Genomic DNA, 72,089 nt, shown 5'->3' on the forward strand with positions numbered 1-72,089 from the left:
AGCACTCTAGTAGTGTCTCTATTTGGCAATATAATAGAGTATTTACAACCCCAATACAACACCTCAGTTGAATGTGTTTAGAGCACACTAGTCGCGTCTCTACATGGCAAGATAATAGGGCATTTACAACCCCAATACAACACTGCAATTGAAGGCGTTTGGATAACTCAAGTAGTGTCTCTATATGGCAAAACAATAGGGCATTTACATCTCGAATACAACACTCCAATTGAAGCTGTTCGGAGCACTCGAGTAGTGTCTCCGGATGGCAAGATAATGGGGCAATTACAACCCAAATACAACACTCCAATTGAAGGTGTTTCGAGCACTCGATTAGTATCTCCAGATGGCATGGTAATAGGGTGTTTATAACCCTTTTACAACACTCCAATTAAATATGTTTGGAGCACAGTACTAGTGTCTCTATATTGCAAGATAATAGATCATTTACAACCCTAATACAACACTCCAATTGAAGGCATTTGGAGCACACTTATAATATCTCTATATGGCAAGATAATGGGGCATTTACAACCCTAATACAACACTGCAAATGATGGTGTTTAGAGCACTCTAGTAGTGTCTCTATATGGTAAGATAATAGGACATTTACAACCCAAATACAACACTCCAATTGAATTTGTTTGGAGTAATCTATTAATATCTCCGGATAGCAAGATAATAGGTCGTTTTCAACCCTAACAGAACACTCCAATTGAATGTGTTTGGAGCACACTAGCAGTGTCTCTATATAGCAAGATGTTAGGGCATATACAACCCTAATACAACACTCCAATTGTAGGTGTTTGGAGCACTCTAGTAGTGGCCCTATTTGGCAATATAATAGAGCATTTACAACCCCAATACATCATTCCAGTTGAACGTGTTTAGAGCACACTAGTAGCGTCTCTATAAGGCAAGATAATAGGGCATTTACAGCCATAATACAACACTGCAATTGATGGTGTTTAGAGCACTCTAGTAGTGTCTCTATATGGCAAGATAATGGGGCATTTACATCCCAAATACAACACTCCAATTGAAGGTGTTTGGAGCACTTGATTAGTATCACCAGATGGCAAGATAACAGGGCATTTACAACTCTAATACAACACTCCAATTGAAGGTGTTTGCACTACTCTAGTTGTGTCTGTATATAGCAAGATTATAGGGCATTTACAACCCAAATATAACACTGGAAATGAAGGTGTTTGGAGCACTCTTGTAGTGTCTCTGTATGGCAAGAGAATAAAGCATTTACAACCCCAATACAACACTACAATTCAAGGTGTTTGGAGCACTCTATTAGTGTCTCTATATGGTAAGATAATAGGGCTTTTACAACCCGAATACAATACTCCAATTGAAGGAGTTTGGAGCACTCTATTAATATCTCCATATGGTAAGATAATAGGTCGTTTACAACCCTAACACAATACTCCAATTGAATTTGTATGGAGCACACTAGCAGTGTCTCTTTATGGCAAGATAATAGGGCATTTACAACCCTAATACAACACTCCAATTGAAGGTGTTTGGAGCACTCTAGTAGTGTCTCTATTTGGCAATATAATAGAGCATTTACAACCCCAATACAACACCCCAGTTGAATGTGTTTAGAGCACACTAGTCGCGTCTCTACATGGCAAGATAATAGGGCATTTACAACCCCAATACAACACTGCAATTGAAGGCGTTTGGAGAACTCAAGTAGTGTCTCTATATGGCAAAACAATAGGGCATTTACATCTCGAATACAACACTCCAATTGAAGCTGTTCGGAGCACTCGAGTAGTGTCTCCGGATGGCAAGATAATAGGGCAATTACAACCCAAATACAACACTCCAATTGAAGGTGTTTCGAGCACTCGATTAGTATCTCCAGATGGCATGGTAATAGGTTACAACCCTTTTACAACACTCCAATTAAATATGTTTGGAGCACAGTACTAGTGTCTCTATATTGCAAGATAATAGATCATTTACAACCCTAATACAACACTCCAATTGAAGGCATTTGGAGCACACTTATAATATCTCTATATGGCAAGATAATGGGGCATTTACAACCCTAATACAACACTGCAAATGATGGTGTTTAGAGCACTCTAGTAGTGTCTCTATATGGTAAGATAATAGGACATTTACAACCCAAATACAACACTCCAATTGAATTTGTTTGGAGTAATCTATTAATATCTCCGGATAGCAAGATAATAGGTCGTTTTCAACCCTAACAGAACACTCCAATTGAATGTGTTTGGAGCACACTAGCAGTGTCTCTATATAGCAAGATGATAGGGCATATACAACCCTAATACAACACTCCAATTGTAGGTGTTTGGAGCACTCTAGTAGTGGCCCTATTTGGCAATATAATAGAGCATTTACAACCCCAATACATCATTCCAGTTGAACGTGTTTAGAGCACACTAGTAGCGTCTCTATAAGGCAAGATAATAGGGCATTTACAGCCATAATACAACACTGCAATTGATGGTGTTTAGAGCACTCTAGTAGTGTCTTTATATGGCAAGATAATGGGGCATTTACATCCCAAATACAACACTCCAATTGAAGGTGTTTGGAGCACTTGATTAGTATCACCAGATGGCAAGATAACAGGGCATTTACAACCCTAATACAATACTCCAATTGAAGGTGTTTGCACTACTCTAGTAGTGTCTGTATATAGCAAGATTATAGGGCATTTACAACCCAAATATAACACTGTAATTGAAGGTGTTTGGAGCACTCTTGTAGTGTCTCTGTAGGGCTAGATAATAGGGCATTTACAATCCCAATACAACACTCCTATTTAATGTGTTTGGAGAACCCTAGTACTGTCCCTATATGGCAAGATAATAGGGCATTTACAACCCCAATACAACACTCCAATTGAATGTGTTGGGAGCACTCTAGTAGTCTCTCTATTTAGCAAGCTAAAATGGCATTTAGAACCCCCAATACAACATTCCAATTGAAGGTGTTTGGAGCACACTAGTAGCGTCTCTATATGGCAAGATAATAGATCATTTACAACTCCAATACAACACTCCAATTTAAGGTGTTTGGAGCACTATGGTGGGGTCTCCAGATGCCTAGATAATAGGGCATTTACAACCCCAATACAACACTTAAATTGAAGGTGTTTGCAGCACTCGAGTAGTGTCTCCGGATGGCAAGATGATAGGGCGTTTACAACCCTAATACAACACTCCAAGTGAAGGTGTTTGGAGCACTCAATTAGTGTCATCAGATGGCAAGGTAATAGGGCGTTTACAACCCTAATACAACACTCCTTTTAAATTTGTTTGGAGCACACTAGTAGTGTCTCTATATGGCTAGATAATATGGCATTTACAACCATAATACAACACTCCAATTAAATGTGTTTGGAGCACACTAGTAGTGTCTCTATATGGCTAGAAAATAGGGCATTTACACATCTAATACAACACTTCAATTGAATGTGTTTGGAGCACCCTAGTACTGTCCCTATATGGCAAGATAATAGGGCATTTACAACCCTAATACAACACTCCAATTGAAGGTGTTGGGAGGAGTCTAGTAGTCTCTCTATCTGGAAACCTGAAAGGGCATTTAGATCTCCCAATAGAACATTCCAGTTGAAGGTGTTTGGAGCACACTAGGGCGTTTACAACCCTAATACAACACTCCAAGTGAAGGTGTCTGGATCACTCTAATAGTGTCTTTATATGGCAAGATAACAGGGCATTGACAACCCTAATACAACACTCCAATTGAAGGTGTTTGCACTAATCTAGTAGTGTTTGTGTATAGCAAGATTATATGACATTTTCAACCCTAATATAACACTGTAATTGAATGTGTTTGGAGCACTCTTGTAGTGTCTCTATGGGGCTAGATAATAGGGCATTTACAATCCCAATACAACACTTCAATTGAATGTGTTTGGAGCACCCTAGTACTGTCCCTATATGGCAAGATAATAGGGCATTTACAACCCTAATACAACACTCCAATTGAAGGTGTTGGGAGGAGTCTAGTAGTCTCTCTATCTGGAAACCTAAAAGGGCATTTAGATCTCCCAATAGAACATTCCAGTTGAAGGTGTTTGGAGCACACTAGTAGCATCTATATGGCAAGATAATAGATCATTTACAACTCCAATACAACACTCCAATTTAAGGTGTTTGGAGCACCCTGGTAGGGTCTCTAGATGCCTAGGTAATATGGGCATTTACAACCCCAATACAACACTTAAATTGAAGGTGTTTGCAGCACTCGAGTAGTGTCTCCAGATGGCAAGATGATAGGGCATTTACAACCCTAATACAACACTCCAATTGAAGGTGTTTGGAGCACTCGATTAGTATCTCCAGATGGAAAGGTAATAGGGCGTTTACGAACCTAATACAAAACTCTATTTGAAGGTGTCTGGAGTACTCTAGTAGTGTCTCTATATGGCTAGATAATAGGGCATTTACGAACCTAATACAACACTCCAGTTGATGGTTTCTGGAGCACTCTAGTAGTGTCTCTATATAGCAAGATAATAGGGCGTTTACAACCCTAATACAACACTCCAATTGAATGTGTTTGGAGCACTCGAGTAGTGTCTTTATATGGCAAGATAATATGTCATTTACAACCCTAATACAACACTGCAATTGAATGTGTTTGGGGCACTCTAGTAGTGTCTCTATATGGCAAGATAATTTGGCATTTACCACCCGAATACAACAGTCCAATTGAAGGTGTTTGGTGCACTCTTGTAGTGTCTATATGGCAAGAGAATAGGGCATTTGCAACCCCTATACAACACTCTGATTCATGCTGTTGGAAGCACTCTAGTATTGTCTTTATATGGCAAGATTATAGGGCATTTGCAACCCCAATACAACACTCCAATTCAACGCGTTTGGAGCACACTAGTAGTGTCTCTATATCGCAAGATAATAGGGCTTTTACAAACCTAATACAACATTCCAGTTGAAGGTGTTTGGAGCACACTAGTAGTGTCTCTATATGGCAAGATAATAGGGCATTGACAACCCAAATACAACGCTGGAATTGAAGATGTCTGGAGCACTCTAGTAGTGTCTCTATATGGCAACATAATAGTGCTTTTACAACCTTAATACAACACTCCAATTGAAGGTGTTTGCACTACTCTAGTAGTGTCTCTATATAGCAAGATTATAGGGCATTTACAACCCTAATATAACACTGTAATTGATGGTGTTTGGAATTGTTCACACAAAAGTATGCACTAAGTTTCAGTACAGCAAGCTGTACCTTTTAACCTTGTTTACACCTTTCAAATCGGATTGCAAGTGTACAATCCTATCGAGCAATATATTCAGGGTATCGATCCACAGGACGGTTCTAGTCTAATATGGACAATTACTCAAACTAATTTGGTTCTAGAAGTTCTGCAAATGGTTGGTTTGTTTGTTTAAGATCCTAAATTTGATTGCAATAATTAAATGACAGTAATTAAAAGTTTGGTTTTATCAGATAATAAAAGGTATTTCCAGGGTTTCATATTTCATCTTCCACTTTGCCTCTCAGCACCATTCACGCGACCTGCTTCCTTTCAGAAGTGACCCTTATGACGCGACCAGCGTGGGCATCGAGTGAATACAGCATGTTCAGTTTCTATGTCGGTTCCTTGTGTAAGGCTCTACTGACCGTACCTAATGTTCCTAAACATCAACTCTCGTTTATTGGCTTAATAAACTTGGTGACGGAAATGCAATTTCACCTTCTTAGGTTTCCAACCCCTAAACTCGCGTTTATTGGTATTCAACCTAAGTTACTTGTTCGGTTTACTAAAGACATCCATTATCTTACGATAAATAGAAAGGTTCACCTTACAGTTACTATTTGGTCTTGAAGACCTACCTTAAATACTTGGTCTGGTTGAAAGAAACATCAAGGCCAAAATACTATAACATATGCTATAGACATCTAACAGTAGACAATCAAGAATCATTCAATCAATTTCAACCAAGCAATTAAAATAATACTCAAATCAAATAATTACAAATATTCAACACAGATTCAAACATGCATAATAAAACAGAGTTTCTGACTACATCATAACCCTAGAAACTAAGAAATCTACTCAGAAATGATCAAAAAGCTAATAAAACAATTGGAGAAAAGAGAGTTCATAATGAAATGATAAAACCCGATGAAGACAAGCTTCCTGCCGAGCCTCCCTCTTCCAAACCTTCGAAAACCAAGTGGAGAATAATGGTGGTTGTGTAAAGATCGCTTCCAAAGAGGAGAGATATCCTTCCTCCTGCTGCCTCCCCCTTATTTATGGCTATTTTGTGACTTGGGGAGCAAGCAACCAAGGATGGAAGGTGAATCAATCAAGATCTCATGAGATATGACAATAAATTCAGCTCATGCCTCTCTAAAATGATTTCTGCGATTTGCACATTATAAATTCTGATTTATAACCTTCCTAGAATTGTAGATCTCGTTGTCCTCTTTCCAGCAAGCTTTTATTTGCCTAAAACGGAGTTCGTATGACCAAGATATGGTCAAAATACGAAAAGATATCGAAAGCTGAAATTTCCATATTTGCTCTGTCGGCTTTCTGCGCGACCCGCATCACAACCGACACGACCCGCTTGTTGTCTGTGCGCGGCCCGCGTCCTGTTGTGAGTCAAACTTCAAATGGGCATAACTCATTATCCGTAACTCTGTTTTCAGTGTTCTACCACTTTTCGGAAAGCTTGCGAGAAGATCTATAATTTGCTCCATTTCCTGTAATTTAAATAGACTTCGGCATTAACTTGATTCTTGGTATAATTCTAAACTAAATTAACCTAAATGCATGAAAATTGGTCAAGTTATTGATATGAAACCCTAGGCAAAAGTATACATATTTCATGGTCCAATCACCTTATTAGACCTATTATTTCGACTTGTTTCCATACAAAAATCTATGTTTTGAACCAACAGATAGTGCATTTTACATTGAATATCCATAGAATGTGGTACTGCTATGTTTTGGTTCTTACTTTGCAGGAATTAGGCGAAATCGGGCAAAATCAGGCAAATGGCAGACTTCAGGAAGATCTGATGCGAGTTGCATCACCCATGATGCAGGTCGCATCAAAGCCCAAAGCGACCTGCGATGCGACCCTCACTCCTCACTTGAAGACCAGATGATGCGAGTCGCATCCACCTGAGGCGAGTCGCATCCACCTGAGGCGAGTCGCATCACGTGTTGCCGCCCAATTCAAATTGAACCCGATAAGCCCCATGTCAGATCCGTTGCCTATAAAAGCAGGTCCTATGCCAGAATTTCGAGAGCTTTTCCCCCTTTACATTCCAGATCACTTAGAGAGCAGAGATCAAGAGAGAAGAGAGAGATTGGAGATTGCTTGAAGAAGAAGAGAAGAGAAGATTGCAAGATCCTTTCCAATCCACCTTGGATCTTCGAGCTTCATCATGATCTGCCTATTCTCCCTCTCTTTTATGCTTTCTTTTACCATGTTTGAGTAGAACTTTAGTTCCTAGGGTTAGGATGTAGTCTATAAACTTTGTCTTTGAGTTGCATGTTGTTTTGATCTAAGTTTGAACTTGTGTGATTCTTTGTTTGAGTATTCATTGATTGCTTGATTTTGATTGCTTGATTGATTCTTGATTGTCTACTGTTAGATGTCTATAGCATCTCTTCTAGTAATTTGACCTTGATGTTTCTTGCAATTGTGATTGAGTATGTGAGGTAGATCTAAGATCAATAGTAGCCGAGAGGTGAACTTTCCATTATCGAAAGGTTATGGATACTTCTAGCAAACCAGACAATCAATTTAGGTTAGATACCAGTAGGTGAGAGCTACAGGTTGAAGCCTCGCACAAGAAGTCAACTTAGATACGAACACATGTCAGCTCAGCTCGAGGGCTAAGCGACCCTCATCAGAGATGATGCGAGTCGCATCAAACGGGTCGCATCAGAGATGATGCGAGTCGGATGATAGGTCCAGAGAGGGCAAAGTTTGGGATGAAACCTGAAACCCTGGGAACGCCTTTTATCATTGTTCAAAACCAAAACCTTTAATTGCTTTCATTTACTGTTAATTGAATCGTCACTTGAAATTAGGAAATATAAACAAACCAAACCCAACCTTTTACACTTCTAGTACCTAACTCAGATTAGTAGGAATTTAGAGTCGAATTATACCATCCCTGAGGATCGATACCTTTATACTATACGGATAGGATTGTGCACTTGCAGTCTTAGACGAGAGTTGATTCAAGGTTTTAAACTGGTACAGCTATCTGTACCTGAAACTTTGTAGCATACTTTTGTGCGAACAGTCATCAAAAATACTTTTGTAGTGTCTCTATATAGCTAGATAATAGGGCATTTACAATCCCAATACAACACTCCAATTGAATGTGTTTGGAGCACAATAGCAGTGTCTTTATATGGTTGGATAATAGGGCATTTACAACCCGAATATAATACTCCAGTTGAAGGTGTTTGGAGCATTCTAGTAGTGGCTCTAGATGGCAAGATAATAGGACATTTACATCTATAATCCTATTGACTGTGTTTGGAGGGAGGCAAGGCTGAGCTCGGCTCTACTTGGACAGCGTGGGTCTGATCCGAATTGACTCTAGGCTGATCGGATCAAGATACGGCGGTCGACTGAGGCTCGGCTCGGTGCGAGAGCGGGCAGCGGTGCATGGCCTGAGGCGTGGCTCGGGTGGTGCGTGCTCCGCTTGGGGTGGCGGACACGGTAGCAGCGCGATCTCCAAGTCGATCAGCCTCCAAGGCCGATTCGACGACGGGTGAAGCAGGTGGCCGACAATCCTAGTGGTGGCGCGGCTAGGGAGAGGCAGCAGCTCGGCTTATAGTCGCTCCTTTCTTGCTCCTTAGCTTTGATTAATGGAAGAGACGAGAAATGGGAGAGGAAGTTTCTAGAACTTGAATCTTGCCAAATGAATTGTGTGTATTTAGAATGGAGGGAGACACTTCTTAAATAGACTTCGTGAAATACGCAAACGCCCTCATAAATATCTAACCTCAAGTTAAATCAAAGAGACTCATTTTTTAATTATATCATTCATTGGTCCATTGGACCAAAGGTCCATTTAAGAATATATTCATTCATTGCTTAAACTCCAAGCAACCTCAATTCCTCACATGTGGTTGACCAGCCAACCACATGCTATCTCACTTTTGGTCAAAAACGTGTTTGACCAATGCCCGTCTTTGACTTGGTCAACATTCTTACCTCTTCACTTAAATGATCATATATTTTGAACCGTAAGTCCAAATCGCGCATACCATATATCCACATGCTCGTATGATAATTATTTATCTTATGGAATCATCACATCAACCAAAATAGAAGGATTAAATCATCTCACATAATCGAAACATCATTTGCATAGCCAATTGCAAACTGCTTTGATTATGTCCTCATATCTCTTATAGTGTTGAACAGTATAATAACATGTATTATATAATTTGTTGTGCATGTTGTCTCCAACATATCTGCACGGTGTCATAAACTGGTATGACATCTCGACCAAGGGACCTTATAGGTGTGACCGACTTGGATCTGTATTATGTTGGCAATCTGGAACTGCTTATTTCCAGTTTATCAAGGTTAGGATCTAGCAACACGCCTTGAATATCCAATTATACAGACAATATGTATCCAAACAGTATTGTAGATCCACTATAGGCAATGTATAACACTGTCTGTGTTGTTTCCAATATCTCATGATCAAGACATGATGTTTGTCATTCCCGCTATATCATCGATTATGTTTCTTGGCACGTGAGCATTATATTATAATACATGATTGCAGCAAGTCAATCATGTTGTGAACATATAATATAATCTCTATCAAGGGGCCCAGTGATATCATAGTTTACTCTGCATACACCAGGATGCAAATAAGGGATATTAGTCCAGTTGACATATGTGTATAATCCAATGTAAGTAGTGTACATAGAGAAGATGTCTATGTGGCTTATTTTTACAGAGAGCATTGGACACCAACCACTAATGCATATTCCTTAAGCAGGCATACCAGTCTTAGACATAAGACAACAACACTGTGAACCATCAATGACAAAACATAGAATCCATAGTGATGTTCACGTGTAGTCAAATCCGATGACATGCATCTATGACATTGAACCGACAACTAGTCCGAGTTGATCTATTAGATTAGATCACAACATTCAATCGTCACACTAGTCTCACATGTAATCAGTGTTCCTTGTTGATTACCTTGGCCATGGATACTTTAAAGGTTACTTTTATCATTTGGTTGCTACTCAATCTAAGCACTTAGATAAACCATAAGCAATGCAACTTTAGGCAACAAATTGACTATCGTCAATCAATCATATGAACAGGAAATACAAACAATAGTTTGTTCTAGGACACCTGACTCTGTCATAGTACTAGGATGGAGGACCTCCTGGGAAGTCCTTGTGTTGTTGATTTTGGTTGAATTTCATTTCTAACCTATCCCAACTTGTTTGGGAATAAAAACCTTGAAAAAGAAGAGGAAGAAGAAGAAGAAGATTGAAAGCATGTGTAGTAAGAAAGTATGGTGTGTAGGTCTGGTTGGAGGTAGAAAGAAGGTACAACGTGTATTGTTGTCTTTCTGTTTATGGTTTGTACCTTTAAATATTTTTTTTCGTTTACTTGGTTATTCTTGTTTATGCTTGAAATTAAAAAGAAAAATCTAATAAGAACATGTATTTTCACTACAGCAAAACATACTTTCTGCGACCGGTTTTCCGGTCGCCGGTCGCAGAAAGTGTAACCGGTCACTGATACTCCGGTCGTAGAAGGCATTGTCGCAGATACTCTCCCGATGACGTCACCGGTCGCTGAATAACGTCATCCGGTCGCTAATATTTTATCTGCGACCAAATTTTTTAGTCGCTGTTGTTTTTTGCTGACGTCATGAAAAGGTATCAGATACCGGTGGAACCGGTCGCTGATACCCAAAAACCGATCGCTGATGCTTCTATCAACATTTTTTTTGTATATTTTGTTATTTATATTTCTCCATGACATTTCAACATACAACATTACATCAAATAACACAAATAAGACAACAGCTAACATATTAATTCCACATTAATTCATATCACATTTACTAAATAACACAATAATAATACAACATTATCTAAATATCACATTTTGACAATACTAATTACATGAGCTAATTCCACAAACACTAAAATCTTCTTGTGACCTAGAATTAATTGATAACCTGGTCATGAAGGTTCTTGTTGACAAGCTGCAGGTGGTCTGTCTGAAAAAAGATGCAATTACATCTGTTACATCATGCTAAATTATGTATAATATGCTGTTTTTATATTTTTGAAAAGTCTTAACTTTGAAAATAGTTAGAAAATAGCAGAAAAATCCAAATGGAGAAAACTTTGGCTCTAAACCACTTATTTTTCTGTCCTCTATCTAACTGTACAAGTGGATTTTGGATTTAGACTTTTGATCAGCCTGCACTGGCTCATCTGTCACAGGAGGTCAAGAAAGGATCGTAGCCAACTTTAGAAATTCATTCCAAGAGTTTTACTAAGCCAAATTTAATGTTCTTTATATGAAAATTCTCAGGACATGGTGTTCTATATGCTGGTAAAGTTTCATAAATTTTGTGGCTTCCTAACTATACCAAACAGTAGCCTAAACACAGGGGTAAACTGGGAACAGTGCTGTCATTTTTGCTGTTTTTTCCCATTTCAAAGGCTGAACTTCAAAAATTCATTAAAAATAGCAAAAAAATCCAAATTGATCAAAATTGAAGCCTAAACTGCATGAAATTAAATCCTCTATCTATCTGTCCTATTTATTTTACCAGAATCAGAGTTTATGTTCTCTGATTTGCCAGTTTTCAACATAAGGGTATTTTTGACCCAAGACTATTAAAATTTAAGTTCAAACATAAATAAATTCTAGTCTTCAAGTATTGAGAATCACAAGGCAACCATGCCTTATTCCAATTTTAATAAAGAAAAAACAAATTGATTTGTACCTTTGCCTTTTCCAAGTTAACAATCTCTACCTTCTCGGACTCATAGTTCGTCCTTATATCATTAATTAATTGCCTACAAAAACAAAGTGATGTTATCTCATTAGCAATCTACAAATGAGAATACCAATCTACAAATCAGCAAAGATACATATTCATGCATTCTACCCTTTTACCCTTCCATTTAGTATAATCAATCATTTCTAATGGTAAGAAATTCGACCAAAGATTGCATAAAAAAGAAAAGAGTTCTGCTAAGGAGGGCATTGTTCTTAAAATTTGTTCCAAAAGAACTTTTGCATTGTTCTTAAAATTCAGTATAAGATGGTTTAATTACCTGTGCAGTGAGTTCATTGAAAGAGTTTGCATGACCAGTATCATTGCTATAAGCCTTCTTGTACCTCTCAATTGTACCTTTAACACTGCAACTATACAGACAGGATGTTAATCATCACATTATTTTACAGCATCAACATGAATATTATTTCTGCAGCAACTGTAACCGAACCAGATCCCAACTGGTACAGAACCAGCCAAAAGGGCAACCTTTTCCTAAAATCATACCTTGACAACCTTTGTCGGTCCAGCTCTTAACAGGAAACAGTAAAGGAAGGAATGCCACGTAGATGGGAGTGAGTATTCTCGAGAAGAACATGTATAGTAGGTCCGATGGGTATCATATTTATTGAGTCTATTAAGAGATGTGCACACTAAAATTAAAGTAGACAAGCACGTATTTTAAAATGGAACACACGCATCAGATCGGATTGTAATTTAGCCCATCGAACTAAAGTAAGTCCGATGGACATCGGACCTCACTGATCCTCGAGATATCTGAACTTTTACGTGACTGATGTGTACAATGCCTATACGGGGCTGGACCAGTATTATTTGTGCTTTGAGATTCGTGTAAATTGTGTTTAAACTGTTGAGATTTTCAAAAAAAAGAAAAGAAAAAAACACTCAAACTCAAAGTTCGAGATATCTCAGAGGATGCGAATTCCGCATATGCATGTTGGGGATTCGATCTCCTGTGTCGCCATCCGTGGGACTAAAGCAGTCAAGCGCTCATTTGGTTATTCATCTAAACATCACTCGGATGGTTACATAAGTTATGTAAGTCTTCAGAAAGATACTTTTGATTGTTACATGGTGTTGAAGCATAAGAAATACCGAATTTTTTATTAATATCCAAATTTAATTTTAAATTTCAAAAACTAACCGCCTTAGCGTTGCAATTCGAAAAATACTCTTTCCGGGAAAAATTATAACGGAAACAGAGGTTATTTCCGGGAAAAATTTTTCCGGAACCATGCTATTTCCGGGAAAAATTTTTACGGAACCAGCCTGTTTCCGTGAAAAATTTTTACGGAAGGAGGCCTCACTACAAATGCATTGGTCCCGCTGGTCCTCCCATCCCCAATTCCCCATCACAACCCAGCTCTCCTCCGTATTTCAAGGTAATTTTTTTTTATTTAATTTATTTAATTTATTTAATTTATTTAATTTATTTAATTTATTTAATTTATTTAATTTATTTAATTTATTTAATTTATTTAATTTATTTAATTTATTTAATTTATTTAATTTATTTAATTTATTTAATTTATTTAATTTATTTAATTTATTTAATTTATTTAATTTATTTAATTTATTTAATTTATTTAATTTATTTAATTTATTTAATTTATTTAATTTATTTAATTTATTTAATTAATTTAATTTATTTAATTTATTTAATTTATTTAATTTATTTAATTTTGAATGGTTTAGAATATTGTCTGATTAATTTAGAAAATGCCAAAATGATGTACAATAATTTAGAAAAATACCAAAATAGTGTAGAATAATTTGAAAAAATTTAAGGTGATTTACAATATTGTTCGAATTTTGTAGTATGGCAGACCCAGTACTTAAGCATAGATTTAGCCCCCTGTTGTGGATAGTTCACGGTAATCACAGGATATCTGAGGCGTCTAAGGAGGTAAACATTTACTCTTTTTTTTTTCATAACTCTGTAAGTAATCAAATAAATATTGTAATTAATTTTTTCCTTATTGTAGAGTACATAAATTTTATCCGTGAGACATTATCGGCACAAATGCGAGTATAATGAGAGGTACGCACCGTTTTTAATTCGAATGGGCTTATATCAGCTCGCGACATTGCCCGATATCGCCCTCGATGCGGCCCTCATTCATGGACTTGTCGAGCGGTGGCGTCCAGAGACGCACACTTTTCATCTTCCATTCGGAGAGATGACAGGTATTAACTAATTTAAATAATTTTTTTTTTATTCGTTACTGACAAGTCAAATATATTACAGTTTCTCTAGAGGATGTGAGTTGTCTCTGGGGTTTGCCTATTACGGGGGAGCCGATAACGGGATTTACAGACTCGGCGAGTTTTCAAGGCCGACTGTATGAGTTGCTGGGGGTGAAAGATGATGAAGTGAAGGGGTTCATGAAGAAGAGGGGAACTAATACGTACGACATGCTTATCGCCAAAAAAGCTGTCCGTGAGCGCTTCAAAACATTACCAACAGATGCGAACGACGAACAATTGAAATGGTTAGTATTTTTTTATTTACAACCTTATTCGTATTTGATATTTTTAATAATGTACTCACATTTTAAAATTGACGGTTAGGTATGTTCGTGGATTTCTCCTCGACATGCTAGGGAATACCATGTTTGCTGACAGTAGCGGGGACGGAATACCGCTGTGGTATCTCGGCATGATTGAAAACTTGGACGAGCCGAGAAAGTGCAACTGGGGCGGAGCTGTTCTCGCTTATTTATATAGAAATCTATGCCTCGCATCCAGTCCTTCATGCAAAAGCATGCATGGTCCCACCATGCTTCTGCAACACTGGTCGTGGACCCGATTTCAAATTCACCGGCCGTTACCGGGATCTCAACCGAATTGGGGCGCAGAAACAGAAGATACATGTCCATCATTTGCTGACATGTGGAAAGGCCCACATAATTGGGAAAACTCGTCCCATGGTGCAACCTCCGGTCCAGGTATCCCTCGCGACCAGATTCAGAAACTGACGGATAACATGGTCAATTGGCAGCCGTCATCATTATATTGGATTTCCCCTCCAGTATAAATTTTCGCACAAATAGTTGTCATTTTTAATTTCGATTGGTCTGGCAATTTCAAAAATAACAACATATAATTAATTAAAAATTGTGTTGCCATTAGTAAAAATATTCTAGACAATTTTCAATAATTATTCTACACTATTTTGGAATTTCATAAATTAATAGGGCAACATTCTAAACTATATTGGAATTTTTTAAATTATTATAAACCATTTTGGAAGGTTGTAAACAATTCTAAATTTTCTGGACAATATTATGAAAAAAAAAAAAAAATGGAATGAAGTAATTAAATATAAATTAAATTAAAAATAGCATAAAGAAAATAAAATTACCTCAATCGAAAACCGGTCGATCTGACTGTCAGAGCTCCGTAAGGAATCCGAAAAGCAAAAAGTTCCTAAAACAATTCTAAATCATTTCAGATTTAATCAAAATTATTTCAGAATTAATAAAATTATTTTAGAATTAAAAAAACTTTTAAATTTATTCAGCACCATTTTTTATTTTTTTCAATTAATATGACAATATTCATAATTTAAATAATTTCAAATTAAATAGTTACATATTTAAATAATTACAAATTAAATACTTCTAAATTTAAATTACAAATAAATGAAATTTAAATTAGAAATAAATGAAATTGAAATTATAAATTAATGAAATTAAAAATTAATGAAATTAAAATTATAAATTACTTAAATTTAAAATATAAATAAATTAAATTATAAATAATAAATTAATTAAATTTAAACTTACTGTGAGAGAGAGAGCGGATGATATGAAAGCGAACCGTAAACACACTGCGAATTTATAACAAAATTTAATGCATTTCCGTGAAAAAAAATTCCGGAAATTCGGCCTGTTTCCGTAAAAAAATTTTCCGGAAACAAACGTTTTCCGAATAAAATATTTCCGGATTTCACCTGTTTCCGGAAAAAAATTTTACGGAAATGGGGCCTGTTTCCGTTATAATTTTTCCCGGAAAGGGTATTTTTCGAATTGCATTGCTAAGGCGGTTAGTTTTTGAAATTTAAAATTAAATTTGGATATTAATAAAAAATTCGGTAAGAAATATCTGCATTCCTATTATTTCCCGAAGAACCCAAAATAATCGATCCTTTTTGTCTCTGTTTCTCCACCATTCAGTTATCCGGGCTTTCGATTTTTGTTAGTTTTAAGTAGTGACAATGAAAAAAAGAAATGGAACCTGCTGCTTTGACTCGTGTTAATTTTTTCAATAATTCAATTATAATTAGTTGAAATCAGGTGATAGATACATATCATAATAAATTAAATAACAGAGGAATTATGGATGTTTTTAAAATAGAACTGTTTTTAATATTTTTAACAGAGCAAACATTGTTTGTAGTAAAGTTATAAAAAATAAGGATCGGTGGAGACAAAAAGTTATTTTCTCCACCGATCCCTAAGATCGGTGAAGTCATGCCACAACAACCTACACAAAACTACACAATTAGCCACACAAAATACCTCCACCGGTTCTGTGAATCGGCGGAGCCCCAAAAAAGCCTCCACCGGTTCTATGGATTGGTGGAGCCCCAAAAATTGCCTCCATCGGTCTTGTGGCTCGATGTAGCTTTTATCATGAACTAGGTCAGCCGAACTACCATTCTTCTTTTATCTCCTCTTTCTAGCCTCCAATTTTTTTATGCAAACTCTGTTTTTTTCCTTATTTTTTCATTATTTTGTTTTTTTTCAAATTCAATAGAGGAGTTACCATATGAACATATCACCAGCACCATTGTACTCACTATCTTCTTTTGATTATTATTGTTAGTTTTTTTTTTACTCATATGTTTATATTTAATATTGTAAAATTAAAAAATATTTGGAGTTAATTTAGTGTTTGATTTTTGTTCAGAAAAATGTCCCTGCTATTGATCAATGTGTATTATGGTGATAACCTCCAAAGCACTTCAACAGGTGTTGGTTATGACACAGGGGGCCCGCATTTGCTTTTATTGTTTTCGATTCTACCAATTTTGCTATTGTAAGAAGGCAAATATATGTTGGACTTAAATTGCTTCCGAGTCGAGTCAAATTGACAATCAGGGTACGTATGAACACAAGACAACCCGAATCGTACCATTTCTCACTATTTCGGATAGAAAATGAGAAAACTTGGGATGTCATTAAACAAACTGCAACTCAAATGGCTGGATTTAAGGTTATAGAGTTGGTAGCTGAGGTGCACCAGTGTACAAACCAAACCAATTATGATCCGTGTTCAGATAGTTTGCCTGAAAGTAGTAACACACCATCGGTTTAGACCGACTTTGATCCTGACTCGGGCAATGTACCCGTACCCACCTACACACCTCTGGTTCAGGCCAGTGATGACCCTTGTGAAAAATCAGACCAAGATACATAATCTGATACAAGTTCTTTTGATGATGACGACTCAGTTTAAGGTCAAGACCCAGATATGGACGAATATGAGGCTGAAATGAACGGCCAAGAAATATTAAAAGATTGGCACCAATCGGTCCCATTCCGTAATCGAGGACTTAAGCATCCATGTTCCTTATTCCACGATCAAGTGCTAATGCCATACAAGGATCGTGCATTTCTTGAGAACCCCCCACTGAGGTTAGATGAAAAATTCACCGAAGGTCAAATGTTTGAATCCAAAGTCAAACTAAAATCAGAGCTTGCTTATTTTCACCTACCCAAAAACACAGAGTTAGTCGTGCATAACAACAGCACAACTAAGTATAGAGTTAGATATAAATCTTCTAGATGCCAATGAAAATTGTATGCAAAGGTAGTACCAATAGGTGCATGGACAATTTCCACCAACCCGTTTGTCCACACATGTTTTGGAAGTGCTTAAAGGTTGGATAGTCATCAAATGATTGCCAGAGTAATTAATGATATTATTAAACCAGCTTTGAAAGGTGATATGGAGTTAAGCAAAATGGGTCAAGCATATGGTTAAAGTTCAATTTGGGACAATAGTGTCCTAGTATAACAAGTTGTAGAGAGGTAGGGAACTTGCAATTGCTGACTTGTTTGGAAGCTGGGAGAAGTCTTATGAGCTGTTGCCATCATGGTTGTACCTTCTGTCAAAAAAAAATATAAATATAAATTTTAAAAAATAATTATAAATTTTATCGAAGCTATCTCAAATTATATTTTTTTTACCTAAGTGAGGGTTTTCTGGCCACAAATGGAAAGTGGTCCACTTCACACCAAAAACATTCCTCGTATCATCATCGGCACCACCGAAGAGAGGTGCTCTAATCGAGGTATAGGTCGACCAACAGTAAATCGAGTCCATGACCAAATTTGTAACAGCAACATCGGACCCGCTATTGTGTTCGCCCCCGTGAGGCAAGCATGTGACAACTCTCAATAGAGATGTGTAAGTACAGCACCTCCCCAATTGTATTATCATGGAGTCTCTAGATCATTGATGAATTGCAAGTACATCGCAGGGACTCCATCCACACTCGAATATGGAAACATAACCGACCCAAATAAATCCATACAAAAATCTCGAGTGTACTGTGCAACTGTCTCTTCATCGTGCCAATTTTCTAATACAAAATTAAATTTGACCCGCAACCATTTCAGTCTAAGCGCATACGCGGAGACAACCAATCATTCTCTTGGCGTGTCAGGATCATAAATCCTATATTTATATGGCAGTGTTGTTGGGTTTCAGAGTAACCAAAACTGGTTTATGTTTAAGCTGCCGAAAGACCGTAAAACAAAAATTTTACTTCTAACTCAAGCCAAGGATTAAACGGGGTATGTCAGGAAACTTTCCAAGGCGGTTCACCTTCAGTATTTCTTTAGCATCAAAACCCAATTTAATCATTTTACAGATCTACTCCATGATTGATTTCTAAAACTTTAATCTACTTATCAATTAAATAGATTAATGTAATATTTATACCTTGTTTCCAAATTCGGATTGGAATACAGACCGAGTGAGAAGAGTGACTCCGGGAATGACTCGTCTCGGAGCATCAGACGTCTGATGCCTCTATCGGTTATCCACCAGGACTAACCAGAGAGTGATTTATTTCTTTTTCCAGAAATAATATAAACTACGGGATTTTGCAAAAATACTATTCACCGAGAAAAGACAAAAATACAAATTTGTAGTTATTCAGATTCACTAATAAGCAAAACTGAAATAGTGCAAAATTCGAGAAAACACTATTTATCGATCCCACAAATATACTTCTCAACAACACGCAAGATTATACTGTTGGGGTTTACGGTGCTGTAACCAAAACCCGTTTAGGCTTAAGCTGCGGAATGACCGTAGAACACAAATTTCTACAGCCAACTTAAGCTCAGGATTAAACGGGGTATGTCAGGAAACTTTCCAAGGCGGTCCACCTTCAGTATTCCTTTGGCATCAAAACCCAATTTAATCTTTTTTACAGATCTGCTCCATGATTGATTTCTAAAACTTTAATCTACTTACCAATTAAATAGATTAATATAGCATATTTATACCTTGTTTCCAAATCACAGTTGGAATGCAGACCGAGCGAGTAGAGCCTCACCAAGGAAGGAATCGACTCGGAGTATCACACGTGTGATACCTCTATCGGTTATCCACCAGGACTAACCGGAGAGCGGTTTATTTCTTCTGCCAGAAATACCGTAAACTGCGGAATTATGCAAAAACACTATTCACGAGAAAAAAGACGAAAACCCGTAAACACGAATTTTCGGTTGCTCAGTTTCATCAATATGCAAAATTGACATACCGCAAAATTCGGTAAAACACTATTCATCGATCCCGTAAATATACTTCACAACAACTCACAAGATTATACGTCAACTACGTATAACTTTCTTTTCTCAGCCGAAACACTATTTGGAAGAGAAACCGAGAAACCGAGAAAAAGAGAAAATACCGATTCGTTTCGACACGAAATGGTATGAGTGAATTAGTGAGTTTTCTCTCTACCCCTCCACCCCTATTTATAGGGTTTAGGGTCGGTTGCCAAAAGACCAAAATGTCCTCCAAGTTCGGTCTATTTACAAGATATGCCATTTAATGGATAAGGATGACATGTCATGTGGATAAGATCGATGACGTGTCATCTGGATAGGATCGATGACGTGTCATGCGGATAAGGACGAATCTAAAAGACCCGAATGCCCTCGGCCCGAATACAAATAATATTCGTATAATTATTCTGAACAATTATATATATTTTTCTTGCGGTTGTTGTTTCGGTAATTTATACAACGTGTCCTGCACATTTATAAATTAACCGGTTAACTTTTATACAACGTGTCACACACGTTTATAAATTAACCAATGTTTTTGCTTGTTATTTTTACATAACATTTATAATTTAATTATAACACGTATAATTAATTATAACCATCTTACTATTGATCATAACCAATTTATAATCAATCACAATAAGATTCTCCGATTAACTCCTATATAGTGTGACCCAATAGGATCTGTGTTATGTTGGTAAATAGAGTTAAAACTGTTTTAACTTCTATAATCATGAGCGGCATCTGGCAACACATCATGACCATCCAATTACACAGATGATGCTGTACTGTACAATATCACGATCCAATAAACAATTTACTTGTGTCTGTTCTTCTGTCTCATAGCTATCAGATCAGTTTCAAGGTAGATGTGTGTCATCCTTGCTAACTGTATCTTTTCTTGATCTTGAGTAGATTATCAAATATAATTACTCTTGTAATTATACCGCATGCAGATAATCTAACTCTACCAAGGGGCCCAGTGATGCTATAGCTCGTATAGAGATACGATGGACAAATAGTATTCTTGGTAAACTATCACTTCCTCAGCTAAGCTATACATTTGGAAAAGCTACCGTTATGACTGCTTTTTACGGACAGCGGTGGATAACAATCACACATACATATTTTTCAGTGGGAACGATAAATACCTCATACTGTAGAACGTGACACTGAATGAAAACATAAATGACACGAACACAATTCTATTTAATGTTTCATTCGGGGTCTATCAAATACCATGTTCCTAGAACATGTATCTATGTGATTAAAATGACATCTTGTGTCAGGTGGTTTGTAAAACTTAACCATCTTTTAATCCACATACTAACCTTATCGCGGTAATTAGTGTTCCTGCTAATTACCTTGGTCATTGACCTTTTAAGAGTATATATCATCTATATTATGGAGTTTCACAATTTCAGTCATGAACTCGAAATGATCCATAAATTCAATAATACTCAAGGCAACAAAATGATATATAAATAAACATTCAATTCATGAACAAAGCTTTATGATAATTTATCGTATTATTGACTTCTAGATTATTACAAACTAACATATACGTCAATTACGTATAACTTTCTTTTCTCAACCAACACTATTTAGGAGAGAAACTGAGAAAGAGAGAAAATAGAAACTCGAATTGATCTGACATGATCCGATATGAAGTGAATTAGTAGTTTTTCTCTCTACCCCTCCAACCCTATTTATAGGGCTATATGGCGGTTGCCAAATGACCGAAATACCCTCGGGTGGATAAGGATGATGACATGTCACGATGACGTGTCATGTGGATAAGGATGACATGTGAAAAGACCAAAATGCCCTCGACCCAAATTCAATTAATATCTATATAATTATTCTGAACAATTATATTTCTTGCGGTTGTTGTTTCGGTAACTTTTATACAGCGTGTCGTGCACGTTTATAAATTAACCGTTGTTTTTGCTTGTCATCTTATATGACATTTATAATTTAATTATATCACGTATAATTAATAACTATCTTATTATTAATCATAATCAATTTATAATTAATCAATAAGATTCTCCGAGTAACTCCTACATGGTGTGACCCAATAGGATTTGTGTTATGTTGGTAAATAGAATCAGAACTATTCTAACTTCTATAATCATAGGAGGCATCTGACATCTGCACTATGACCATCCAATTACACAGATGATGATGTACTGTACAATATCATGATCCAGTAAATTATTTTACTCGTGTTAATTCTTTGTCTCATAGTTATCATATCAGTTTCAAGGTAGGTGTGTGTCATCCTTGCAAACTTAATCTTTTCTTGATCTTGAACAGATTACCAAATATAATTACTCTTGTAATTATACCGCATGCAGATAATCTTATTCTATCAAGGGGCCCAGTGATACTATAACTCGTATAGAGATAGGAGGGACAATAGTACTTTTGGTAAACCATCACTTTCTCAGCTAAGCTATGTATATCGAAGAGCTACCATTATAGCTACTTTTTACAGATAGCGTTAGGTAACAATCACACATACACATATCTTAGTAGGAATGATGAATACCTCATACTGTAGAACTTTAACACTGAATGAAAATATTAATGACACGAACACAATTCCATTTAATGTTTCATTCGGGGTCTGTCAAATACCATGTTCCTGGAACATGTATCTATGCGATTAAAATGACATCTCTTATCAATGGTCTGTAAAACTTGACCATCCTTTAATCCACATACTAACCTTATAGCAGTCAATTAGTGCTCCTACTAATTACCTCGGTCAGTGACTTTTTAAGAGTATATATCATTTATATTATGAAGTTTCACAATTCCAATCATGAACTCGAAATGATTCATAAATGCAATAATACTCAAGGCAACAAAATGATTAATCATTCAATTCATGAACAAAGTTTTATATGATAAATTATCGTATTATTGACTTCTAGATTATTACAAACTAACAATTGTCTCATCAGGTAATTGTAAAAAGTAGTAGGATCAGCCCTTAGATCAAACTCTAAGTATAGGTTCCAATCAGTATTGCTAGTGTCAGTAATCATGTCATCTGCAAATTAAAATAATTATACAATCAACAATTCATTTTTTTATAAATAGTTAATTAAAATAACCAATAAAAAATTTAAATAGTTAATTACCCTTAATCGGTAAGCCCCATGGACATTCAACATCTTCCAGCGTCACTATCACCTCGCCGAAAGGTAGATGAAATGGGGTCTCCGTGTTAGTTTGTAATAATCTAGAAGTCAATAATACGATAAATTATCATAAAGCTTTGTTCATGAATTGAATGTTTATTTATATATCATTTTGTTGCCTTGAGTATTATTGAATTTATGGATCATTTCGAGTTCATGACTGAAATTGTGAAACTCCATAATATAGATGATATATACTCTTAAAAGGTCACTGACCAAGGTAATTAGCAGGAACACTAATTACCGCGATAAGGTTAGTATGTGAATTAAAAGATGGTTAAGTTTTACAAACCACCTGACACGAGATGTCATTTTAATCACATAGATACATGTTCTAGGAACATGGTATTTGACAGACCCCGAATGAAACATTAAATAGAATTGTGTTCGTGTCATTTATGTTTTCATTTAGTGTCACGTTCTACAGTATGAGGTATTTATCGTTCCCACTAAGAAATATGTATGTGTGATTGTTATCCACCGCTGTCCATAAAAAGCAGTCATAACGGTAGCTTTTCCATATGTATAGCTTAGCTGAGGAAGTGATAGTTTACCAAGAATACTATTTGTCCCTCGTATCTCTATACGAGCTATAGCATCACTGGGCCCCTTGATAGAGTTAGATTATCTGCTAGCGGTATAATTACAAGAGTAATTATATTTGATAATCTGCTCAAGATCAAGAAAATATTCAGTTAGCAAGGATGACACACATCTACCTTGAAACTGATCTGATAGCTATGAGACAGAAGAACAGACACAAGTAAATTGTTTACTGGATCGTGATATTGTACAGTACAGCATCATCTGTGTAATTGGATGGTCATGATGTGTTGCCAGATGCCACCCATGATTATAGAAGTTAAAACAGTTTTAACTCTATTTACCAACATAACACAGATCCTATTGGGTCACACCATATAGGAGTTAATCGGAGAATCTTATTGTGATTGATTATAAATTGGTTATGATCAATAGTAAGATGGTTATAATTAATTATACGTGTTATAATTAAATTATAAATGTTATGTAAAAATAACAAGCAAAAACATTGGTTAATTTATAAACGTGTGTGACACGTTGTATAAAAGTTAACCGGTTAATTTATAAATGTGCAGGACACGTTGTATAAATTACCGAAACAACAAACCGCAAGAAAAATATATATATAATTGTTCAGAATAATTATATGAATATTATTTGTGTTCGGGCCGAGGGCATTCGGGTCTTTTCAGATTCGTCCTTATCCGCATGACATGTCATTGATCCTATCTAGATGACATGTCATCAATCCTATCCACAAGGGCAAAATGGTCATTTCACACCTATGCCACCTTGCATGTGTAGAAACATGGAGAAGAGTGTGGAAGGGTGTGGAAGGGGTATTTTGGTCATTTCACATATAAAAGGATGAGGTGTCAATGGCATACCTTGTAAATAGGCCGAACTTGGAGGGCATTTTGGTCTTTTGCAACCGACCCTAAACACTATAAATAGGGGTGGAGGGGTAGAGAGAAATTAACTAATTCATATGTACCGGTTTCGTGTCGAAACAGATCGGTATTTTCTCTCTTTCTCGGTTTCTCTCCCAAATAGTGTTTCGATTGAGAAAAGAAAGTTATACGTAGTTGACGTATATTCTTGCGGGTTGTTGTGGAGTATATTTACGGGATCGATGAATAGTGTTTTACCGAATTTAGCGGTATGTCAGTTTTGCATATTGATGAAACTGAGCAACCGAAAATTCGTGTTTATGGGTTTTCGTCTTTTTCCCCGTGAATAGTGTTTTTGCAGAATTCTGCGATTTACGGTATTTCTGGCAGAAGAAACAAACCGCTCTCTGGTTAGTCCTGGTGGATAACCGATAGAGGTATCACACGTGTGATACTCCGAGTCGATTCCTTCCCCGGTGAGGCTCTACTCGCTCGGTCTGCATTTCAACTGTGATTTGGAAACAAGGTATAAATATGCTATATTAATCTATTTAATTGGTAAGTAGATTAAAGTTTTAGAAATCAATCATGGAGTAGATCTGTAAAAGGATTAAATTGGGTTTTGATGCCAAATGAATACTGAATGTGGACCGCCTTGGAAAGTTTCCTGACATACCCCGTTTAATCCTGAGCTTAAGTTGGACGTATAAATTTTTGTTCTACGGTCATTCCGCAACTTAAGCCTAAACGGGTTTCCGGTTAGCACCGCGTAAACCCCAACACTCCGGCCACCACCTCTCAACCAAAGTAGTAATAAAATGCGGATCAATCTTGCAATCATTAAGGCGAGCAATTTGATACAATCCTAACCTCTTCAGAGCATTGTCCATCCGACTGTTATAAACAATATTAGTCTGATGTGAATTTAGCTTTAACGAAGAAGTAGGCTGCCAAAAAGAATTAAAATATTATAAACCCTTGAAGTACTTCATATAATATTTATTTGAAACAAATAATTAATAAATATAATTCAAATTACCATATCAAGAACTTTTCATGCCCTGTGGTTCTCCAGTGTTAATTTCAACAACTCCGAATAATCCGAATTATCCATTGACTCTGTTAGAAAATTTGATAAACAAACATTTTTGCAACTGATGAGAGTCGTCACATATAATAGATAAACAAACATTTTTTTCAAGCATGTGACTACAATATTCAAAATTTGACTATACGTAAACAACATATTATCTTATTTTGACTTTAACCATACATAATTTTATACTAAATTATACTAAATAATAATAAACTTCACATTTATCTAATTTTACACAAATTCTACTACATATTACTAAAAAATACATTATACTACATAACACTTAATTACACAAATTTATACTACATATATACTAAATTAACACTACATTAGCACTAAATTACACTAAATTAACATCAAATAAACTCTAAATTAACACTACATTAGCACTAAATTACACTAAACTAACACTATTTATAGTACATATTACTAAATATACTCCAAATCAACACTAAATTACACCAAATTACACCAAATACTAATTCAACAATAAATTTCACAAAAACAATCTAAATATACTAAACAAACTAAATTAAATTAGTTATTCATTTTAATTCGGCTATAATAAAAAAATTATAAAAAAATAGATTTTTATCTTATCAAAATCGTAGATCTGAAGAATTTTCAATTCTCTTAGATGTTCCAGAAATTTAAAATAATTGGATGGAGAAATGGTTGAGTATTTTGAGAGGATAAAAGAAAAAAGAAAACAAGAGCTTCACGGTTTGAAAGAGGAAAATTGAAGAAGGAGAAGGAAAGAGAGAGACGAACCCGTGGGGTTATTTTTTGAAATGAAACCTCCACCGATCCCTAGGATCAGTGGAGTTACGGGATGGGATCTTCGGTGGCGACAGAACTGCCGAGTTCGAAAATGGCTCCACTGATCCTAGAAATCGTTGGAGAAAATAGTTTTTTTGCCTCCACCGATCCCTAGGATCGATGAAGTCTTTTTTATATAGCTTATCCACATATAGTGCTTGTTTCCTTAAAAATTTTAAAAACAGTTCTATTTTAAAAAATAATCGAATTATGTCTAGTCCATAGGGGTGTCAACAGGTACCGTAAGGGTTGGGTGAAAGCATTTTTCATACCCGTACCCATTACAAATTGTCTTTATCGGTATTCTTCTCTTACCCGCTATAAATTATCTTATCCGTACCCTACTCTTATCATTATAGTAGTCAGATAACGAAATGGTAGCGAGTAAATAACGGGGAATACTAATATTTTAATAATTTTATTATTTATTAAATAAAATATTAAAACATATAGATTCATTTCACAGTTCACACATATATAGTACTTTATTAATAAAAAAATTATGATCATACCAAGTGCATAAACCAATTAAAATATTTTTTCAATACTTATTAATATATATATATTATATTTTTTTTTATAATTATCCGATCGGATAACATATACAAAATAGAATTTACCTGTATTCTTATCTGTTTAGATAATAAAAAAAATCTTTATCCGAATTTGTACCTAATAAATTTATCCTCTGATCAGAATGACATGTTTCTTGTTCAAACTAGAAATGGAATCGAAATTCTAGCTCGTTGGTTGATCGGAACGAAAGCTTAGAAGAGAGATGATTTCATTTAACAGGATTTAAGAGGTGATATTTTCTCTAACGAAATCACCGGAAAAATGGAGGTATTTGGCGAGAAATGATTTTGCCAAACTAAAATTACGTGGTTGCCCTCATCGCTGAAGGAGAAGTCGCGGCTGAAGAGGAAGAAGAGTCGGAGGGATACCTGAAGAGTGAGCCGAGTCGCCGAGTTGCTGTGAGTTTCAGAGACGTTTTTGTTTTTGCTTTGCCTTCTCTTCTCTTCGCTTCTGTGAATTTCAGAGCCAACCCTTTGTCTTTCCTCCTTTCTCCATTTCTCTCCCATGGCAGCTTTTGAAAGAGACCATTTAATGATGGTGTTTTGTAAATAAAGAGAACTTTTGGGGTTTTCTTTTACTACTATATATTGAATTATGTCGTGCTATTTAATCCTGCCGATCAGTAAAATTCAATTTCATATCCATTTTAATCATCTCTTTTCTATTGAATTGAATTCTATTTTACAAAATATTTGTTCCGATCATAGTATTACAAAAATAAAATCTTACATGTATCTGTTTTATTAGATACGGTAGTAAATGAATAAAGAGTCCCATCCCATTGACACTCTTACTGGTCTAGCCTGGCGGCTAAGACATTGAACTATTTATGTGAAGTCACCTGCTTGAAAACTAACGCCCGCATAGATGAATTGAAGGACTTTGACTCTTATGTTAAAAAGATTAAACAACAGAAATAAGGTACAATAATTCACAAATTTATTCATTTTATTATTTTTCTATTTAAACTCAAATTTTATTTATAAAATACCAATTTTATTCTCTATTAAAAATATAAAAGTTATGTATTATATTTAAGAAAAATATTTGTCTTCTAATTGGTCAGTCTCTAAGAACAAATGGTTCGTTTATCTACTTCTGACATATACACAATGATATTTAGATATACATATGTGTATGTATCAGTAAAGAAATGAACAATTTCCCTTCGAAAACCGATCAATTATAAGACTGGCATCTATTTTAACATGCCACTTTTTTTGTTATGTTTTTAATAAATAGTAAATTGGTTATTTTATAAATCTTAAATGAGTTTTAGTAGACAAGACAATAAAATGGTTAATTTGTGAGTTTTTAAAGTTTAGAAAGGTAAATATGGTATTTTGCATATTAAAGAGAAGAATACATAATTTTGAAGTTTTTGAGGGGTTTACGTGGAATCCCTCCAAAAAATATATATAACGAAGATAAATGCAATATGCTAGTTATGTTAGTTAGAGGATTTTAAAAAGTAAGTACTGAGGTATAATTTTAAAAAATTACAAATAATTACATGCTCTGCTAAAAATAACATCGAGCAAGTTGCAATCAAAAGATTAAGAAAATAAACAGGTTATCAAATTATTTTATAGTAGTGTCATTATTAATGCACAATTTTCCATGGAAAATAATTTACATCAATCGGACCGGATTTCACTTGACCTTTTTTTTAATAATCGGTATCCAAATTTTTCTGTTGGATCTATATAAATTCAATCCGTATCAAATTATGTATCCATGATATCACAGATCAGATCAATCGAGTTAGTCCAATTAATAAGATTATACTCAACATTCTAGTCTATGGTTAGCAACTGGCCTAACCATGCATTTTTTTTTATCACGTGCAAATGTATTTAATAAAGAGTTTACACTAAATTGATACCTTTTTTGGGTACCAAACCAAACATATTTCTCTATTGGGAAACAAGGGGAACAAAACAAAAAGAAAGAGAAGGGAAAGAAAAATAAAATCCTTTCATAAATTGGGCTTTATGACTGAAAAAGGCCCAAAACAGGACCAAAATTCAGGTTCCCTGTTGTGGTACCATCCACTTTAGTTTTATAGCAACAACTCGATCGCCCCCACTTCTTAGGTCCATTTATTGGTGGGCCCATACATGTCAGTAGGGGCCATTTTATGAGTCTATGTAGTCACTCCAGGCAGCTTTCTCAAATTGAAGACATTGTGTCCAGTTACTGTAGCAACGTGGGTCCTCCGATTTGAAACCTAAGTGTAGGGGTGTCAATGGTTACAGTACGAGTCGGGTGGAGACATTTTCATACCCATACTCATTAAAATTGACCTTATTCATATCCTACTCATATCCATTAAAAATTGATCTTATCCTACCCTACTCTTAAGGACAATGCCTTCAGCGATCGGATTTCGATTTCTGCGACCGGCGACATAACTTTCTGCGATCGAAAAACCGGTCGCAGAAAGTATTTTTTGCTGTAAACTTACCCGTTAATATTATCGGATAACGAAACGGTAGCGGGTGAATAACGGATAATACTAGTATAATAATTAGTTTTATTGTATTTTACACATTAAACATTAAAAACTCATTCATTTTAACACATATATAATTGCATTTCTAATAAAAAAAATAAAAAAAATGTCCAATCCAACTAAATTATTTTTTATAAAGAATAAAAATTCAAAAACACGAATATAAATTTAAGTGAGTTGGAAATTGAATTGAATATACATTTAAATAGGTTGAAAATTGAATATATATTTGAATTTTATAATTACCCTATAGGGTAACGGGTACAAAATAGTCATTACCCATACCCTTACCCATTTATTTAACGAAAAAAAATTCTTACCCATAATCATACCCAATAAGCTAATGAAAAAAAATCTTACCCATATCCGCCTTATCGAATACGATACGGATCGGGTAAACGGCTAAAAAAGGTACCATTGACACCCCTACCTAAGTGTATATGCTGCTGTTGTAGTCCTGTAGATCAGTCACTAGATGGAAATGAAATCATTAATAATGTACATGGCTTCGTCACTTCCACTCAATCAACATTGTATTCATCAAAAAAGAAGATCCTCGAAGAGTTCCCCTCAGTTACCTGAGTTAATCTCAGCCGAACGATTTTTTTCAAGTCATCCTTACTTCCTTAGTTTCACGGAAGGTCTTTAACATAAAATAATCAAGTACCTAGTTGGACCTGAATTCTTAATTCCTTGAGAATAATATGAGAGTTAAGAATGTCAGCATTTTCAAAAAAAAAATTTGTGACATGTACGTTGTATTTTTTGGGACTAAAAGTTTGGTTGTGATTGTTGTATGTACGTTGTATTGTATTATACAAATTATTGCTTTGTCAGACAATTGTATCGGTAATTTTGCATAATAGTTCATATACACCAAACACAGTCACTGCATGGTTAAACCATGTGATTAAGACATCCATTGCTGGTCTGCCAAATTAAGTCCCAAGAGACATAAAAAGTAATCTTATAAACCTCCAAATTGACAAGTACATAACAGTCGCACAAATGGATAAGTATATAACAACCTCTAAAGTCTAAACTTGGTTGACACTTGCTTTTTTTAATCTTTAAGTATTCCATTATATTAGTGACCTCGCTGTATGGTCATAATCACAATTGACCTCAGTGGTGTAGAAATTGACCCTTCAGTTTGTCCCCGCAATTGGAGAGTCTTCAACCAAGTCTGGATTCTCTGTTGCGACTAAGTACAGCCAAACGTGAGTTCATAACGCACATTGGGGATTTGATGGATACAAACCTGCCACAGAGAATCCAGACTAAGATTCGAACCACCTAAATGATTTTTGGTGGGCGACCATGGTTAATAATGCAAAAATCATTGTCCCAATAGAGAGGCTTCCGTACAAGAGTTGTTGCTCATTTCTGAAATTCCACTCTAGCACTTCTCCATTTCGTATAAACTTTTGGCAGATATTCGATTGTTACTTTTGATGTAATAACGCATGGTTCCAAGGAAGTACCCCAAAAAAAATGGCAGTGAATATTTAACGGGGAATGTTTTACTTTAAAAAAGTACCAATGAAAGGATGTCACTGGAAGTGAAAATGGTATGAATAATATTTAATATGTTTTTAATCTGTATTTATATCTAAATATCCGTGTAGATATATATCCTAATATGATTTTATGTTTAATTATCTATATTCAAATAGTAGATATATATCATATATTTTAATATATATATATAGGGTCTGTCTAAATTGCTGCTGGCAGCATTTCGGCAGAGGTGCTGCCGGGGCTATATTTAGTCGTGTAATGTCCAAACAACAAATCCAAACCGTTAAATGTTTAATCTATATTATAATCTACTTGGAGACCAAATTTTACATTTTTTGGAATTTTTTTACTATATATTAAGCTGGTTTGAAAACAGCTGATTTCAGTAAATTTCTGCAGCATTGAAATCAGCGGTTTTCAAACCAGTTTAATATATAGTAAAAAAAATTCCAAAAAATGTAAAATTTGGTCTCCAAGTAGATTATAATATAGATTAAACATCTAACGGTTTAGATTTGTCGTTTGAACATCAAAAAATAGAAAAAACAGTGGCAGCACCGCCGGCAGAAATGCTGCCGGCAGCAAATTAGCCACAGCCTATATATATATATATATATATATATATATATAGAGAGTACGGCTAACGCGCTTCCTCTAGCATATGGGCCAAAATGCTTCCGGTAGAAATTTGAAATTTTAAAATCCAAAAGGTCGATCTGAACCGTTCATCTTCTTCTCCATATTAATATCTACTTGGAGACCAAATTTTATATTTTTCTGAAATTTTTTACTATTTATTAAGTCACTTTGAAAATTGCTGATCCAACGGTGGCTTACCAAACAGTAAAAATCAGAAGCTACCGTTGGATCAGCGATTTTCAAAATGGCTTAATAAATAGTAAAAAATTTCAGAAAAATGTAAAATTTGGTCTCCAAGCAGATATTAATATGGAGAAGAAGATGAACGGTTCAGATCGACTTTTTGGATTTTGAAATTTCAAATTTCTACCGGAAGCATTTCGGCCCATATGCTAGAGGAAGCGCGTTAGCCGTACTCTATATATATATATATATATATATATATATAGGAATATGCTAGCATGCTATGCATAGCATAGAGCCCCTCCGTGCAACGCCTTGGATTTTGACTTTTCAAAATTATAACGGTCGATCCGAACCGTTCATCTTATTCTCCATATTAATATGTGTTTGGGGACCAAATTTTACATTTTTTTGAATTTTTTTACTATTTCTTTAGATTTATTGAAAATCGCTGTTTTCAGCAAATCTGGACCATAAAAAAACAGCGATTTTCAATAAATCTAAAGAAATAGTAAAAAAATTATAAAAAATATAAAATTTGGTCTCCAAATACATATTAATATGTAGAACAAGATGAACGGTTCGGATCGACCGTTAGGATTTTGAAAAGTTGAAATCCAAGGCGTTGCATGGAGGGGCTCTATGCTATGCATAGCATGCTAGCATATTCCTATATATATATATATATATATATATATATATATATATATGCTATTCACCATTATAATTGGATAAATATTATGAATTTCAATATTTTTTTAATAATTTTTAAATAAATATCTGTTTCGATCCTTATCCGTATGTCTAATATCTAATTTGTATCAACCTGATATATGATAATCTGCATCCGTATTTAGACACACAAAAAAAAAAAACATGAATATGATTTTACCACTATCCGCTCTGTTTTCACCCCCAAGTGTCCCACATTCATGAGTCCATATCCTATGAGGTAACATAATTTATATGTTTAAATCTTGAATTGTCTAATTAGAATTTGGATTAATTCAATCCGAACTGTAATACACGAGGTCTCTTGTGGATTATAATCATACAGTGTACATCTAAACAAAAATATTAAAAATTGGTGTTGAAGTTCTTATATAAGTGTATTAGCTGGACTCTATATAAAGAGTTCATTTAAATACACTTATATAAGAACTTCAATACCATATACTTATAAATCGTTTTGTATTTTCAAAGTTCAAAAGTCAATTCAAACCGTACGTTCAACTTCAACATCATATACTTATAAGTTGTTTTTGTGTTTTCAATAGTTAAATGATCTTAACCGTTCAAAATGATATTCATATTAAAATGTATATGGAGACCAAATTTTACTTTTTTTATTTTATTCTTTTGCTATTTTTTCAGATATTTAGAAAATTCATTGATTTAAAATATTATGGACCATTTATATATAGAATTTTCTGTTACATCAATCTCTAACAAATTTCACTTAACCAAATAATGTCTTGACCCCTGTTTTTTCTCAAAAAAAAAGGGTTAGTAGAAGAAAAGGAAATTGAAAGGAAAAAAAAAAATCCGCACGTACCTCCATTAATTGCTTTTGCAATGTTCTTGGAAAGAGAAAACAAGACCAATCAAATTTACTTGTGCAACCAAATAGCTTTTACATAAAGGGGACTTAGGGGAGGCTACGGCATCCCAAAGCTAACTTCAAGAAGAAAAACAAAAACAACTCGTAAGAAAAAACAAAGAAGGGATTAAAGAAGGATCGGATATGACTGTGGTTAACATAGTCCAAACAGACAGAATGATGGTGTAATTATATATATTCCAATCAATGGAATGGGCTAAAATAGCCTCTCTTTTTTCTAAAAAAAGAAAAACGAAAAAGAAGGATCGGATATTTATTTCGTGCAAGGTTGTCTTGCGATGCTCTGGAATGTTCAAACTAGAAGTACTCGCATCTCATCCCTTTTACCTTTGTAAATTTTTTTGGAAAGAAAAAAGAAAAATAAATCAAATTAAATCCAAATTTAAATTGAGAACAATAGAAGAGAGAGGAGGGTATGAACGTGTATCCTCTGCATTAACTCAAAAGAGAATCTTTTGAGTTTAATGCATCTCGATTCTCGACCGTTTGAACTGCATCTGAGCCAATCCGACCTCTGTCTATGACAGACGGGGCTCTTTAATATTAGTGTGAATCTCAATCGGACAATTCAGATCTATATATTAACGCACCGTGCATTAATGTAAAAGATACAAATTCAAGAGGGAATAATTGTCAATTTTATTTTTAAAATAACTGAATAAATTGTTAAATGAATAAAAGTGTCCAGGATAAAAGAAAAGATGTTACGATTTTATGGAGATATTAGATATTATGATATATTTATGGATAAATTAGCTATTTTGAAAGTTTGTATGAACACACTAGAAATTTTTCCTAAATATTTTCAGAATCATGCTCTCTAAAAATATGTCCTTGTAAGTATACATGGACAGTAAAAAAAAAATTCCAACATAGTTAATTTTTATTATAGATATATATCCCTAATTTTGTTCTTAAAGAAAATCACTATTTGTGACATGTTGGTCCTCAATAACGCTCAAAATGAAACCAAATGAGATGCAATACATGGACAATTTTTTATATACCATACTAAAAAAAAAAAAAATTTCAAAAACCTCTATTTTAGGGGAATTTCACCTTTATACAGGCCGCGCTGCGACTCTATTTTGGGGGACTGCTGAGCCAATCTGTGGCCTGAGTAAAGTTGGAATTCCCTCAAAACGAGGGTGTTTTGATTTTTTTTTTTTTTTTTTTTATGGTATTTAAAAATATTTCGGTCCAATACAACTAACTAATTCGATAAGTTTTTTATAACTCTTTAACTTACATATGTCTTTTTTTTAGGGAAAGCCCATAGGCGTAAATTACATATGTTTCACCATTACAAACAATATAAGGTTTTTAACATTTTTCATAATTAATTGGTATTGCTGACGAAAATTCTCCTCTCAGCTATTTGTAATTAGTTTTTTTTTATTGAGTGGGCGAGTAGAATATTGTAGCAGAAATCTCGATGCATTTCAAATTGTTCGATCCGAGCATGATTTTTCCGAGCACTGCACAGGATCCAACATTTCCAGGCCACCTAGCTCCTTCATCCAAAGAAAAAAAGAATCTCCAGTGGCTGAGTAGACTGGAGAGGAGGAGATGAGGTAGTGGAGAGGCAGTTGCACAGCCGTAAAAGGCTGCTTACAAAAATAGGGAAGATGGTGGGCAGCCTCTGATCTCTTGGACACATGCTTCATGTCCCCTCTGATCCCTCAGCTTTTTTTCCACATAAAGCAACTTGCTAACTACCCACTATCACACTGTACACCTCAATCCTCAAGTCAGCTATTTTTCGGGTTCTTTTTTTAAGGATCCGTTAACCTGCAATCCTGCATGATGACATGCATAATCAACTTATAAATAAATAGTACTTCAAGGTGCCATATATCCAAGTTATTTGCATGTGCTATCATCATTCACAGATCAAATTAACAAAAAATAAAAAAAAGGAGAGCCAACTGGTAAATTATAAATATATAAAAAAAAAAAAAAGTTTAAGAGCAAATATCTCCTCCCAGTCTCTATGTTCATTTTCTTAACTGTGATATATATTAGAGCATTTCAATTAGATTGGTTATTCTTTAGATGGTAGAGACTAGAGCGGATAGAGATGGAGCAACTATTCCAAGTTATACTGTTGTTGCCTGCCAATGATGCTTCAATTAATAAACACTTTTAATTTACCTCCTGAATCGGCTGCATACACTTTAGGAAGGCAAACATTACCTCTTGTGCCAGTCACTGTGTATTCCTTTTCTTTTTGTTCCCATTATTTTCTGTCTTTGCTCTACTTCTTTATATTATTTTATCTCTGTTCATTATCGCCTTCATCAATCAAGCAACTTCTGAGACATTGTATATGCTTTCTGTTCACCTGGTTAATGGTATCCATCACATGCATGGATACTTAAGACCATATATAATAGCTTATGTTATATGCAATTAAAAAAAAATGAAATGTTCTAGTTTTGAGCATAAGCCCCGTGAACTCCCTTTTCAAAGTTAAAGAAGCCTGGCTCTACTCCCTTTTAGGAGATTGACATATTCGCGTTTCGGCCGAAATATGGCTGGAATTAGACCGTTTCGGTTGAATCGGGTTGTTTTGGCTGGAATTTGACTGGAATGTACCGTTTCGGCTGAAATTTGACCGGAATCAACACTAATTATGTAACTCGGCCTGAAATCGAATCGGTTTCGTCCAATTCCATTCCAGAACGGCCGGTTTTTCTTTCTATGGTTTCAATACAAACGAAAATGGATCGGTCCGCTGACCAACACCTAAACTGAAGTACCCTACAATAAGTCTACTTTTGTTCTCAAACCAATTAGGTACTACCTATACTTGATCTATTCTTTAATCTTTTGTTTTTTTGTATTTTGCACCTTAAATCCTTAATTACAAGGAAACCACCATACATGTCTTCTTCTTTTTTTCTTTGAGGATAAATCAGACATTTCAAGAGATGATCATCACGGTAATTTTATAGAAGATATTTTCAGTGCCTTTCTTTAAAATATTTGTAAATAAAAATTATGTTTCTCTTACTCAAAAGAAATATGTTTATCAAACTTCCATAAAATTATAAGAAAATTGATATACAAATAACAATCCTGATTCCTGACCGTTGACATCCTGGGAGGAGAGATCAGATAGATGCTTTTACTGTTTTACTTTGTTGAATGAGAGGAAACAGGGTCTGGATCCTCTCCAATCATAAGGTAACAGTTTTAGGCTTTACACAATCACTGTCAAATCTATACTGCATATATGTATCAGATCGTAAGATTCAAACACCCAAATGAAGAACTTAGCTACTCAGACTATGCTGCAATCAGAACCATTGAATCTTAAACTGACAGTTCAGAACAGCTAAGATTACCCAATATACCAGTGCAATTGGAGAGGAGCCGAAGCCGATGGGAATATTCAGGTCATGCGATGAGTTAAACTCTGACAATATAAATTATACGCAAATTAGGCTAGCAGGATTCAGATCTGATTCACTCGGTCTCAGAGTGACCTGGTTTCTTTGTTTCTTTTTTGATCCACTAGGTAATGTTTGTTCTCTGTTTTGTGTTACTGAGAACATAAGATACGGAAAAGGGGTTCATGGCACGGAAACAGTTGTGCTTCCATTTCATTCATTCAATTTAAGTCTCATCATTATCTAGCAACTTTTCTCTATCCCATCCAATCTAATCTAGATCTATGCTCAGAGAATATTGCTCATAGGGATATTGTCAGACAAACTTCATTTTCAAAGTTTGACTAGGTAGTTATGACTAGTGACTACTCTATATATGATTATACTATTTTTGAGCTATATTTATACACGTGTAAATAATTAAGCTTTAGACAAATAGGCGATTTTGGTGACGTCTTGTATATAATTGGTTTTTCTATTATTAGCCTAGTTTACATTAATTATGGATAAGATTTTATATTTATGTACGTGGAACATTGAAGATATAATCAGTTTTTAGCAAGTTTATCCAGGACGTTGCATTTTTTTATTGATGGAAGAAAAAAATTGAATATTGATCGAAATCCATGTGCATGTTTTGTATAGAATGATACAATTTCATAAGTTGGGCGAACAAAAAGTTTTTTTTTTTCTCTTTTTGGGGCTACTGACGAACATTTTTCAAAACTAGAACAAATTTGATTTTCCAAAAAAATAGAAAGATGTCTTTAAAATTTCTTCAAAAATAGCACAAAAGAATCACCATGAATGTGTGTGGCTGCTGGAAAAGGCTGTCCTAAATGCAAAGTATATAAATTAAATTGGGTGCAGGTGCTATGGATAGCATAAGACCATACATGCTTCGGTCTCAAAAATCTATCGTATAAACTTCAAACTTTGATTTAAGTAGCTCAATAAATTGGATATATAATGAACTTGTATAATACCAATTTTTACTATTTTTTATGATTTATGAAAGATGACAAAAAATAACCTAAAATATTAACAATTTTCTTTTATTTTTAAGTCATTTTTTACCCTCTTTCATAAATCATAAAAAATTGTAAAAAAAAAACTTGAAAAATAGTAAAAATTGCTATTCTACAAGTTCATTATATAACTAATTTATTGAATTATTTAGATCAAAGTTTGAAATTTATTTGATAGATTTTTGAAGCTGTAGCACAAATGGTCTTATGCTATCTATAGCACCCAAGCTTTACTCTAACTATAATTTTGTGATTTGTTTTCATTTTTTTGGAAAAAAAAAAAAAATTCCCAGTACAGGAATTAATAAAACTTAAACTGTGAAACATCTTACTGAAAATAAGAAAAGAAAAACCTTTCTCAATAAGAAGTTTGAAAATGTAATTGTAAGCAAATGTTAATGTCAACTAGACAAGATAATTTGCTACTTTGGATTATATTCTCGTATTATCACAATCAATGCTAATAAAGCCACAAAAAACAAACATAAAAAGAAAACCAAGTATGCAATGAAAGCTTGATGGAATAAGGTTAAGGTATTTAGATTCTTTTTAAACAAGGGGGACAAAAAACCTAGGCCTACCATAAAGCCATCTCTTTACTTTTCCTTCAAATTGAACTCTCCCCTCCAACTCATACATGTGCAGAAACAATTATGGCACTCTTTAACTTAAACTCAATTTCCAACCCATAAAGTGCTCACCATTTTTTAACATACACACCATAAAGCTTGAAAGGGAACTTTCATCTTTTGCGTATATCTTTTCCAATTACTCTACAAATGGGTAAGACATTTGAACACCCGAAAAGTTGAAACCCTTTGGGTCCAATTAGTACAGTAAATGCATTGCAGCTTCTGCATTGCTAATTATATATATCTGTCAAATATATTATAAAAGAACGCCCCGCGCGCTTCTAATATCTTGTCTGTTATATATATTAGCTAGTTTTTTTGTATATTACTTTTCTTGCTTGGGAGCGTACCGAGTTCTAGTCTAATTAGTACTAAGTACTAATAGAGAAGATTCTGACTTATTTTTTTTATAGAATAATTAGTTACACACATTTGTATTCAAAATAAAATAACCAACTGAAAATTGAAATGAAATAGAGTCTTCATCTAACTTTGTCAATTTCAATTAAGCTATTATATATCACAATTTCCAGAACCAGAAGCATATATAGCAGAGTTTTATTGACTTCTATATTTCATATTGGAAAAAGAAAAAAAAAAAAGAAAAAAAAAAGAAAGAAAAGAGAGAGATATTTGTCTATGAATATGATCACAGCGATGAAGTGCTAGTATGAAAGTAATGAAACCTTAGAAATGATCGAACATTATTTAAATAAACTGTTATTTAACAAAAGAGTCAATCAATTAATGCATCAATATCAGAAAGTGGTGATGTTGCTGTCTTAAGTGCTAATCCAAATGTCTCCTAGTAATGAATTTGTCACTTGTAAAAAAAACTTACATCATGACAAAGTTGAATATATGAACAATTTATTAAAAAAAAGTTTACTTTTTGTTTGAATTTTGGAATAAAAAAGAGTCAATCAATTAACTCCGATATTCTTTTGATGCCTCTTGCATGTGAGTCCCCTCAAAATCGAATCATCTGCCCCATGGGGGGCAGGAAATTTCTGCCCCCAGAGTCTCTGCTGGGTGGGACCGGGATGGGACCGGTTGCTGTTTAAGGATTTAACTATTGTTACAATTGACAAAATAGAAAATGAATTAATTATTTCCTTTGTTCTCATACAAGCCTATATAGGCGTTACCTCTTTCATTCGAATCCCTAAACTTTCCTATAATCTTTTTTTTACCAAAAGGACCCTACAAAACCCAAAATACCGAAAACATACAATAAATCTCAACACTCCCCCTCAAGATGGGCAAAAGATATCCATCAAGCCCATCTTGTCACATAACCTAGCTAGATCTATTGAGCTAAGTCCTTTGGTGAGACAGTCAGCTACTTGATCTCTCGTGGCTACATGGCTCAGCTCCAATAGTCCACTTTCCAGCTTTTCCTTTATGAAGAACCTATCGATCTCCACATGCTTGGTTCTATCATGCTGCATAGGATTGTTGGCAATGCTGATCGCTGATTTACTATCACACCATAACTTCATTTTGGCTCCGTGATTCACCTTGAGATCTTTCAGTAACCTCTTCAGCCACAACATCTCGGCAACTCCCAATGCCATAGCCCTGTACTCAGCTTCAGCCGTCGATCTCGCAACAACCGGCTGCTTCTTGCTCCTCCAGGAGACCAGGTTGCCCCCTACAAATATGCAGTAGCCAGATGTGGACCTCCTGTCATCTTGGCAACTAGCCCAGTCAGAGTCACAATAGCCCTCAATGTTCATGTGCCCATTCTGCCTGAAGATGAAGCCCTTCCCCGGTGCACTCTTCAGGTACCTTAGGATGTGATACACTGCGTCCATATGGCCCTTCCTAGGGTCATGCATGTAGCGGCTCACCACGCTCACTGCAAATGAAATATCAGGACGAGTGTGACCCAAATAGATCAATCTGCCTACCAGTCTCTGGTACCTCTCACGATCAACCTGTTCTCCTGCCTCTGCACTCATCTTGGCCTTCACATCAATTGGAGAAACTGCAGGCCTGCACCCCAACATGCCTGTCTCACTGAGCAAGTCCAAGACATACTTCCTTTGAGATAGAACAATCCCCTCTGCTCCGCGAGCCACCTCAATCCCAAGGAAGTACCTAAGTTGTCCCAGATCTTTTACCTCGAATTCCTTCCCCAATTTTGCCTTCAACTGTGCAATCTCTCCCTCATCATCCCCGGTAATGATCATATCGTCGACATACACAGCCAGCATAGTAATGTGACCACCATGTTGTCGAAAGAACACCGTATGGTCGGCATTGATCTGTTGATAGCCCATGCCTACCATAGCCATCCTGAACCTATCAAACCAGGCCCGAGGGGACTGCTTCAGCCCATAAAGAGATTTCTTGAGCCTGCACACTTTACCCTCCGTTTGTTTTGTGCCAAAACCCGGTGGGACCTCCATGTACACCTCCTCCAACAAATCACCATGAAGGAAGGCATTCTTCACATCGAGCTGGTGCAACTTCCACCCCCCATTCGCTGCTAAGGAAACAAGTGTCCGTACTGTGCCCATCTTCGCCACGGGTGCAAAGGTCTCATCATAGTCGATACCATAAGTCTGACTGTACCCCTTCGCCACCAATCGGGCCTTGTAACGCTCAACCCGACCCTCTGGGCTTTGTTTCACAGTAAAGACCCACTTGCATCCAACCGCCTTCTTGCCTGGTGGTAGTGTCACAAGCTTCCAGGTTTTGTTCTTAGCGAAAGCCTCGAGTTCTTCTAGCATGGCTGCTTTCCACTTTGGATCTTCTTTAGCAACCTGCCAATACTTGGGTAAAATATAACAGAGTCCAACGATGCAATGAATGCTCCATGTGCTGGTGATATGCTAGAGTAAGAGACAAACTGGGCAATGTCATGTGGAAAACCATAGCGATCAGGAGGATGTCCCGCATTGGACTGAGAGGTCCGTCTCAATGACATGGGAGTGGGAGGAGAATCAAGAGGAATTATATCACCTGAGTACTCTGAATCTGAGGTGGATGGTGTAAGTGCCGCAGGAGTCGAAGTAGGCATGGACAAGGGACTTGGCACAGGTGGCACTGTAGGCACGGCTCCCTCACTCTGCTTATTTCTCCTCACATACACCTCACGGTATCTCGACTCCCCCTGAGCCTGAGTGCTACCACCTTCGGGCCCATTTTTCTCAACTTCCGGCTCAACCACAACCGAATCCTCTCTTTGCGTCTCAACCCTGGCCGAATCCTCCCTTTGCGGCTCAACCATAGTCGAATCCTCCTTTTCCGGCTCAACCCTAGCCGAATCCACCAGTGGACATGGAATACCACCCACACTCACCATCCTCTTCTCACCATCACTACTACTATCCCCCTCTTGCCTCATACCTCCTATATCGAGCGAGTCTCCAAAGGGTGATGTAGTCTCTGAGGAGTAGTAAGGCTCGAGCTCGCGGAATGTAACATCCATACTCACAAACAATCTTCTCTCTACCGGGCTCCAGCACACATAACCCTTTTGAGTACCAGAGTAACCCACAAAGATGCATTTCACCGCTCTGGGATCCAACTTTCCCACTGTTGGTCTGTTGTCTTTCACAAAACACACACAGCCAAATACTTTTGGACGAAGAATGCCCTCATTATCTCCTTTCAACATCACCCATGGAGTCTGCCACTCCAACACTCTAGATGGCATTCTGTTGATCAATTGTGCGGCTGTCAGGACTGCTTGTCCCCACAAATGTTTCGGAACATTCATGGAGATCATCATGCTGGAGGACTGGCTGAGCAGGAGTTCTTCTCTGCCTTGGGCGAAAGTTACTGTAGCGCTATAGTAAATCGGGAAAAAACAGGAAAAAAAAAAAGGAAGCTAGGGTTTCGTTTTTCAGCTCTGATACCAAATTGACAAAATAGAAAATGAATTAATTATTTCCTTTGTTCTCATACAAGCCTATATAGGCGTTACCTCTTTCATTCGAATCCCTAAACTTTCCTATAATCCTTTTTTTACCAAAAGGACCCTACAAAACCCAAAATACCGAAAACATACAATAAATCTCAATAGTTACGGTTTTTAAATGGGCCCCACCCGCAGAGACTCTGGGGGCAGGAATTTCCTGCCCCCCGGGGGGCAGACGATTCGGTCTCAGTCCCCTCACAATCCATGCTGAACTTGTGATTCATTTAAGATTGTTTAGTTGGAAAATAGATCTCCAATTAGGTGGAGAATTGAAAAAATGTATAATGATTTCAAGATGTACCACGTTCTCAAATTGAAACATATTCCCAAAAAATTGACCGGATTTGAAAACCAGCCGGCCACAATCCATTGGTTACTATTTGCAAGGTTTGTTACAGTGAAATAAAAGGAACAGAAAAATAACAAAAAATCATGCACTGATAAAGATTCACAGCAGATTGTCAGAGGTCCCAGAGGGCCAGAGCCACCACTAAGCAGCAGATAACAAACTCAGGGGTAATATGGTAAAATCACCTTTCTTCTGTAGCAATATAAAACAAAAACATCCATACAACAACACACCACTATATACTGCGACTAACAACTAGGCATACCCTCTCTCCATCCCCTTTTCACTATGGAAGAACAAGGCAGCAGAGAGGAACTCCGGTTACTTCTTCCTGCTCCGGTAACTCAACCTACATGCAACTCGCCTCGACCAAACCGTAACCCTGGCCTAAACTTAGATTTAGGTCTGTCTATGAGCATAGGTCCCGGGCAACCGCCATCACCGCCACCGCCTCCAAATGGAAGCCAAAAATCAAATATCAGTAATGGTAATAGTAACAGTAGTAGTAATAGCAGTAATAACAATGAGGTGATTCAAGGGATGCAAGAGCTCAAACAGCAAACAGCTGAGCAAGTGCGTTTGGCAGCAGCTGAGAGGGCGTATGCTGAACGTGTCAGGTACTAAGAACTGATTTTTCTACCAGCATTTTTCAGATAATTAAACTGTCATTATCATTCTCTTTCTTTCATTTGTTTTTATTTTATTATGTGAAGTTTTGTCTTGACTATAAGCAACACAGAGTGCCATTTGATATATAAGTTCGATTCATACTTCATTCTAACTAATAATGGATTTGATTTCTACTTGACCTACACAATTTAATATGTTAGTCGGTCATTAATTAATGTTTGATCTGGTATAAAATGGAACAGAACATCTCGATTAAGCCCCATTTTAGCGGAGAAGGTACTGGATAAGCTTTACCAAGGAACAAATCAAATCATGATGAATATATAAATGTAAGAATGATAATAGATAATTATTATGACAATGATGATTGATGATGACATAGATGGTGATAGAAATTAGAAACAATAACAACCAAAGTACAATAATAACAACTAACTTGTTGTTTAACTTCATTCCTTCATTCCAAACAGGGAGATGGCGAGACGGGAGCTGGAGATTGCAGAGAGGGAGTTTGCAAGGGCCCGACTGATCTGGGAACGGGCCCGTGCAGAGGTACAGAGAGTAGAAAGAATGAAAGAGATGAATGCTTCAAGAAGGATAAATACTGCTTCTCTTGAGATCACTTGTCATGCTTGTATGCAGAGGTTCTGTCAGTAAATTCAAGGTTTTTGGTGTTTTAATTTGATCTGGTTATTTTTGTCATAATGCAAATATAGATGTTTTAGTTGAACATGGTACTGGTTCCTGCATGTTCTAGCTGCTTTTGGTTTGGTCCATGAATTCTAAAAGAATGTACGTAGATGCAGCATTTCAATGGTATGATAATCGACTTAGAAACCAAGTATGCATCTTGCACATATGCGATTAGAACATGATTGCAAAATAGTTGGAGGAGCCTTGAATGATAATCCACTTAATTTTGCATTTTTTTTTTTAATTAGCAGTTATGCAGTTAAACTTGACGAATATTAGTTATGACATTAGTTTCATTTTCCTTTAAATTTAAAGAACATAAAGTTCTTGTGAAAGATTTCAGAATTTGAACACCATGACTTTGGTTTTCCACCATGACAATTTCAGATCAGTTGACAATAAAGCAGAGCATAAATGATAAGTGAGGTTCAGATAGAATAAAGTTCCATGGATGCATGATACTGTTCAGATGTCCTCACTGGTAGTCATGATTCAATATATATACATAAATAATGCTTTCTTTCTTTTTTGGAGAAACAACTGGGAAATATATTAATTAAAACAGCATAACGATTGACGAGTTAAATTGTTTGTGAGAGACGGTATAAAGAGTCCTTGCATGATTGCATCGTACGCCATTTTAAAGCATTTCCTGGTACAATATTAAAGCCTCTCTCCATGTGTAAACTTTAGTTAATCCTGTCTTCTCATCAACTCCTCTTTAAGTTCTAACTCACCACGTGTTATGTACTGCAGTCTACAGGAGTAACTTTAACTTGAATCTTTTGTCCTTTTTTTCTTTGTATCTTTTTTGTTGATAAAAATAGCATCAATTGCTGCGCCAGAGCTAGTTAACTTGAATCTTTTGTCCTTTTTTTCTTTGTATCTTTTTTGTTGATAAAAATAGCATCAATTGCTGCGCCAGAGCTAGTGCCTAGTAGTGAATTAAACTTTGATAAATTTCGCAAGATTTGAGTTGTATCTTAATCGTAAAGGGGCTGTTATGATAATATTAGCTTCATAAAAACAATATATTTTCAAATTGATAAGAACAAAACCACACAAATGTAAAGAAACTGTAACGTTCTTCATTAGAACAAATAAAATGAAGTTAAATCGAAAAACCAACAGTTTCTTAAAAACATTATAAAACTTGAAACGGTATTTACGACCGAATCAAATCAAAATTAGCTAAATGACATCCTAATTATGTATTGAAATTATATATTGAAAGTATGGCATGTCACTGAAATACTGAATCAAAATTAGTTTTTTTTTTCACGGTATATATTGAAAGAAATCACAATTATGATAGAAGAAATGAAGTTCTAATGAAGCAACCCAAATTAAAGGTGTGAAATTTGTATTGTGTAGTACTGCCCAGTGCCCACATTTGGATGTCTTGTATGGACACTACATTTCTTCATGTCTATTAAAAATCCAGGTGCACATCTGGTAAGGACCGCACCTTGGATTATATGCTGTCACTGGACGGTGCGGTTACGACAATGTTGAGTTCGTCTTTGTTTGGTCCTCATTATTTTTTTGAGGTAGTAGGTTTTGCCAACTAAAACTCATTAAAACAATAAAAGAGATTTAGATAGAGATAGAGAAGGGAAAAAAAATATTAATTCATGGTTTTTCAAGTTTGATCCTCATTATTAATTTTTCGTTAAATGTTTCTTTGTTTTGATCTGTTATGATCCCATTTTGTATGGTTTCACATTTTTAGCTTCATTGTATCGCAATTTGCACCGGTAAACCTCGTATTTTCACTTTCTTTTCTCTTATAATCATTCCTTTTTTTTTCATTATTTGTTCTCTTATGCTTATTAATTTACAGATCTGTTCTAGCTTATAACAAAAATAAGTATGTACTACACTGCATTAAAAGGTATCATATATAGTGCTTCACCAAATGTACAGGAGTTAGATTTTTTTTTTTTTTTTATGATTGATGGACAACCGCCAACAAATATATTGATTAAAAAAAGTTTAATTATAAAATGTCGTAATTATCAGCTTACAGGCTCTCCTTCCTCAATTTACTATACAACTATTCCTCACATCATTCTTTAAATAAAACTGAAATGGAAAATCTCAAAAGCCATATCGTTTATCAAGCAATGCACCACTCTTTGCTTGTTATATAGGAGACACTCTTCTGTTCCTCTCTCACCACAACGCCCAGGTACCCACAGCTTATATTGCATTCCATAGTACCTTGCTTTGCAGGGGTGAAGTATATATAGAGTTAGATTGAACATGATTAAATTTAAATAAAACCTGTTAGTATAATAAATTAATTGCTGTGCCTTTTTATACTGATGAATGATGATGCAATCCAGTACATTTAAACAAAGAAGTACGCAAGGAACAAATGAATACTAGGTTATTTTTGGCGCCCCGGAAAATTATACGTTAAAATAAAATAAAAAATCATATATAGCTAGGAAGTTTCAAAAATCTTGAATGCAAATAAATATCTTTTTGAATAATTAAAGATGTATATAATGATAAATAACACAATTAACTGCACAATAACTCGTGACAGAGAAATGCAAAAATTATATTGTTTTAGAAGTTATATTATATCTTAGATACATCAAATTACATTTTTGTTAAATAATACAATAGTCATCTCATCAAATATAAGAAGAAGAAACTGAATCGGACAGATAAAAGAAATATCAATAAGCCCTTTCAGATTCTTGCGTTTCTGCCTGCAGCATCAGTGTGTACTCTTATTTGAAAGCAAGATTCTTAATTAAAGGCCAGAATATAATGTGCAGCATGCCACCATCAGATAGTACTCGTTAAGCCCACTCGGCTCTCGAATCCGAATCCTCCAGGAACGGCGCAGGGGGGGCACTGGGCCAGTATTAATTGTGCTTTGAGATTCGTGCCAAGTTAGATGAACGATCCTGGACCGTCTGTTTCCAATTTGCTTGAGTCAGGTACCTGGGGTGATCCGAATTCCTCCGGTCCCACTATAGTCCCAGGGTTGTTCCCAATTCCCACGATAAAAAGATATGCGGCCCGTTGCACCCAAAGCGATGCAAAATACATTCTGACTATGATCCCATCAGAAGGCCCAAGCCCATGTTCGGCCTTTTTTCAAATATCATCCCAACTTCAACGGCCCAAAAGAAAACGGGTCGATGCATCTCTTTCTGGATAGCACGCATGATACAGGTGTCGGACACGACACGTATCACACCGCGACACGATTCTAAAATGTCTGTGTTACATTATTACGTAATAAGTCTCGGTTATGTTCAACGCATCCACAGAGTAATGCAAAGAAGAGGGAGTGCCGCAAACTTGTAATAAAGAAATAGTCATGCATTAATTGATCGTTCTATATATCGAGGACCATGAAAATATTATTGTGCCCAATTTAAAGCACAATGTTCATGTCGTGCAAAATACGAAGCAACTTGTTACATATAAGAGAAGGGTTTCAAATGCCTCAATTTTTATGTATCTTCATTATGTCTCTATTTTAAAAAATTAGAATAACTCAAAATTTAAAATAAAACTGTTGGATGTGATATACATTATTTTATCTATGTACATGCAAAAAATTACAACATTCCAACTTTGTTTTAGTTGTCATCAAGAGCTTATAAAAAAAATGTACTAATGTGGAAAATATCTGGATATTGATTTTTCAACTTACGATTTACATAAAAATAAAATTGAAATGTGTGAGCACATAAAGAAAATAACATAGATCACATTTAATGATTTTATTTTGACGTTTATGATTTAAATTTTGAGTTATTGTAGTTTCTAAAAATAGAGACATAATGGAGGCACAGAAAATGAAGGCATTTGAACCCTTCTTTGCATATAATGCTAGTCAACGGATTAGTCTAATGCGCAATGACTTTTTCTTTTGAAGAAACTCGTGGAGAAATTGTGTTTTGAAATTTTTTTTTTTTTTTTTTTTGGAAATTTTTCAATGTTTGTTATATTTATTTCTTTCTTTTTTCAAAAATTAAGGATCTAAATTACCAACTGCGGCTCCAACATGAAAGATGCGATTTTGCCATGTTTATTATTTCGTAGCATCACTATTATGTCATTAATAAAACTAACAGTGTGTATGGGCTGTTTTATTTAAAAAATGTTTTCTGGCCAACTACATTTATAGTCTTCGTTTTTTTTTTCCAGCGATGGAAAAAATGTAGTGTACACCAAAAAAAAAAAAAAAAAAAAAAACCAGAAGATGCTTGCATAGCAAATGGAACATGTGCATAAAACAAAAGTTTGCAAGAGATGAGTCATACATTAATGCTTCAGTCCGCGGTGCACTAATTTATAAAAAGCTTACTGTATCCGTTCTCAACAAGTCCATATTCCATACTCTCCGAGTTTATCCCAGCTAAAGAATGAATTTCGTTTCCTCAAAAAAAAAAAAAAAAAAAAAAAAATTATAAAGAATGAATTTCTCAGAACTGTCTGAACACAATTTGGATTTTTTTATACATCCTCTAGCAACGTGTCCTTTGAGCACACCCTGCTTGCGCCACGTGGAATTAAGAAGTTGCAACGTACATAGCCCACATGGTCTTTTACTTACACCTTCACCTTTATACTGTCAAGCAATAGCATCTCTGCATCTCTGTTTCAAAAATCCGGAAAACACAACATTTGTTTAGTTCGCTGAGAATTGGAAAAGAGAAACAGAAAAAAAAAAAATGTCAGGAGTCTCGCTGGCAGTGGGCCCAAATTCCGACCATGATCGGAAACCTGGGGAGAGCACAGGACAAGACGCACCGAGAAGCAAACAACCAAAACAACCGGTAATCGGCGGCGTGATGGGCTCTTTACGTGTGATTGAGGTGCAACTCGTGGCCTTCATCATGGTGTTCTCAGCCAGCGGCTTGGTGCCGCTTGTAGACCTGGTCTACCCCGCAGTTGCAACAGTATACTGCACATTCCTCTCCCGTTTCGCATTCCCATCCGTCGGATCCTCATCGGATAGGGAGTTGTTCCAGGGCGGCAATGCGTTCAGGATCTACGCTGCGGTGGGGTCCACTGTGGGGTTGTTCCTGCCTTTGGCATATGTTTTGGGGGGGTTTGCAAGAGGGGATGAGCATGCGGTTAGGTCGGCCACACCGCACCTGTTTTTGCTGTCTTGCCAGATTTTGACCGAGAATGTTGTAAGTGGGCTTGGTGTGTTTTCGTCACCAGTACGAGCACTTGTGCCATTGTTGTATACGGTTCGAAGGATATTTGTGATTGTGGATTGGATCTATGATGTGTGGGTCCACAAAGATCTCTCTCAGAATGTAGCAGTGCAGGTATGTTCACTTTGAGCATGATTGTTTTAGAGTTGTATAGTTAGTTGACTATTTTTTTTTTATCTACTTAGTGATTTTGAATTTACTGAGCCAAAGATTCTGAATTTCTGGTGCACACTTAAATTTACTGGTTAGTTTTAAACAACATGTCATACTTTCTAATGTGTATTTTCGTCACTTGTCCAATAACTGCATTAGTTAGGATTTAAGGGGAACTTTCCTAAAAGTGATTTTGCTTAAATAGCCCACAATCCTCCCTCTTATTTGCATGTAAACCATGGTCTGATTTTGATGAAACTGCTTCCAGATTCCATGTAATTCTGAGGTTATCCGGTCCCCTTCTTCCATTTTCCATTTTAATCGGTTCTGATGCTTCCATGTTCTATTGAATTATTTGATGCCAGTTCACTGAAAATTAGTAGTTTATAACATTGAGATACAATGCAGGATGCGGCGTGGGTTTGGTTCGGGAGAGTGTTGGCTGCCGCAAATCTAATCTATTTCTCCATCAACCTCTTTGGTTTCTTGATCCCACAGTTCTTGCCGCGTGCATTTGAGAAGTACTTCAAAATGCAGGATGAAGTCCGGGCAAAGACGGCTGAGGACAAACGTGCGGGAGCCAACAGAGGCACATCGGGAGAAGCCAAGCAGGATTAGTGTAAAAATGATCAGATCATTATTTAGTCTCCTTTGTTTGATATGTGTTTCAAGTTAGCACTAGTTGAGTGCCAGTGAACACTAGGATGGTTTAGGCAAGATTTTCTGTTTTCTGGTTTATCTCCAAGTATGTATATATGTGCTTTGTTTCAGACTTGTACCTTTCTTGCTGAGTTTAGTGTTTTTGTTTACCTAGTAATGTTTTTGTTGAATTGTACGATCTCGGAAGCTGAATGAAAAAAATTGACCTTTTAAGGATATAAACACACATAATTTGCACACTTTTATAGATAAAAACAAGACCTTGTAATATGAACATAGAAGTTTGTTCTAAGAAAGAGGGAGGGAAGCAAGTACACGGCCACGCAAGGCACAAATTGAAAAACATAAAAATTTGATTTCTATTTTCTTTTTACCAGAACTTGTTCTGAGAAAATTAACGGAAATTTCTAGATGGAGTTTCGTTTGAACAACAGTTTCGACTTTCGAACGAAGAATTAAAAAAGGACGGGGTACGGAAACGGAAAAGGGTAAAAGTAAAACAAGCATAGCGAGTAGCGACTTGGCGAGCCGAGAGGAGAAGGCTTTATTAATTACGTACCTTATGAGAAGCTTATAGAATTAGTATCGATAAATTTAGAAATCGATGAATTTTTCAACACGTGTTTTACAGGTGAAACTAATTTTCTCTTCTTAAGAAAATAGGTGAAAGCAGTGCGTGATCCACTCTGACTGAAATGCAAATCCACATCGTAGTTGCCGTAATAAATCACCACAATTTACCACAATTTGAGGAGGTACCAATTTAGTGTGCATCAAAACAAAAACATTAAGCAACGGAAGCATCATCTCTATGAGTTTCTTATCAATAAAACATTAACGCGCGGTCTTGAAATTAAAGGCACCCCATGCACATTAACTGACAATTTAATGCTTCTGCAGGAATCTCCTATAAAGTTCAGCCAAAATCAGAACCTACAATCAGAGCCAACTATGGTCAGTCCAAGCCTAACCCGATTTCTGATCCTGTTCGCGCTGTTCATCACGATAGTCATGGCTGGTACAGAAAGCAAGCCCCAGGAGCCACCCACCCCCTTCCAACAAATGGTCGACTGGCTCTTCGCAACTATTCCGCTGGGCAATGATTCAGACGAACTGAATTGGACTGTGCGTGCAAGAAATAATTCCGATACAAAACTTCCAGCGCCGAAAAACTTGACGGAGTTGATACAGGAGTGCTGGATCTACTTCGGCCACCCGCAAACAATCCGGGACGTTAAGGGATTCTTTAAGTGGGGTTGCCAGCCGTATCCAATCACATGCGACGTAAGTCGTTGTTCTTATATCTTTTTTATTGTAGTTGTATACTTTTTTGTTTCCATATTTGGATCGAAGTATGTAAAAAAGAATCTATGATTCAGAGCGAAACCAAAGACATTCTGTTACAAATTGCAACACGTTATGTATTTATAATAGTTGCATTCATAGTTGCTATATAGTAATCCTTCAATGTCTCTGTACAAGTTATTTAAACATCTTTGGGTTTTCTGACAGGGCATCAAGGCGCTGCCCAAGGAATGCATTGCCAACATGTTTTCCTTGAACAAGAATGTCAGAGCACCGCAAATTAAGGAGCTGTACAGCCGGTGTACTATGAATTACCGGCCAATCGATGTGAAAACAAACCGGTATGTCAGCTACTGCGAGGATCTGATTACGGTTTTGCAAGTAAGGATTGACCTACTAGCTTCCAAGGGAAAAGGCCGTCGTGGAGAAGGCGATGATGGCGGAAATGGAGATGTTTGATTAGATACAGCAGAAGCTGTCAGGAATGGAGATATTTGTAGATACAGATCAAATAATTTTGGAATTTGCATATACTGTACACTGTCATGTAGTGTTATACGATGGAATTAAATAAAAAGGAGATAATTTGGTTATGCTGTTACGCATATACATGCGCAGATTTAATACACATTCAATCACGTGTTAGCTGTTAGATCTAATATAAGATAGAAAAAAAAAACCTCAAAGGGTGAAATGGTATTTTTTTTGTATTAATAGCAATTTTAATATCTTTGTTTAGGGGAAGTATAAAGTTAATCCCCTTAATTGTGCTCGTATGTTGGTCTCCAAGACAGTTTAAACTACGGAATAGGAAAGATTGAATTGTGAAGTGTAAAATATCTTGACCAACAAAAGAAAATTTTTGTCTCGGGCATGTATTTGGTCAAGATTTGGTTGCCAAACTACAAAATTTAAGAAAAGTTCGAAAATAGACAAATTACCCTGAACTCCTAAAGTTAGTAAAAAAGTAATAGTTTTAGAATGCGCTAAAATTCAATCAAAATTCTTAATTTTAGTTTCATTTTTTTTCATCATTTTATTTCAAAATTCAATCTTCATTTTATTTCAAAAATAATTGCATACATTCATTTGTTCATAAAACTAATTTAATAACTGAACTTTTTTTTTTGCTTTTGTACATTGAGAGGGTATTCTTTCAAGACCTCTCCCAATTGAACTTCATTCTGAATTCTATGAAATCAATGGGGGGATAGCCCCACTTTCTTTAAAAATAAAAACAATAACTGAACTTTCTGGTAACATCCCAAGTCACATCTCAATTTTCCAATTCTAATGTTAATCGATCTATTAATGTTCAAATGTTTCATAAGAATTACGCACTAAAAATTGTAATGTTTCATAACAATCACGCACTAAAAATTATTCATATTACATTATTACTTCAATCCTTCGGATGATTACTCATACATTTTTTAATACAACCCGATTTTTAATACAAATTGAGCGTTTTAATTTTAATTACCGCTATCAAACCGTGAAAGAATGTGTGTGAACTGTGAAGCGTGAACCGTTCTATCGGAATCTCTCCGCCGATTTTTTTATTTTTTATTAATCGAAAATAAATAAATAAAATATCGCCAAAAATGATTTTGACGGAAATTTGAAATCTAGTTAAAACATAAATAGTTGTCTCGTTTCTCGGATAGTATATATTCTTCTGTCCGTATTACTCACATATTGCTCTAACTAATTCTAATTCTAAACCCCCGCAAAGCAAAAAAAAAGAAAAAAAATTCAGAGACGTTATTGTTTGTCCCGTCCAGAACTACTAAAATTATCATATCTCCTTTCTTACGACTTTTTTTTTCCGTCGCTTGAACGGGTTTAATTGTTATGTCATCGAATTTCTCTCTCTCTCTCTTTTTCCTTTCGTAATATTTTATTTATTTATTTTCGATTAATAAAAAAATCGGAACCCCACTCTTTTCCAGGCGGTGCAGCATGAAACATAAATGCTTTTAGAGTAGTAATTCAAGCATCTATTATTTTATTTTTTATTTCTGATACTTTTGATGATACACTTAAATAGTTAAATATACTAACACAGTATAAAATATTGTAAATATATTGTTCATCATTTAGATATAATATATACTAACTTCAACCTTTTAAATTCTCAATTATAATAGTTTACTTTCTTTTCTTTTTAGGTAGAAAAGGAATTATCATCCTTGAACTTTGTTTTAATAAAAATCAATAATTTAAAACCAATATTAAGAAATTTTCTGCATCAATATATTTTGTAAGCTCTCGATGTCAATTAAAATAAGTAAAATATCGTAAGTTTTAATGAGTGCATAGAAAAATAAAAGATATAAATCATATGAAACAATTTTAATTTAATATTTGTAATTAAAAATATTAAAATAATTAAATCCTTTTAAATAGCATGATACATAAATAGTTACGGGAATTAAATTAGTAATTAGCAATGGTGTGGGATGGCTTGACACAAGTAATTGTGAACAAGCCCGAAGTACTAGTGTATTAATGGTCGGGCGGGTACGGGTACGGGTACGGGTAGGACGGGTACAAGGGTATTCGGGTACGGGTATGGTCGGGTATATTTTTCAAAAACCATACCCTACCCATCCTATACCAGTACCCGTGTACCCTTGACGGGTAGGGCGGGTACGGGTATTTTTTTTTTAATTTTTTTTTGCTCTTTTTTTTTCCGATTTTTTTTTTTTGCTGTTTTTTTTCTGGTTTTTTTGTTTCTATTTTTTTTTATTTTTTTTTTTAACAGTGTCGTATAAATGTTATTACGTATTTATAATTCGACTTTTAAAATATGAATAATTCAATATCAAATAGTGTGTATATATATACATAAAATTATCAAGTCACATATTTATAATTCCTAAATAATTAAAATTTGTAACTTATATATATAAATTATTCTTGCCAAAAATTTGTATGTTTAGTCGGCTAAGTACAAATGTATTTATTTATTTTTTTACACGAGTTATTTTATTTTATTTTTAAATTCTCATTCTAATTATTATTACAAAATCGGATCCGTCTCGTTCTCCCCTTTCCAAAAAGTCGAAGAACGCGTGAATCCGACACTCGTAGCCAAAGTTATAGATGTTTGAAGTTTTTTCTTACGGTAGAACTTTGAAAATTCATAACTAATTGTAGAAAAATCCAAATAAATTGAAATTTGTGTCAATTTTGTGTATTTTTTAATGTTATAATAAAAAGTGTTATGCAATTCTAGTGTATCACATTTGTGTCAATTAGTGATATTTGACAAATTATTTAGTTTCACTAAAACTAATATTTGAGTTTATTTTTGTTATCTTTTTTCTTCTACTCTTAAACTCAACATTTTCATTACTTAATTTGAAAATTGTCAAATATCACTTAATATTTAATCAAATAAATTTAAAACAAAATATTAGCAAAACAATTAATTTCCATCATTGAAGAGAGCAAAGACAGAGATTCAGGCATAAAAGTGATTTTTTCATTTGAGAATTAGAATATTAAACTATTTTCAGATTAGGACAATTGATTTTGTCTAAAAGAACTATTTTATAGATCAAAAGTTGATCAATTTCTAATATATTTTTTAATTTTAGGATATTTTTTTTCCGTTTTTTTTAACAGTGTCGTATAAATATTATTACGTGTTTATAATTCAACTTTTAAAATCTGAATAGTTCAATACTTCAATATCAAACAGTGTATATATATATACATAAAATTATCAAGTCACATCTTTATAATTCCTAAATAAATAAAATTTGTAACTTATATATAAAAATTATTATTGCGAAAATTTGTATGTTTATTCAGCTAAGTACAAATGTGTTTACTTATTTATTTACACGAGTCATTTTATTTTATTTTCAAATTCTCATTCTAACTATATAGTTTCATAATTTATTTATATCTTGAAATTTTTAGTTTACATTTTAAATTGATAATATATTTTCTAAACGTTCATTTTAAATTGATAATATATTTTGTAAACGTTCATTTATTTTTAATAGGTTAAATAAAATATAAATAAAAAATATCTTAAATCAATTACTTTAAAACAATAAAATATAAATTAAAAATCTAACCTATTTAAAATAAATCTAACATTTTTAAAAATAAATCTAACCTATTCAACATAAATCTAACCTATTCAATATAAATCTAACATATTGAAAAATAGGTCTAACATTTTCAAAAATAAATATAATCTATTTAAAAATAAATCTAACATTTTTAAAATAAAATCTAATGTAACATATTCACAAAAATAAATCTAACATCTTTCTTTAACCTATTAAAAATAAATCCGAATTTCAAAAATAAAATCTAACCTATTAAAAACAAATCTAATTACTTCACATATTCAAAAACATAAATTAAAAAACCAATTTTTTTAACATATTAAAAATGAATCTAACATATAAAATCAAAAAACAGAAATTAAAAAACAGAATTTAAAAAATAGAATTTAAAAAACAGAAATTAAAACAGAATTTAAAAAACAGAAATAAAAAAACAGAAATTAAAAAACAGAAATTAAAAAACAGAATTTAAAAAACAGAATTTAAAAAACAGAAATTAAAACAGAATTTAAAAAACAGAATTTAAAAAACAGAAATAAAAAAAAGAAATTAAAAAACAGAAATTAAAAAACAGAATTTGAAAAACAGAATTTTAAAAACAGAAATTAAAACAGAATTTGAAAAACAGAATTTAAAAAACAGAAATTAAAAAACAGAAATTAGAAAACAAAAATAAAAAACAGATTTAAAAAACATAATTTTAAAAACAGAAAAAAAAAACAGAATTTAAATGGGTTGGGGGGATTTTGAAATTTTGAATTTAAATGGGTACGGGTACCCGGGTACGGTACAACGGGTACGGGCACGGGTACACGGGTCCGGGTATGGTCGGGTATTTGCCCAAAAAATCGAGTCCGATCCTTTTTTTGCCCGTACCCGTGTACCCGAGTACCCGACCTATACCCGGGCTTGGGCACGGGTACACGGGTAGGCAGGGCGGGCATGCCCTAGGCGGGCAAAATTAATCCTCTAGCCCGAACTCTGGGCCCAATTACCCAAATTCGGACCATTTGGATTTGATCTAATTACTAGGACTAATTAATCCTCTTAAGTAAGATCCGACGGTCCATTTTGGAATTCAGATCCTCTCCGGTACCGTAATAGAGAATCTTTTACAATTATTGGATCTGGACTGTTCTTTTAAACTTTGCACGAATCTCAAAGCCTAAAAATACTGCCCCCTGTGCTAGTCAGAATCCCAAAGCAGATGGGAGTTAATCTCAAACCGTAAAGTGAAGGGAATCTTTTACAGTAACGTCCATTTTGACCATCCCACTCCATCACATGACGAATTCATATCCTCTGAGATATCTCAAACTTTGCGAGACTTTATGGAAAATCCCAACCGTTTAAATACGTTCTGCACGAATCTCAAAGCAGATATAATATTGACCCCCTACATCACCCCCGAATAGGAACTGGACACGTCGGTCACGCAAAAGTTGAGATATTTCAGAGGATACGCACTCATCACATGACACGGTTTATGGACTTGAAACAGAAAATCGTCAGACTTCCACTGTAATCAAGCGAAGAATTGTAGAGAACTGGAACCCTCTCATGTGACCGAGTAAATAACAAGGCGGGAATTCTCCCGCGCTCCAGCCTTCGTTGCATCTTCTCCCTAGCACTCTTTCGACGGGGCCAGCCATTAGAGATCTGAAGTTTGCTCCACTGGAGAGAATTTATACTTCTCTGCTAGAAAATCTGTAAAATTAGCTCCAGAGCTACTCAGCTAGTTCTTTCCAACACTTCTGTCTATAAAATCCGACAAGAGGCGAATGGAGATCGTCCGATCCCAGAGGAGAAACGGGTCCGATGGTTCAGCCGGTGCCGCATCTCTTCCTCTCTACAAATCGGCGCCTTCTCTTGAGGTGCGGTTGGAGGAATTTGAGCGTTGCGCAATCGATCGCCTTCGTGGTAAATTATCTCTTCGTAATACATTTGATTTTGTAGAAAATCGTATGCTATGTGCTCAAGTCCAGTCAGATTTGGGGAATGATATGCTAATCGGCGAAGTACGGGGAACTCTCTTTTTTTATGTCACATATGTAAAAGTTTTACTACACTCACATAAATTCTTGAACTATCTCTCCTTAACTTTAACTCAGTCTATCTGAAAACTACAGAGAATGTAACCTTTCAACTCACCTTCAGTTTTGAGTTGCTAGTCTGCTTTGGTATAGTAACACAAATGAGGTTCTTATTTCGTGATAACTTACCAATTAATTCCACAATGTACTCCAAATATACAGAAAATCTTGTCTGCTAAAAACTATAATAGCATCTTAATGAAAATGCTGATTTCATATTCAAGGGGAGATGTGGAATGCTCATAATTGAGAAGTTGGTGGACTTTATGTTTTACCTTCACATGAATGTGTGCTATTTGAGACCCAAAACCTTAAAACAGAGCTAACTAAGCAGTTATTTTCATGTAGTTCTCAAAGCAATTTCAGATGGTCTCTCCCGTGGAAAGAAACCCGAAGAGATGGACAATTTGGTAACTGTCTTTATAAGATTATAATTTTTCTCTTGGTATTTCCAAATTATATTAGTGTATTTTGGGAATGAAGGGTACCAACTACTGAAGTTTGTGCTATTGTTGCATCTATTTTGTTATATCTCAATTAGCCTGAATTATGCATTTACAAGTAATAGAGATGGAGGGAAATAAGTAGTAAGTCTGAGATTCAATTCCTTTTACTTAGTTATCTATCACATTTTTTTGAAGGTCGGTGAACTATGGAGAGCAAACATGAAACATCAAGATGTGGATGAAACATTAAGAAAAGACATTATTTCTCACTTCGCACTTCGCCTCGTGTACTGTAGAGAGTATGTTCTTGCTACTATAGTTAGATTTTGGCCTGTCAATTAAAAATCTTGTGGATACCCCTGTAAACTGATCCTATTTTCATAAAGGTCTGCGGTATTCAACCTTTATTTATCTTTTTAATTCTGCAATGTGATCTTTTTTCATGCCTGGCATTGTGTTGCATTTTCTAAGGGTTGGCGTGATAATTTACCTAGGGTCTGTAGGCAATTGACAGAAACAAAACTTCAATTTCAAAAAATGGATCTTATTGATAACACAATTCAAATTGAATTTAGGGAGGAGATGAGAAGGTGGTTTCTTTCAATGGAGACCGCACTCTTTCGGTATCGGTTTCGCCTCCAGGACGCAGAAGCACAGGTTAGTTCTTTGTTTTTGCCCACTACCTTTTAGCTAGCTAAAAATGTCTGTACGGATTGGTGGGGCAGGGCATATTTGACAGCAGCAGCTACACATAGTGAGCTTCTTGTCTTGCATAATCAATTTTCTTTTGTCTCTTGTGGCCAAAAATTTTAATGATAATTTTCATCCCACCATTGTTCTTCTGTAAAAACATGACGTATGGGAAGGAGGAAGAGATCTTCTTTGTACATGGTGGCAGAGTAATAGGAGAAGATCCTTTTTTTTTGCGGTTAATTGTGAAAACAGTAGATTTTGAAATTGATCTCTTTGCTTGTTTTACACAGAAATCAATTATGAATGAGCTTCAGCTTCAGTACAACGTACTCAGCCATGCAGAATACGAGGTAACATTTCAAATAAACGTGACTTTGCATGGACATAAACTACAATCAGTATTTTTCTCATTTGAACCTTGCTATGATTTTCTTGAGAATAAAAAATAATTTGTTTAGATGGTCAACTGTTAACTTCGCAAAATTACAGGTAGAATTATCTCTGTGCTTAGCAAATACTGTTGCAGTTTGACACCATTTTTTTGTCTTATTTTATTTGGATCGTCTGGTTTGTGTTACATAATTGAGGCAGAAATGTTGCTGGTTTGGTTTAAATGGAGATTGATGGAGGAAATTCTTCTAGAAAACTCTTTATTGCATGGTCAAGTTTAATTACTGGTTTGGCTATTGTACCAGTCAGACTGACAAGTAGCAATCAGTATTATTAGTTCTTTATTTTTACCCTAAATTTCAAATTAGAACTTCGGACCTGTTTATTATATTGGGATTGAATTTCTGTTATTTTTCTTGGAGTAGACTTTAAAAGATAAGTTAATCCAAGCTGCTCGATCTGTTAACTCCACTTCAAATCGTATGCTCTCTCTCTCTCTCTCTCTCTCTCTCTCTCTATCCCCTCCCTCTGTGTGTGTGTGGGTGGGCACGCACTGCCGAGCACGTGATATCGGTCTCTACTGTACTTTACCTATCCATCGCCTGTACCAAATCTTTCAAACCTGATGTTCTTTTCACCCTATAATGCACACTGGCACAGGATCTGATGGGTGCAAATCCAACAATATAACCTAAAAATATCATTACACAATTAATAACAAAATGGACCTTACTGAAACAATGTCATGTTTTATTTTATTATGTACATGGGATTATTACATCACATATTATTCATCTTATCGAGAAAAAATCATGCCACTCTAAAATCTCAATATACGCATCCCTCCTAACCCATTTGTTCAAAAAGTTGCCAAACTGCCTCTATTCCCGTTGTTGCTATCTAGTTTGTAAGTTTTCAAAGAACTACAGGAGGGATGTAATTAATATATTCTCATGTTTGTGGGAGTTGCATAGTGTCTTGTTTGCGTAGTAATAAATGATATTTGATGTCTTTAGGGCAAATACAAAATATTTCCTATTTATTTTACTTCATTATGCTGGGTGAATTACATCTAATTTTGGTGTTTTTTTGCTTTGCAGCTGAAACTGTCTTTTACAAGGTATGCTAGTCATTTATTTTGTTCTATTTTTCTTCTATTTCTCATCCTTTTATAGATGATACCAGTTAGGCTAGTTCCTATATCCGCTCCTTTAGCTCAATTGGGCTGGTTCTTGCCGGAAAATGTTTATTTGCCAGTACCTAACATGACGGGCACCAGGTTGTTGTGAAAGACTACGAAAACTATGATAGGCCGTAAATCCCTGAAATGAATGAAACTAAATCAATAAAAAGGAACATAGAGCCTGCTACTGGTATGGTAAAGCTGGTTCAGTACTAATTATCTTCATTTAAAAAAGGTTCCTTTTGAAGACGTACCAGATCTCGTTGCCAGTCGAAGGGTTTTTCTTCTCAAGGGTTTTGCTTTTGTCCCAAGAAATCAGGTTTTTCTTCTGCACTTCCTTTTTTTTTCACTTCTAATTCTCCTTCACATGATTTTGATTGGGTTTCATTTCTAGCCTACCCCAACTTGTTTGAGACTAAAGGCTTAGTTGTTGCAATACTCCTTCACACTTCTGAATATGAAAAACACTCTTATTTCTAAGATGAAATTGTTGTAGACTCATTGAGCAACTTGCACAAGGTAGACGTCAAACATGCACAACAATAGGAACACACAACTGCCAAACAAAGTCAACAAATGTACCATGCATGACACACAATGACATTGTACAATCAGACATTACCAAATACGAAAACAACAAAAAATAGGCACACACACTTACATATGAATAACATGGTTGTATTAATTTTCTTTGGTAGGTGGTGTCGCTTGTTTGCACAATATTTCGAAGCAACATTTCAAAGGCCCTTGCTCTAACCAATAGGTAATGCAACACCATCCCAAGTGATATGCTCCTTTTCACATGTAAAGTAAAAAATATTATTGTACTGTACTGTATTTTACTTGTACTCGATGAAAGAAGTGTGTGAAAAAGGGCTAAATGTTGTCTACACAGAGCAGTAGCAGTCAGTTTTGATACAGTGCATACCTGTTAATGGACTTTGTTTCTCCATTTGTTTCAGAAAATGGAGGGCTACTATACATGACCAGGAAAAAGATAGGCTAGCCCCCGTAAGTATTTTTTTACCCCCCTGCTAATTTTGCTTCTATATGAAATACATTTTTTTATATTCAATTCCTTTACTGTTATACTACTGTTTGGGTTTAGCCATCTTTTGTCCTAATAATTATTTCCTTTTTCTAGATTGTAGAGGCATTAGGGAACAGCTATTTGGGTCCTGACTACTCACAGGTAACTTGTTAAGAATAACAATGCTAGTGATGCTTTGTTTAATGATGAGAAAGTTTTGTGTGGGCCCCTACTGCACCTCAAATATCATTTTTCCCTTGGGAAAGCATGAATTACCATTTTTAGGTGGATACAAGGTTTTTATTATGTTTTATGGGTAATGCTTCACATATTATTGGTTCAAGAAATTGCTCTTTAATAATTTAACTTGATAAGAAATTGATATTAATTCTTTTTTTATTTACAGCCAAGAGAATGTGCTGAAATATCTCTGAAGGATATAAATCAGCTAGCCAGTAGTTCTTTTCCACTTTGTATGCGCCATCTCTTTGGAAAGGTAATCAATTGTTTTAACATTTTAGGTATACCAAATTCTAATCCATGTAATAGCCTGTGTGGGTATCTTGGATTTGCCACCTGTTTAAGCTTTCCTGTTTCTTGATCTTTGGCTGCTTAATTGCAAAATTGAGGACAGATTGAAGTTTGATCTAGTTAGGATTGAACAATTGACATTAGTTGAGGCAGAAATGGATTGACTTCATGTTTAGTCGAAGCATAATTTGAGCTTATAAGCAAAACTGTGAACCCAAGGATCAAATGAGGCAAAATTGGATTAAATTTTGATGACAAAACTGAGTAACATTGTATGGGCTGAAATTTTCAGTTCAGCTGCTGACAGCTCCAATACAGATATTTCTAGTCCCTTGAATGTACTTTTTTACTGAGCATTTGTTCTTTTTGTTGGACTATTTGTTTTGTTTCTGTAGCTTAAAGAAGATCATCATCTAAAGCATGGGGGAAGAATGCAACTTGGCCTTTTCCTCAAGGTATTTTAAATATGACCTTGTGCAGTCTTATTTGTCGAATGGGAAGGAAATAACCATAGCAGCACATATTTGTTTACAGAAAATTTGACCATTATCTATAGTATCTGCCTCGTCATACACGTTGCACTGCTTGAACTCCAGATTCTGCTCTTTTGTACATGTTTTACTCGAATTCTTTTTTACTTTTAATCTTATTTAGGGTGTTGGATTAAAATTAGAAGATGCTCTTGCATTTTGGAGGGCTGAGTTTTCTCAAAAGGTACTTCACCAAATAAACTTTTAATTTGGTTATTGCGGTCTAATTGTATAATTGAATCTTTATTGAGGCTCAAATATGCAATAGACAATCCATTGTCGAGTTATAAACTGATGTTTAACTGGAGCCACAGTGTTGTTGAGATTTTTAATTGACATTCAGTTTTGCTATTGGTTTTTCTTTTGTGATAATTCCTCTGTTGCTTAGGTTGGGGCTGAGCGATTTGATAAGGAATATGCATATAGCATCCGACACAATTACGGCAAAGAAGGAAAGAGAACGGTACCATTCATTCTCTAAGAATCATATCTACTTTTAAATGAAGAATGTCATGGTTGCTCCTAAAAATTCTTGTGACATCATTTATCCTCTTGTAAAGCCGGTTATATACTTATATTGAACATACTACAGAAAACATATAAAATATTGCAGAAGTTCCATTTCCCTAAATAACCAAACTACACCTTGGTTCTCTCCTCATGCTGAGTAAACAAAGCCCATTTTGATAAAATGAAAGAGTTTCTGGATAAATTTATTATTTTTTTATGAGTCGGATGATATTCTTTGCTTTACACGGAAATACGATATTCTAACATTCTTAGGATACCTGTATACTGCACTCCTTGCTCTCTTTATTATATTTTTTTATGATTTAAATAATAATTTTTATTTTAATGTTACATAAATCTAAAATAGGATTACACACCATACTCGTGCCAAAAGATTATTATGTCGACACCTTCAACTGGAGATCACCATGGCTGCCCCTTCCGCCATTTCAGGTACTTTTTCCTGATGTACCTTCCAAAATCCATTAATTATTGCACACCCTTGTAAAAGGGTAATATGACACTCCATATAATATTGCAAAAGCTGTGAGATGCTGAGCAATGTGTATTCCTTTTTCATATATATGGGGGGAATATTGGGCTTTACACCTTACCCTTCCAAAAATTATTCGCCTTTTGCTATCTGCCAAAGGTTGAACTGATTCTGTCTCTCTTTGTAGTGAGGAAAATTTAAGAGCAGCTCTAAATAAAATGGGAGTAGGAGGACGGGCAATGGATGACATAATGGATAAAGTTCGGAATAGGCACTATCAGGTATCCCATTGAATCAAGATTTTCAGACATGCTAATTCAATATTTTGGGGCAATTTCATGTGTGCCCATGTAGAACATAACAAATATTACATATGCCCTCGCAAAATTACAAAAATGTCATGGAGACTTGACAACACGAGGTAAATACATGCCTCCAGTTTCTCTAAAAAATGATAGGCAACCCCATTTCTCTAGATGGAGATAAAGGAAAAGGGTATCTGGGCGCTTCTAAATAATATTGTCAGGGAGTTTAGGTAATGTTACCTATACTTCAGAGGAACAACATGAACCAGAGGCTGTTTCTTGTATTTTAGATTTTTGGGAAGGATGCATATTTTTTTAAGGTTCAATAGGGACACAAGATTTTCTTTGGCTCATTTAATTTGTTAAATTTTCTGAAAATGCTACAGCTAGCTTGCACCTTGACTTTTGAAGCAACACATGCTGCCTCATGCGAAACCGGTATCAACCATCCAAATCAGTACTTTGTCGAGAGCAGAAAAATTTTCCAGAGCAAGGTAAACTTCACTCTTTTGTCGAAAAGAAAAATGCATTCATTTTGTTGTGTACTTCAATTCTAAAGTTGTTGCTTGGCATGAGACAATTTGTACCAGCAATTTCAGTTGTTTTGTTTATTCTTTCGGTGAATATACTTGTTAGAATGCTAATCACCATTGTCTAGTGAAGCATAGGTATCCGGACAAAAGTTCTCATTGATCAATGGGGGTGCTATGTTTTATACTGCTTTACAAAAGTACCTGTCCTTAAACAAAGCCAAAATAGTGTTAAAGATCGTATATTAATTTTTTAATTATTTGATCTGCAGAACCAGCAGAACCAGCAGAATCAGCAGAGCCAGCCGGCAGCATAAATGTCTTCTTAAAAGATCGTGAAAATATGTATATCAGGTTTTTTTTTTTTTGCAATTTGATTTCTGAACATTTGATCTTCAGTGTGATCTCTTTCTGCATACTACTATTGACTATGATAAAAGTTGTTTGATACAGGTGCTCTTTTATGTCGAAATGACCATATTGCTCTTCTAGCAATGCCATTGTATATTATCAATATTTGTTTTTTGTGTTAGATTAATGATGACCTTATCAGTTCAAAGAAATTTCCCAATTCTACATAAATTAAGTGCCAATCATGTTCTATTCTTCTAGATTTCTGTCATAGTTGTGAGTTTATTTTAAATAATTATGATTTTATGGTAAAAAAATTATAGCAATGCATTTTATGATTTCTTTTCTAAAATATTAATAAACAATAATAAACATCAACATTCAAGGTTCTCGTACTGGGGTACTAACCAGAACCAATAGCAGCGCTGGTATTGTTTCTGGTAAAAATCACTAGTAAAAATCTGTATTTTTTTTTGGCTTCCTCTAGCTTGGAAATAAGAATAGAGAATAGAAAAATTTGAGAATAGTAAATAAGAATAGAGAAAAAATAGTGATTTTTAAATTAGTGTGAAAATGGTGCTAATTAGATTAGTAAATATGTTGTTTGGATTGTACATTTGGAATAGTGAATAGTTGTAACCGATAAATAATAATATTAACAATGTGGTAATTAAGAGGAAATATAGGGTAAGTAGGATCTTAAATGAATTGTCACAATGTAGAGATAACATAAAGTAGTGTTAATTTTGTCATTTTAGGAGTGTGTTGACGAAAATATGAGAAATAATCATTTTTCTTATTCTCTTCACATTTTCGAATAGTAGCTATTCTAACATTTACAATGAATAGAGAATAGCCGTTATTCTAGCTATTCTGAATAACAAAAATGTTGTTTGGATGCATATTGCTATTTCAAATAGCCGCTATTCTAGAATAGTCTCTGTTCATAACACATCCAAACATACCTTAAAGAGTTTAAACAGGTAGTTACGACTTGCAGTTGTCCGTTTGAATTTGGGCAAGTCTATATTTAAATAACTTGCGAGTTGATTTTAACAGCTTAAGACTGGATACTTCATTAAGAGTTGATACATAAATATATACGGATTAATATTAATTTTATTTGTTATTTTCACCTTTTAATTTCTTGCTAAACAAGTCTAGCAAAAATAAACAGGGACACTGATCAGTAAAAAGTACAAAAAAAAAAAACGCTTTCCGTTAATTTTGGTCAGGCTTCAACATGCAACGTAAAAAACCTAACTTCAGATAACACAACCAAACATATAGCAGTTACTGTAGGAATAATATTAGTATTAATCTTTCTTTTAGCTTGTGCAGTTACTGCAGTATAGCGGTAGAATACTTCAAACTACTGATGGCGCAACAGTTATCATATGCTGCATTTGAATATACAAGGAACAGGAACCCAACGACATTTTCACCATACAAGTTGCTATAGAGCATCTGAAATAACATTTTGTTAAGCAGGTCTAGAACAAGATATAAGTCCAGCAATGAAACAAAAAAAAACAAAAAATACAAGTAACACTTGTAGCTGTTAAACCTTGTAATGGGTCACCTCAATGTTACCAAGAACAGAACAGGTGGAAATGCTACCAGCAAAAACAGACAGTAAGACGTTATAATTATATAACATGGAAGTGTTTTCTGAAGTAAACAAATGCCATGAAAACTCCGTCCATTGTTATACATTCAGGGTATCCAACAAGCAACTTACACCTTGCTTCCAAAATTACACAATCAAAGAAATCTGTTTTCCAGTCTTTTATTTTCTAAGAAAAAAGACCCATTGAAACAAAATCAAACAAACGCTAATTCTCTCATAGGGAAACAGAGAAGGCCTTCTTTAGCTTCTCGACCTCCAAATAAGCAGTTGAATATGGCAAAAATTCAGAAAAGTGGTTCTGCATCAAATCATTGATAGCCACAGCTAATTTCGGAATCTCTACAATCTCTTCATGAGTAAGTTTGCGCACAAATCGGGCTGGATTGCCGGCCCAGAGCTCACCTGTTGGCACCCGCCTGCCAGGTGGGAGAACAGAACCTGCCTCAAGAATTGAATTTGTCTCAACCAGAGAGCCTTCCATGAGAATTGAGTGTTGGCCAATGATGCACTCTGGTTCAATGGTGCAAGACCGAAGGAGGGTGTATGCACCAACTGTCACATACCGGTCGACTATTGTCTCGGCCGGGAGACCTGTTGTATAATGGTGAGAGGTAAAGTTAATTGCAATTCTAGCTGGTATGATACTGGTATTAATAGTGGCAGTTTTAGATTTCAGCCAAACACGTATGACCCATATCTGAAATTTTAAGTCAGTACATATGGTATGATATCAGTACCGAAGGGGATAAATACTAAATTTAGCCCCATTGTCTAAACCGCTTTTCTCTCAAGTACCACTAATTATGCTCAATACAACCTGAGGTTCCTAATTGTGCAACTAACCATGCAGCCAGCGATAAACAAAAAATTCAGATAATGAGATAAAAGAAAATAATAAGAGAATAAACAATGCTTAATATGGGTAAAACCGGTACTGGTTAAGTTCCATACATTGAGGCTTGCCAGTAATAAACCTGGTGGAGATGGAGATGGTACTGAACTTGGGTGAATCAACTCTCAAATTAGCCTTAGTTCTCAGCAGATTTGAGAGGCAAAGAAAATTGATTGGAATTAATTGTCATCTCTCTTGACACCAGGAAAGTCCAAAATAAAAAGCCTTTTATCATTTTCTTCGGGGTACTATTTCTCTTTTGGTTTTGAATATTTCAATATGGTGTGCTTAACTACCAAGGCACCAGTGAACTAAAAAAACTACAGTAAGTTCTCTTATAGTTAGTCAAACAAGATTCAATTTTCCTCCTGTCTGAACAGAACAATACAGGTATAACTTTAATAATTGGAAATTTCAGTACGAGTTGAATTCACGATAGCGCTCTTCTAATCAATACAACTGAATTCTAGTATTTAACCCAAACGTAGTACTAAATTGAGCAACGGTTAAGAACAGGTACGCAACCAAAACCCTTTCATTTGCACCATTGCACCACTTAAGCCAACCCCCTTCAGTTAACCCAAATTGCATATTTAAAAAATGTATAAAGAAAACCTGAATTCAAGTTCAAAAAATGTATAAAGAAAGCCAAAATTGGGGAATTAATAACTACACTAGCCAAACTATTCTGAAATGGCACCCAGTATTGTCCCCAAGTTTCTAAATTTTGCATTTTACGATCCAAGCTCATAAATTCAACAAATTAAACATAGACTCCTCTGTAGCCAATTGAAACAAACAAGGATTCATCCAAAGTTGTAGGAAGAAGAAAAAGGAATACTCATTGCGTAATTTTACAAGTTCCTAAAAAGATCATTTTCAAAGCAATTTAAAAAAAACGAATAGTTTGATGTGGGGCTAACCTAGGAGGTATACTCAACAAAGGTTGTATGAAAAACATTAAAGCAATCCTTGTCCTTCCCCCTCCCCTTGCCCCAGTTATCCTCAAATCAACCAAGTCACTGAATTCAGTCTTAGATAACCTACATTTGGACTCTAAATGAGGTATGTATTAATAAGACTAGTTAGAATTAAGAGTATTATGTTTCTATTGTCCACTTTTACCTGCAAAATCAAGTACCAGAAAATATACTTACAGACAATCAACTGACAAGGACATTGCAAACAGAACAAGTGGAATAAATTATCAAAATATGTGGTTTTGTTCTTACTACAAAAGCGTCTATCAGCTGAAGGATTTTATTAAACAAAATTAAGTCTGGAATCCACCTACCAGTAGAAGTGGACCAGGTGGCATGGAGAACGCATTTCTCCTGAATATTCGAACAAAACCCTATCGTGATCTTGTTCAGATCGCCTCTTAGTACAGATCCGCCCCAAACCGATGCGCCGTCGTACACCTTGACCTGTCCTGCGAGCACCACATTAGGCGCCACGTAGGCATCGACGGCGACTTTAGGGACCCACTGGCCCAGCGGGACCACACCCCGCTGTCCTCTATAGTCCCATTTCACCCGATCCGGGTCAACGCTCACGGGATTTGAAATTGGCGGCGGCGGCGAGGCTGGGGATGGAGAGGGAGATGTGGTCGTGGTGGTGGAGAGGAGGCGCTGGAGAGGGAGAACCAGAGGAGAGCTAGAGACGAGCGTCTTTTTTGATAGGCGGAGAATAGAGAGAGACGCCATTGTTGAGAGCCTGGAGTAGAGTTCGGTCCGATTGATCGATCCCTATTGGGCCACACGGGGGTGGGAGGGACTGAGGGGAGGGAAGAAGAAGACAGGAGCAATTCAGATCCTGTGCAATACCTGACGGTGTCGAATGAGATCTAAATCGTCAGTTTTAATCTGACACGAATCTCAAAGCGGATCGCTATATTTCCAAGTTCCAACCAAATAAAGTACGATTTAATTTTGACCCGGCTGCAGTGACATCAATCACATCATTGACATGTGAGTATTGTACGCCGATAAAATACCTTCACACCTTGTTTGGATGGAGAGCAGAGGAACGGAGCGAATAGAAAGAAAATAATTTTTTTTATCGAATTATGTTTGGTTGATAAAATTAGATGAGAGATGAAATATTTAATATTGTATTATTGTAATTAACAGAATTGATTTTTCTTTCAATTTGAAGTGTAACAGATGGAAATAAATTTTGTTGCAAATATTTTTAGAAAAAATGATACAAATACCTAACTCTATATCTTATATAATTATATATATAATTCTCATACAATTTTTTTTTTAACAATCACCGTTACTAAATTTTAATCAATCAAACAACAAATATAACGGAAATGAAAGTTAAATTTATTTCCTCTCATTAATTATCCAAACACGAAGAAATTAAATATGTCAATATTTATTTCTATTTTTCACCTCCTCTTCCTTCCTCTACTCTCCATCCAAACAGGATGTTAGAGGTACTCACTCGAGAACATGTGGATTGTATTGTATATTATGTTTCAGTAAGGGAAGCAAATTATCTAGAATAATTAATTTTTTTATTGTGGTTAGGTTATAGTCATGGAAGCAAAGGACATACTTAAGAAATGGCACAGAGGAAGAAATGATTTATCTTGCAGTAATTAGTTTGTTTAATTATTTTGCTTAAGTTATATTGATGTAATATCTTGTATGCGATATTTGATTGACTTATTATATCTAATGATATTAGGTTTCACATCTCTAATGAAACTGTGGCATATATAAGATAATGCTAAGGGAAGAGAGAGTGGGGTGGCTGCGAGTCTGACCATCGTGATTCAACTTCACGAGTTCGTGCGAGATCCATCTAAGCATATTGTGTTGTTCTTCAAACCGGTAGGTATATATCACAAAATTTGTTTATTATTGCGATAGTTAGTTTCTCCAAATTATCATGGTAATACACTTAGCCACATGTATCTTCTCTCATTTTTCCTTAGAAATCAAAGCATTACTGAAACTATTTAAACATATTTTTACATCCAAAAATAGAGTTTGACCAAACCCCTGAGATTAGAGTAAACAAAAACTTGGCAACAGCCCAAATAGACAAAACGAAAGCATCATACTAGCAGCACAAATAGTAGCAACCCAAAAAAGTAGTATAATAATAGATTTAAATTGTCTATTGATGTATCGTCATGCTTGGGCCATTTTCCTAATATGTTTTGGACATTGTAGTTCATTTTTCTCCAAAAAAATTAGTTGGTGGACCAACTGTTTTCAAAACAACTGAGGTTGTACTTGCACCAGTATATGCAACATAATTAGTATTGTGAAACAAAAAATGAAGTTAAATTTTGTAAATGACATAACTACCTCCAAAGACAAGTTACACTTAACGTTGCCATCCCATAATTCAATAAATTTTAAAACAAATAGACCACAAGAGTGATCATCTTATTGTTGTTGAGCCTTAATCAACTTCAAAGGTGTTTATTAAGAAAAAAAAAACATATAATTTATATGTACGTACCAAATCACTATTCAAAAATTGACTACATGATTTTGCCCACCTCTATAATTCACGTTCATTAGGTGTTTCTTTTATGTGAGATCGGCCGTACTGTCACACCTCAGATTTTTACCATCCGGAGCGTGATTATATAAGCATATTCACACTTTTTCTTGGTCTGTCAACCTACGTCGCCAACAGAAATGAAAACAAAACAACAAAACAGAGTTAGCTACAAAGCTCAGTAACCGGTTATTTAATGACGCGCTTCTCTATAATTGGCTTAATTTAACAACCATTCAAATAGACCGGATTAATCCACACAAATTCACATCAAATTATGCACGCATATTTAACTAGCAATTGCACGTCGGTCTAGGTTATCCATAAAACCAATCACGTCATATTTACACATGTGTAATCCCTGTCACAGGCGATTCCCACATTCTCATAACACAATTCCTTTAATCCGCCAATCCAATGGGAAATCCATTCAACAGTGAGAGGCTACAATCACATATCAAATTCCAACCTCAGACCCGCTATTCCGTTAAATATGCCATCATAATCCAATATGCAATACCAATATTCAAATTAACCATACAAAACGAAATACAGATTATAGAGAAATCCAGTTACCTGATAGCAAGATGTTTCCGAAGCTGAAGTCAGATTATACAAAAAGATAATATGCGACGTAGGATGGAAATTCCAATTGGACATATTACAAAATTCTCTTTTATTTTACGCTAACTTTTCTTTTATATACTTATGTTTGTTTTTCTCTCCGCACAGAGATATTGTCCTTTTAATAGGATATAGGTTGGCTAGGGGTTGTGCCCTTTCAATAGGATTAGATCAGTTATAGATAGATACATTAAATCTGCTTATAAAAATTAAATACCACGTCGGTTATATATATATATTTCTTTACAAAACTTCTCAAGACCATTTCATCCTTAATTAAATGATCTAATAAAGGAAATAAAACCCGCTCATTTTAAGCAATTAATTAAATTCTCTTAATTTTCAAGTAAATGACAAATATAAATTTCAGTTTATGATTTAATCAATCACGTTGAAGATATATTAAATGAACATAAATTATTATCAATAATAAAAAATAAACATTATTTATGAAAAAACCTTATAAGTATAATTAATAAAAACTTAAATTTTTGAGTTGTTACACGTACAGACAAGTGTTGTAAGTATCCACTGCTATAACTTTGAGGAGGTAGTGCCAAGTAGGGTCCATAATGGTCATTCCACAATTAAGTACCTATTCAAAAGAATGTGAGATTGAATGCATGAATTTAGAAAAGATGGATTCTTAAAAATGTACCTGATCATTAATCCATTTGCAAGGGTTAGTCTCGTTGGTAGGCCGGATAAGACAATTCATGTCG

At 35.1% G+C, this 72,089-nt stretch overlaps 5 protein-coding genes and 2 long non-coding RNA genes across 8 annotated transcripts; 4 read left to right on the top strand and 3 right to left on the bottom strand.

Annotated features, from left to right (window-relative positions):
- Positions 1–11,174: 11,174 nt before the first annotated feature.
- LOC144552067 (uncharacterized) lies at positions 11,175–12,534 on the bottom strand. The gene is made up of 3 exons (XR_013510946.1): positions 12,377–12,534; positions 12,043–12,115; positions 11,175–11,304 (listed from the first exon to the last, which is right to left on the bottom strand). It is a non-coding gene; the product is annotated as an uncharacterized LOC144552067 (long non-coding RNA).
- Positions 12,535–25,361: 12,827 nt separating this feature from the next.
- LOC144552043 (uncharacterized) lies at positions 25,362–27,760 on the bottom strand. The gene is made up of 3 exons (XR_013510935.1): positions 27,433–27,760; positions 25,613–25,692; positions 25,362–25,520 (listed from the first exon to the last, which is right to left on the bottom strand). It is a non-coding gene; the product is annotated as an uncharacterized LOC144552043 (long non-coding RNA).
- Positions 27,761–43,105: 15,345 nt separating this feature from the next.
- LOC144551909 (SHOOT GRAVITROPISM-like protein) lies at positions 43,106–44,349 on the top strand. Its single transcript, XM_078300010.1, has 2 exons — positions 43,106–43,495; positions 43,979–44,349. Exons 1-2 carry the CDS (start codon positions 43,167–43,169, stop codon positions 44,163–44,165), a joined length of 516 nt encoding a protein of 171 aa, XP_078156136.1. The 5' UTR covers positions 43,106–43,166; the 3' UTR covers positions 44,166–44,349.
- Positions 44,350–48,826: 4,477 nt separating this feature from the next.
- On the top strand, positions 48,827–50,361 carry LOC144551895 (uncharacterized). The gene is made up of 2 exons (XM_078299994.1): positions 48,827–49,513; positions 49,961–50,361. The coding sequence occupies exons 1-2, from the start codon at positions 48,908–48,910 to the stop codon at positions 50,168–50,170; spliced, it is 816 nt and encodes a 271-aa protein (XP_078156120.1). The 5' UTR covers positions 48,827–48,907; the 3' UTR covers positions 50,171–50,361.
- Positions 50,362–50,913: 552 nt separating this feature from the next.
- Positions 50,914–52,113, top strand: LOC144552036 (uncharacterized). Its single transcript, XM_078300138.1, has 3 exons — positions 50,914–50,967; positions 51,128–51,496; positions 51,725–52,113. Exons 2-3 carry the CDS (start codon positions 51,164–51,166, stop codon positions 51,974–51,976), a joined length of 585 nt encoding a protein of 194 aa, XP_078156264.1. The 5' UTR covers positions 50,914–50,967; positions 51,128–51,163; the 3' UTR covers positions 51,977–52,113.
- A 5,097-nt stretch (positions 52,114–57,210) lies between these two features.
- EMB2813 (DNA primase, large subunit family) lies at positions 57,211–64,859 on the top strand. 2 transcript variants are annotated; one of them, XM_078300281.1, is made up of 19 exons: positions 57,211–57,528; positions 58,050–58,111; positions 58,343–58,446; positions 58,723–58,804; positions 59,131–59,190; positions 59,656–59,710; positions 60,331–60,350; positions 60,649–60,732; positions 61,112–61,176; positions 61,376–61,424; positions 61,558–61,605; positions 61,850–61,939; positions 62,370–62,429; positions 62,629–62,688; positions 62,893–62,967; positions 63,382–63,467; positions 63,695–63,788; positions 64,199–64,306; positions 64,615–64,859. In XM_078300281.1, exons 1-19 carry the CDS (start codon positions 57,390–57,392, stop codon positions 64,657–64,659), a joined length of 1,386 nt encoding a protein of 461 aa, XP_078156407.1. In that variant the 5' UTR covers positions 57,211–57,389; the 3' UTR covers positions 64,660–64,859. The 2 variants fall into 2 exon arrangements, with proteins under 2 accessions (XP_078156407.1, XP_078156408.1); XM_078300282.1 differs by having other exon boundaries at positions 64,633–64,859.
- A 1,470-nt stretch (positions 64,860–66,329) lies between these two features.
- Positions 66,330–69,043, bottom strand: LOC144552163 (gamma carbonic anhydrase-like 1, mitochondrial). The gene is made up of 2 exons (XM_078300283.1): positions 68,510–69,043; positions 66,330–66,914 (listed from the first exon to the last, which is right to left on the bottom strand). The coding sequence occupies exons 1-2, from the start codon at positions 68,919–68,921 to the stop codon at positions 66,538–66,540; spliced, it is 789 nt and encodes a 262-aa protein (XP_078156409.1). The 5' UTR covers positions 68,922–69,043; the 3' UTR covers positions 66,330–66,537.
- Positions 69,044–72,089: the final 3,046 nt, after the last annotated feature.

Source organism: Carex rostrata, chromosome 3, assembly GCF_964058835.1.
Source record: "Carex rostrata chromosome 3, lpCarRost1.2, whole genome shotgun sequence".
Classification (NCBI taxonomy): Eukaryota; Viridiplantae; Streptophyta; class Magnoliopsida; order Poales; family Cyperaceae; genus Carex; species Carex rostrata.

What these genes read in the sequence shown, in the direction of transcription:
- LOC144551909 (XM_078300010.1), top strand. Translation starts at nt 43,167, where the DNA reads ATGGAAGAACAAGGCAGCAGAGAGGAACTCCGGTTACTTCTTCCTGCT. An exon ending in GCGTATGCTGAACGTGTCAG is followed by an intron (nt 43,496 to 43,978) that starts GTACTAAGAACT and finishes CATTCCAAACAG; the next exon opens with GGAGATGGCGAGACGGGAGC.
- LOC144551895 (XM_078299994.1), top strand. Translation starts at nt 48,908, where the DNA reads ATGTCAGGAGTCTCGCTGGCAGTGGGCCCAAATTCCGACCATGATCGG. An exon ending in CTCAGAATGTAGCAGTGCAG is followed by an intron (nt 49,514 to 49,960) that starts GTATGTTCACTT and finishes GATACAATGCAG; the next exon opens with GATGCGGCGTGGGTTTGGTT.
- LOC144552036 (XM_078300138.1), top strand. Translation starts at nt 51,164, where the DNA reads ATGGTCAGTCCAAGCCTAACCCGATTTCTGATCCTGTTCGCGCTGTTC. An exon ending in CGTATCCAATCACATGCGAC is followed by an intron (nt 51,497 to 51,724) that starts GTAAGTCGTTGT and finishes GTTTTCTGACAG; the next exon opens with GGCATCAAGGCGCTGCCCAA.
- EMB2813 (XM_078300281.1), top strand. Translation starts at nt 57,390, where the DNA reads ATGGAGATCGTCCGATCCCAGAGGAGAAACGGGTCCGATGGTTCAGCC. An exon ending in TCAGCCATGCAGAATACGAG is followed by an intron (nt 59,191 to 59,655) that starts GTAACATTTCAA and finishes TTCTTGGAGTAG; the next exon opens with ACTTTAAAAGATAAGTTAAT. An exon ending in AACTTGGCCTTTTCCTCAAG is followed by an intron (nt 62,430 to 62,628) that starts GTATTTTAAATA and finishes AATCTTATTTAG; the next exon opens with GGTGTTGGATTAAAATTAGA.
- LOC144552163 (XM_078300283.1), bottom strand. Translation starts at nt 68,921, where the DNA reads ATGGCGTCTCTCTCTATTCTCCGCCTATCAAAAAAGACGCTCGTCTCT. An exon ending in CACCTGGTCCACTTCTACTG is followed by an intron (nt 66,915 to 68,509) that starts GTAGGTGGATTC and finishes ATTATACAACAG; the next exon opens with GTCTCCCGGCCGAGACAATA.